The 72089-nt window shown below is 47.4% G+C and overlaps 1 protein-coding gene across 1 annotated transcript; it reads left to right on the top strand.

Moving 5' to 3' along the window:
- Positions 1-14204: 14204 nt before the first annotated feature.
- LOC147692670 (sushi domain-containing protein 6-like) lies at positions 14205-47647 on the top strand. Its single transcript, XM_086938847.1, has 5 exons — positions 14205-14289; positions 22399-22533; positions 22942-23151; positions 26895-27042; positions 46687-47647. Exons 2-5 carry the CDS (start codon positions 22419-22421, stop codon positions 47030-47032), a joined length of 819 nt encoding a protein of 272 aa, XP_086794973.1. The 5' UTR covers positions 14205-14289; positions 22399-22418; the 3' UTR covers positions 47033-47647.
- Positions 47648-72089: the final 24442 nt, after the last annotated feature.

Raw genomic sequence — 72089 nt, 5'->3', positions numbered from 1 at the left:
CCGCTAAAAAGGATTGGTTAGGGAACAGGACTGTGGTCTAACAGCAGAGGACAGACCGCACCTTGCAACGCGAAAGGTTAAATCCGAGCTGGACCTATAGCTCCACCGCCGGTGCTCAACAGCGCCAACGAAAGGACACGGACTAGAGCCTACCAGTGATGGCTCACTGCTAAAAAGACACTGTGACGAAGAGATCATATGTATTGGACTGAATTCCTCCCTCAACTACTTGGTCAAAATGTTCATTGGTCACATTTTTTTAGAAAGTCAGAAGCATTTTGCTATGTAGTACGTTGAACGTTGGGCTTGTAGTAACCCAACAAATGTAAATTTCTATGTATTGCATTCTGCCAATTTCATCAACCACACATGTTTATATGTACGCCCATCAATTAGGAAATGAACTTTCTTATGTAAAAAGCGGCGACTGTGGAAATTTACAAAATTGATGTACATAAGCGGCGTTCATTTGCCTTTTCCCATTCCCCTCCCTGTACGCACCACGAATATCGTGAGGCGTTGACCGCATCACTCCGCCAGTAAAGGCCCGTGCCCGCATGTACCTGACAGCCATTTTAGGCACCATGGCCTCTTTGCCCGCTCATTGAAATCCCCGGCTTCCCTCCTGCGCGCATTTTAACACCCCCCCCACTCTCAAATGACCCCCTCCCTCCGCGCACCCTGGCTGCCCCCTCCCTTACATGCACAAGTCCGCATGACCCTGTCCTTGGGAGTCACGGCCGCGCCTGACCAACACCTCCTTTCCTTTCATGAATAACCCCTCTGTTGGTAAACCCTCCCTCCGCGATTGACTGTCCACACAGGTCCGAGGCCATCGCCTAAGCCGGGAGATACTGTTTACTGCCCCTTATTGTATGGAGTCACTCCTCATCAAAGGACCCACTATTGATCCTGACCTCCCCACCCCCTGGAATACGATCAGGCGCACACATCCTAAGAATCGGCGGAACACTCAGCTGCGCGATAACCCCCCCCTCCTGATGTCAGCAGGGTGAGGGCCTCTATTGTGGATATATGTGGGGTGGGATTGACACGAGGATTACGGGGATGTCTTTTTCCTTGCTTCACAATGACTTGATTGTAATAAAGAAAGGTCATATGTCATAAACCAGGGTATAAGAGGCCAGGCCTCAGAGAGGTTGTCAGAGCACCTCCCGAAAGACACTGTGTTTCGTGTCCGAAATGACAGGCTCTCCTCATGAGTAATAAATCCTGTTCTTGTGATTCCTGCTTCCAGCGCCCGTCTCTTTATTTGGTAGCTATTCAGAATGGGAACTAAGAGGCGTCTTGCGCCAGCCGCCCGGGCATCGATAGTAATATGGGCTCACTTTCCACAGCTGGGTTACCGGATCAGTACCGGTTCTGAAAAACCCAGTACCTCATTGTACCCTTCTCCACTTCCGCCTTGCACCCTTTTCTACCTTGCACCATTCTCCCCTCTGCCTCGCACCCTTCTCCCCTCTGCCTTACACCCTTCTCCCCTCTGCCTTGTACCATTCTCCCCTCTGCCTTGCACCCTTCTCCCCTCTGCCTTGCACCCTTTTCTACCTTGCAACCTTCTCCCCTCTGCCTTGCACCCTTCTCCCCTCTGCCTTGCACCCTTCTCCCCTCTGCCTTGCACCCTTCTCCCCTCCCCCTTGCACCCTTCTAACCTTCCCCCTTGCACCCTTCTCCCCCTCCCACTTGCCTTCTTCTCCCCCTCCCCCTTGCACCCTTCTATCCCTTGCACCCTTCTCCCCCTCCCCCTTGTACCCTTCTCCACCTCCGCCTTGCACCCTTTTCTACCTTGCACCCTTCCCCCCTCTGCCTTGCACCCTTCTCCCCTCTGCCTTGCACCCTTCTCCCCTCTGCCTTGCACCCTTCTCAACTCTGCCTTGCACCCTTCTCCCCCTCCCCCTTGCACCCTTATCCTCTCTGCCTTGCACCCTTCTACCCTCCCCCTAGCACAATTCTCCCCCTCCCCTTGTACCCTTCTCCACCTCCGCCTTGCACCCTTCTTTACCTTGCACCCTTCTCCCCTCTGCCTTGCACCCTTCTCCCCTCTGCCTTGCACCCTTCTCCCCTCTGCCTTGCACCCTTCTCCCCTCTGCCTTGCACACTTCTCCCCTCTGCCTTGCACCCTTCTTGCCCTCTGCCATGCACCCTTCTCGTCCTCTGCTTTGCACCCTTCTCGCCCTCTGCCTTGCAGTCTTCTCGGCCACCCCCTTGCACCTTTTCCACCCAATGGAGGGGGCTGCCACCTGGAACAATGGCACCATTTCAAAAGCATGAGGGACTGGGGCCTACACCTGAGCCTACACCTGACGCACTGGCAATCCAGGGGGGGGGGGGAAGTGCCCCCCCCTTGACCACCTCTGCGGACGCCCATGGTAACAGGTTCAGGACAGGAATAGAATAGGATAAGTCACCTCTTCTGGATTCAACACCAGCGTCAAACCCCCCTCTGATACTAGTTTCCCTCCTTGACTATCTTCCTCATCTCGTCCCTAGTTCCCTGGCCTTCTCGGTCCTCTTCTGCACTCTCGTTCCTAAATTTTATTTGTAAACTTCCAAGTCTGCTTTAGGTAAATCGATCAGCAATCCGACAGCATCTCTATCTCTCAGGGTTCTGGCAGCGACCGCTTATTTCATTTAGCTAACTAATTCAATTATACCTCCTGGTGGCATGTTCCACCTCCAAATGTTTCAAACTTCTCGCGGGAATGGACAACTAGCTTCCCAGGGCGCTCTCTGCGCGTGTCCGGGGTGCTGCACCTCCCCAGCAGCAGCAAGCCACAGTCATCCGGCGACTACGGCTTGTTCTCTGGGAGCAATGCAGTTTCACCGGCCCGGAAAAGGCAGCGTGTACCGGCGGGACGGACGAGGGAGGTGTCCCGGGATATTGCAACCAGGCCCTGTCGGAAGCAGCTCTTTTAGTGCAAGACCGGCCGGCTCAAACTTGTAAAATGTGAGTATTCTGATTGGACAAGCCAAGGGAATGTTCGTCACACCATACTAAGTTTATTACTTTTTCTTAAGAGCATTGTCTGATGTTCCCACCCGTTTCATTTGTTTCTCCCAAGCCTTATTCCCACCTGTTTTCATATTAATTTCTATACGTTGTATTACATTTATACATTTGTTAGTTGAGTCCTTAGGATGTTCCGTCATCTTTTTGCCTATAAGATAAGACTGTCCTTGATCAGGCTCCAAGACTTGAGATCACGACGCGTTACCCATGTGGGTTTAAAACCTCGTCTCTCATTTTACTCCCAATTACAAACTAACAGAGAGGTCAAAAAGACAAGACGTTAGATTCAAATAAAATGGTTTCACGGTATACCACTTATGTCTACTCTAATCCCATTTAGTCAAAATAATTCTTTATGCGTTAGCACTTAGTATAAAACACAGTTTAGGTTTCAACAGAGCAAATACTTAGCATGTGAGTTCTGAAGCAGCCATTTTGCACGCTAATGCGCAGAACCAAAGCTTTCTCTCCAAGCGTTATGACATCATGTAGTTGGAGCATGCGCAATTCATTTCCTGCATTTTTTAGCTGCCATTTTAGCCTCATTCAGTTACTTGTTAGTAGACACATCGGCAAGCTAAGCTTCCCCTGCTTCTACATTGTATACAAATTTCGGGTAAATTAGTATGAAAAAACATTAATTAGTACTTTATTATGATTATACGAGAGGATTCATTCAGCAAGTTGCTTATGTGCAAATCCTTGCTCCATCACATGAATCCAGAAGTTTATGAAATAGCGCATAAATACAGTCAACCGCAGGCAGGTGCTACTTGCACCATACATAAATACAGAAGAGCAGGAAGAGAGTACAAGGTCAACAAGGTGTCCTTATAGCCCTCGGCTGCAAAAAGATAAAGTTCTGTCATGCAAAGTTGAATATCATTCATGAAGTCATGAAGGAGGAGGCAGGGTTATTCGAGGCCCTTACCCACTAGTAAAGAAATCCTTTCAGCGCTGACGTACGAGCTGCCTTCAGATGAGGTGAATGCTGCGGCCTGCCCCAGTCACGTGACCTGAAAAAGAGGCAACATGAGTCATGCAGAACATGACGAAGATGAGGCACTCGCAGGGTGCGTGGAGGACAGGAGGCAGATATGGCGCAGCTGCCTGCTCACCTGGATGAATGTGCTTTGAGAGCGAGGGACACAGCCAGGGTAGATGTAGTTGCAGCTGGCATGACGGGAGGGTGGGGGGGTCTCGGGGGGTTCAGGGGTGGGACGGGTTTAATTAAAAATGTAAACGTGCCTTCCCCACGGTAATCCTCAGCTCCTGGCCGGGTGCCGTGTTTTCCTACTGATATCCTGAACAGGAAGCAGCCACAGGCAGCCTCCCTCACCTCCCCTGGGCCAATCACAATGCGGCAATGGCTAACAGCCCTCATCAGCCAGGTTTGCTGACACCGGTCTCAGGATGCTTGTTTCCGGTTTAGAGAAGACCTGGCTTGTCAGTTCGGGCAGGACTGTTCCCATGAGGCACAGGGTCAAGACTGATTTGCATATAGCTGGGTCAGAACTGAGGTGGCAAAGTGAGCTAAAGAATGATGATGGATTCAACCCATATCTGTGACTGGGGGGAGTGTCTGAAAAGTTTCAGTGCTCCGTCCATCTTCTCCTTGTGTTTGCATAGTTTGCCCTAAATTGGCAGGGTATGCCCAGAGTCGGTCCCTTGCTCACTTTACCACTGGATTCAAGCAAGCCTGGCTGATGAGGGTTGTTACCTTGAATCCGGTCCCAAGATGCTTGTTTCCAGTTCAGGGAAGACCTGACTTGGCAGTTCGGGCTGGACTGTTCCCATGAGGTACAGGGTCAAGACTAATTTGCATATAGCTGGACCTGAACTGAGGTGGCAAAGTGAGCTAAAGAATGATGATGGATTCAACCCAGATCTGTGACTGGGGGTGAGTGTCTGAAAAGTTTCAGCGCTCTGTCCATCATCTCCTTGTGTTTGCGATGTTCGGTATCAAACATGTTGGAATCATACGCCAACACCATTATTGGTGTTGGAGGTATAATTTCATGCAATGGGGGGCTCCTCCGGGAAGCACTCAATACTCCTGATAACACCTTTCAGGCTCTGCTAGCAAGCTAGTGCTGCTGCCGACCACAGACATAATTCTGCCCTCCTGCTGCTCAGCTGAGCTCGAGCAGGGGAAGATAGAACCAGGAGTGGCCCGGGTAGATAAGAGTGGTGGGCTGGGTTGGGGGGAGGTAGGGGATTTGACAGATGACCATGAGGGAAAATTAAATAAATAATAAATCTTCTCTTGTCGTCTGTCGAAATCCCCCCCACCCGGAACTACCACTCTTACCTGCAAAGGCCGCTGCTGAGTAGAACAATAGGTTTCCTGTCACAGGGAGGTGTGACTACCTCCCAGATAGGATTTAGTGTATTGGGCTGGGATGTGGCACTTGCCAGCACCACCAGACTGCTTTGAATGGCACATTTGGTTGCCTCCTTGCATTGTCTAGTTAGTACCAGTTCTGGGAGCCCTTGGCTCCCGCTCTGGCGCAAAACTGGACAAAGGACATGGGCGTATCCTCCCCTCCCCTCTGTCCAGCCCCTCCTCTGGGAGGGACTCCTGAGTCGTCCTAACCCCTTACTTAGGGTTTAAAAGGGCTTACTTGTGGATGGGTCCTCCGATTTGTAGTGGGACAAGACTCAAGCCTGAAACCACATCACTCTTTCACCGTCTTGACACTTGAACTTCGCCAGGAAACGAGACTGCATTGCGGAAAACTCGCTGTTCTGCAAGTCTTCTTCCTTGTCTGTGTCTGTGCTTCTTCCAGAATCTTCAACAGACCTGTGGGCATCAAGAACACCCGAAGTAATCTCCCTTGGAGTGAAGGAGTCACTCCCCTGCATCTACCGTCACCGCAACGAAGCCGACCGGTTTGCTACTCCTGATGTCCCACGGACTTTGAAAGGCTCAGCAACACAGGTGGTGGTTCCACAACTCCCTTGAGGCCTGACATGTCCTCTCTGTAATTTTGAGGCCAGTGTCTATTGCTGGAACCAAATCCCAATTACCTGCTTCAATTTGCTGTTGCCAAGGCTTGTTGGTTCTGCACTCCAGAGATCTGTGGGCTACAAGAAGATCCAACCTCCAGCTTCTTTTCCTGCCAAGATCTTTGTCCTCAGCACACCCTTCATCTTTGGAGAGCTGCTCGAGGTTCTCTTGTGACTCATGTGCCTTTGTCCTGTGGGTCCTCTTGAGTGTCTTCTCTTGTTTCAGGGGGTCCCCTGATTGTTTGGGCCTGCTCTACTCTCTTGCACTTGGTGGTTCCCTTGGACCTTGCTGGCCCCAATGTTGCTCATTCATTGTTTACCATGTCTGTTGCTGCTGTCAAGACTTGCTAGTTCTCAGCTGGACACCAACACCCTAGCTCTAGGTTGCTGATGTGAGACAGCTTGTGCATGACTCTTTGTTTTCCACAGTGTTTCCTGGCCCTCACAGCTGCAGAAACAAGGTCACGCTGATCACTCCTGCATCTTCCGTCTGCGGTGGCCATTGATCTTCTATGCCTCCTGGTCACTTCTGAGTGGCATAGACTATGTATCCTATGTTTGCAGGCCCTTCTTTTTAATAATTTGCCCTTGGATTCCACTGGACTCTTGCACAGTCTTTGCCCGTGGCATCTTTACTGAAGTCCTCCATTGTGGTCTAAGATGATTTTCGACGTCACTTCACACCTATGCACCATATACTAAGCCAGCCTCCTATACGAAGGATGCAGAAATTACCGCAGCTGGGGCACCCAGGGCAGGGTTCACAACTATTGCCATTTGAGGTATTTTCCATCCCAACAAACACTGCGTATGCTTTCATTTTAGTACCCTTACTTATAATGTTCAAAGCAAAACTACAGGTCCCAAAATGCAAAATGCTGTTAGCGAATTCACCAGAACTAGTGGAACATTTTACCTGTTTCATTTTACACCTGGCTTATGTTGATTGTCTCTTAGTGCTGCTGTTGTAAAGTAAAAAGATGTGTAATGTCTGTCCCTTCTATTGTTTAGTGTTCGATTGCTTCTGCGCTGTTCTCCATTGACGTTATGGTGTTATTCAATGGCACCACCCCTGTGGAATGTCTAGCCGTCATTGCTGTGCTCTGAAAGGCAGGTATTAATGCAGCTCAGTTGAGCTGACAACAATCAGAGCTCTAAATTTCCCAGACAAAGTTTTCATCCAGTCCAGGATTTTTCTTTGTATTCTGGTACTTGCAGCCCTGATTTGATCATTTATATGAGGGCTTTTCACTAATTGTACAGAGCAAGACTATCAGCTCAGAAACATGTTCCTAAAATAGACCTACAGAGTCTACATCGTCTCACTCTTGTTTTTTTTTTGTCAAAGGTTATTTTATTGAGAAAAAAAACACAGAATCTTGCGACAGTCTCGCACAACATCCCTCGCAGGGGGATAAGCAAGGCAGGCGGGAGGCTCTGAAAGTCACGGGCAGTCCAATCATCGGGGCCATTAGGGCTCTTAGGTTAAGCAGTCACCATAGATGCAGCCCAGGCCCGATGTGACCAGGCAGTGGTACATAGATCCATAGAGTCACTTTAGCTGCTAAAAGCTGCAACCGGCAGAACTCCTTTTGGGCGAACAGCCAAGAGCCTCCCGCCACAGGCAAGGCAGGAATGTCCCAAATAAACTATAACAAGAAACTTCCCGCGGTCCAACAATTCTTCCCAGAGGCCCATGTATAGCGGTCTGGGGGAGGTCGCTGTGGATAAAAGGTGAGGGTATAAGAAAGAGATGGCTCCCCGCATGCCAGTGGCCCAGGAAATGAAGGCCTCAAAGGAGCTAAGCGCTCTAGTGGCTGCGTCGCGAACAGCGGGGGAGAGCGCCCAGTGCAGTAGCTGGGCATGATGGTACCGCTCCGTTGGCAGGTCCTCATAGTCCCGTCTACAGTTGTCAAATGTGAGCGGAGCCTCTCCATGAAACAAGTGGGTAAGGGCGAAGCAACCCCCTTTCCTCCACTCATCAAAGGGCCCCTCGAGTAAAGCAGGAGGGAAAGCCGGGTTAAAATGGATCGGCGTAAAAGGAGAGGGAAACGTCGTCCATCTCTCGTCCTCGGCGACCGAGTCCCACACCTTCAGGGTGGTGCCGGTGGGAGTGCTAATATGCGCATTCTTTGGTCTGTCTCCCTTGGGTTTCCAAGCTAAATCCCATATCGATCTTCCCGCCACACTCCTGTCCATATGCAGCCAGTGCTTTTCCGACAGAGGCTGAGACCATTCCACCATCACTCTGAGCTGCGCTGCCTTGTAATAGAGAAGTACATCTGGGAGGCCAACCCCTCCCTCCCCCCTCGGGCGTCTTAAAGTGGTAAAGGAAAAGCGAGCTCGACCACCTTGCCAGATAAAGTGGAGCATAAAGGTTTTAACGCTTCGAAAGAAGTCAGCGTCCACGACGATAGGAAGTGCCTGGAAGAGATAAAGCAACTTAGGGAGGAGTGTCATTTTGATTGCGTGTATCCTCCCCAACCACGAGATGTACAGAGGTAACCATCGCCTCAATTCGGAACGGATAGTCGCCAGCAGGGGGGGAAATTGGCAGCGTACAGCTTCCCCACTGTGGTAGTAAGGTGGACTCCCAGATACAAAAGGGAAGAAAGGGTCCACTGCAAGGGAGATAGCGGGCGAAGGCGGTCTACCTCAGCCAGGGGGAGCGTGAGGTTTAAAATAACGGACTTATCGTAGTTTACTTTAAAGCCCGCCACCGCCTCAAAACGCGCCAGTTCGGTCTGAACATGGGGGAGGGAATTTGCGGGGTCCGAAAGGGAAAGTAGGACGTCATCCGCGAATAAAGCGATTTTGTGCTGTTCGCCTGTGAAAGGTAAGCTCTGGATGCCTGGGTGTTCCCGTACCGCGATCTCCAGCGGTTCTATACTCAGGGCGAAGAGCAGGGGAGAGAGTGGGCACCCCTGCCTTGTGCCGCGGGAGTGGGGGAAGAAGGCAGATAGATGACCTTTAACCGAGACCCTGGAACAAGGACAGCTGTAATTCGCCCCAACCATGGATAGGAATCTAGGCGAGAAGCCAAAAGCCGTCAGGGTCTGGAACAGAAACCCCCAGTCCACCCGGTCAAAGGCTTTCTCTGCGTCCAACCCCACCAGGACCGCAGGAATACGAAAGCGGTTAGCTTTTTCAATGAGGTGTACTACCCAGCGAGTGTTGTCGTGAGTCTGGCGCCCCTTAATGAAATCGGATTGGTCGGGGTGGATGAGAGCAGGCATGAGGTCCTGTAGCCGGGAGGCCAATATAGTGGAATAAAGTTTGGCATCTATATTTAGCAGGGCTATAGGTTTATATGAGGCACATCGGGTGGGGTCTTACCCTGGCTTGGGGATGATTGAGATAACTGCCTCCGCCATGGAGCCCGTGGTCATACCAGACTCTGCCATGGCGTTAAAGAGGAGCACTAGATAATCACAAACCTCCGCAGCAAAGGTCTGGTAAAAGAGTGCCGTGTAGCCGTCCGCTCCGGGTGCCTTGTTGGGTTTCAAATTCTTAATTGCCGTCAGGACCTCCTCCCTAGTGATGGGAGCCTCAAGCAGCTCATTCCACTCGGGGGAGACGCGAGGGAGCGGGAGTGTATTAAGATAGTCACGTTGGGCCTCCGGGTCCAAAGTGTCCCCCGAGTATAGTGCCGCATAAAACTCCCCAAAGAGTTCCACCTTGTCCTCATCGCGATGCTTCAGGTCTCCCCCGGAGTCCTGAATGCCCCCGATGTATTCCTTCTCACGCTTGGCCCTCAACTGACGCGCAAGGTGCCTCCCAATCTTGTTACCTTGCGAGTAAGAGAGCCGGCGCAGTTTAAGGAGAGTGAATTCCGCTCTGTTGCTATAGTGGTTCCTGAGCTTACCCCGGACTGCTGTCAACGCGTGGAGCGTTTGCCTAGTGGGGTTTTGTTTATGAGTCTGTTCCAAACGGCCCAACTCAGCTTCCAGTCCTTCCCTTTCCTCTCGCCGCAGTCCATTAAGAGCCGCGTTGAAAGCCAAGCAGCTACCTCTGACTGACGCCTTGAAGGCATCCCAGGTGACAAAGATCGAGGTGTCCTCTACAGGGTTAAGGTCAAAAAAGTCTTGGATTGCCACCCGCAGTGCTTTACAGGATGGGTCATCTCTGACCAGTGAGGCTGGGAAATACCACTTGTGTGTCCCAGAGAAGTCAAGGGCCCAGTGTACACAAAGGGCCAGCAGGCTGTGATCGGAAACTGACAGGGGGAAGATCGTAGCACCACTTAGGGAACCCTGAAGGGACTGGCCCAGGAATCCATAATCTAGACGGGAATAAGTATGGTGGACATGGGAATAATAGGTGTAGTCCTTCACAAGGGGACGCAAGGCTCGCCGCCCATCGATCAGTCTCAGGTCGGCGAATCTCCTACGTGTCTCGGCCGAGAAGATTCTAGCGTCAGCCCTCTGAGGGCGAGAGCAGTCCAGATCGCGATCCCACACCAGGTTGAAATCCCCTAGCACGAAGAGTGCCCCCTCAACAAAGTCCTCCACCGTAGTCAGTAGATTCTGGAGGAACCCATTCTGTCCTGCATTGGGAGCGTATAGTACCAGAAAAGTGCACAGTTTGCCGCGGAGCATACCCTTGACCAGGATCCACCTACCCTCCTTATCGCTTCTAACCCTCAATGGTTGAAACCGTACTGCAGAACTGAACATAAGGCCCACCCCCCTGTGCTTAGTAAGGGCAGAGGACCTATATATAAGCAGATAATGTCTATGCTTAAGACGGGTTTCGTCCTTCCTCGATAAATGTGTCTCCTGAAGACCCACCACATCCAAGCTATGGTCTATAATGTATTTCCACACTTTCTGCCTTTTTTGAGGGGAGTTTAACCCCTTCACATTCCACGTACCCACAGTGATTGGCATCCTAGGTAGAATCCCCCATCCAGCTCAGCATCCCACCATCCCGAGAGCAGTAAGTACCACTTCATCCAACAACCCTGTTCCCCAAACCACTCCAGCCCTCTCTCAGGACCCGCCAGCCTGCCCCCCATTTCCCAGGAGTCATGCCCGCCTCCCCAACGCACCGCCACCCATTCAACCCCAGGACTCCAATCATCCAAACAAGTCTCAGAACAGCGTGCCCATCCTCCCGGGGAGTAGCGAACCCTCCCAGAGCAGAGTGCCGAAACCACAACGTATCGCCATACACAATCACGCCACCACCACCCACCCCCTTTCCCTCCTCCCCAAACCCGCCCCACCCCGCCTCCCCCCTTCCCTTCCCCAGGACCAGAGAGCCTCAACCGGAGTGCCTCCCCTGCCCTCAACTGCAAAGAAAAAAGACACAGAAGAAGAAGAAAAAGAAAATAAAGAGCCACCATAGAGGAGTTCACACGAACCCCTGAGGAACGGCGAGTGAGGGTCAAGTCAGTGTCCTGCACGTTCCCTGAATCGGGTTGTCTTCCCCAAAAGTACATAGTAACCACAGTACCTGAGCAGAGGGGGGCGGCCCCCCGCCGCCTATCAGCCTTCCCCTCTTGATCATGCCGCACCTGAACTTTCTGGTGATTGCGACTCCGTTGCGCTCGCCACAGAGGCCACAGCTCCGTTTCTCTCCTGTTGGCTGGCCGAGGGATCCGGCCTACTCTGCGTCAACGGACGCCCCACTCTATGCCAAGAGGAAAATCGCCGCCTTCGTTGTGTTGGAGATTGCCCATCACCCGGGGAGGGGGCCTCGTCGTCCATGCCCAGAAGTTCTTTGGTAGCCTGCAAAGAACAGACCTGAACCAGTCTATTCTGCCATCTGAAGATGAGGCGGAAGGGATGCCCCCAAGAGTACGCCACACCACGCTCTCGCAGAAATTATGTCACCGGTTTGAAGTTGCGTCTCTTTTGCAACGTCGATGTAGCCAGGTCCTGGAAAAGCTGGGGGCGGTGTTCTCTAAATTGCAAATCTGTGATACCTCTCGCCTTCCGAAGGATACGCTCCTTGAGTTGAAAGTCGTGGATGCAAACCAATATGTCCGGGGGCGGGCCCCCCGCGCCTCTCGGTAGCCCGACCCTATGCACCCTGTCCATTCTGACTTCACGAAGGTCTTCCTCCTCCAGGACCTGTAGAAAGAGTGCATCTACATATCCGCGCAGGTCACCTGCCTCTCCGCCCCATGGCACCGCTCGAATGCGAATGTTATTTCGTCGAGAGCGGTTCTCCAGGTCTTCTGCATGCGTCTGAAGATCCAGGTTCTGCTCCGTCAGCCTGATCATATCTTGTTGAAGCTGGTGCACATCCCCCACTAGGCCCAGGTCGTGTTCCTCCAACGTTGCGACTCTTTCGCCAATGCTATCCACATCTCTCCTAACCTCCCTAAGATCGGAGGCGAGCTGGGAACGAAGCTCCGAGATGTCCTCTTTGATGGCGGAGAAAAGCTCCAGCATGAAGGCTTTGGTGGCTGGTGCTTCATCGTCCCGCAGCCGGGGAGATGAGCTAGTGCTAGGGGATCCCGCCGCTTGTGTCCCCCTCGTAGGCCCCTCCTTGCCCGGCTTGTCCTTGCGGTTCCGTTGAGCCATCGGAACTCGCCCAACACCTTCCTCTCAGTTACTGCAACCGGGGGTGCGCCTTCCAATATGTTCCCCCCACGGCAGGCAACCCCTCCTCTGCTCCGCAGGCGGCTCCGCTACTGGTCCGGGCCCCCGGCGCCTGCCCTCCACCTCTTCGAAGCAATGTCCACACCACACTGTTCCCCACTGCCACTGGCCCGAGGACACTCCAAGGGGCCTCACCTGTCCGCGTCGGGCGTGGGCACAGCCCAAACCCCGCTCCAAGCAGGGATTGCAGGTCTCTCCAGCCGCAGAGCAGCTCCCTCGCTGCGCTCCAAGTTGTTCAGGGGTGCTCCGCTGCCCCCTAGGGCCCCTCCGACTGTCTGGGCCCAAACGTGAGAGCGGCGGTCAACAGGGGGCCAAGACGCGCCGCCAGCAGCCCACCACAGAGCACGACACAGTCCAGCGGTACCGGCAGACCACGGCCCGGCCCAGGGGAGTCACCAGCGTAGTCCGGCAGTTTCTGTTGCCGAAATCGGGGCAGCCACCTTCTTTCTTCGGCCACGGGCCGGCGCCGCCACACCCCAGGAGACCGATGCTCTCTGCCCTCACTCTTGTTTTTAATTATATGCTTGGGAGCTACGATCAACAGAAACCGGCATAGATTGTCTTACTGGCCTGATGGTTCAATTTCCTTCGACACAAGAGATTATTATGAAACAACTGACAGGGACAATTGGATGAGAGTGATCCCCTAGAGCAGGGTTTTCCAAAGTCGGCCCTGGAGAGATTGATCCATGCCAGATTTTTAGCATATCCCTATTTCGATAAATGTAGTTATCTTAAAAATCTGGCATGGGTCGGTCCTCCAGGACCACCTTCGGAAAGCCCTGCCCTAGAGGATAAGAGGCGTAACCCGACTGCATAAATAGTGTAAAGACAGTACCCCCTCTCACCCAAGGTCTCCCCCCCCCCCATTGTTAGATGGGAAACCCCTACCTAACAGCACAGCAAGCACTAAGAGAAAGCTGGTGACCATGGTGGGCATTCAAATGAATTAGAGATAACATCATTAGTTAATGCAAACCTTTAAGACGCTTGTTTATGCCGAGTTTATTGTGGACTGCGCGTTACTACAAATCCCAGAATGCAAAGAAAAATCCTGGACCCAATGAACTAGTCGCCCCTATTGTGCATCGCAGCATGGGGTGACTATTTCTGTAATTATGTCAACCCAGTTTTGCACTATTTTGTCCATTTTCAACGTTCCACACAATAGCCCCGGTCTAAATTTGGAAAATGTAATAAACCCCATGGACGATTTGGGGGAAATTTGTACTTTTACCCAAATATTATACTGGAGGAGTCTGGGTCGAAAAGTAGCTGTAGTCAACGCCACATCCCTGATGCCATGAGGACACATATGCTAAAAAAAAAACTTAAAGCAGCCCTAGTATCTGTCTATTAGGCAACATGTCCACTAATCCCTTTAATTTCGAAATTCAATCCGAAACAATTGAAGATTGTGAGCGGCCGCAAAGGGTTCGCGCATGCGCAGCCCATTTGCGATGAAGTCATCGCGTGGGTTTTCTCTTAGCAGTACACCCCTCCCACTGTGACTCGGAAATAGCCAATACGTTTTGGAGTTTCCGAGGAATGACGCTACGGTGGGCGGAGCTACTGTGCAGCTAAAAGTTCCTTTTCTTTCCTGAAAATAGATTCAATTCAGAAGCAGCGAGCGAAGAGGTAAGACAAAGGGCTGGTTACGTCATCGCGGGGGTTTTCTTGTGAGGTATGCTTTAGGCAGCCGTGACGTCAGAGCATTAAGCTAATGACGTCAGCTCCGTGGCAAGACTGTTGTCAAGGCAGGAGTGCGGGGAGCTAGATTCCTTAGGGCGAAATGGTCCATAGTCTGAACAACACGGCTTTTATATTCGCGATTTTCACTTTTTATTGGCTTATAATATTTATTTTATTTCCACGCTGAATATTGTGTAGTGACTGGTTTTAGGCTTTCAATACACCGCTGATGTGGTTGTGGAAGTTTTAAGTGTTTTTAACGGTGACCTATCGTCGTGCATGCACTCTGTCCGTTACTGGGAGACCGGGTGTTACCGGGAGAGCCCCCTTCACATATAAAATCTGTTGCCCGGACTTGTGGGTTCAACAAAGGCTTAATGCTTAACGTAGGTGACGGCGAGACAAAACGTGCCTTTATTTGTAGCACTTTGTTGAGGACGGTGTACTTGATCAATTGTATCAGTGTTGTAATAGTTCTTTTGTCTACTTAGGCACAAGATATGTGTTTTGGGGGTTACATCTCTTTTCACTACCCTAAACAGCTAACAGACATAGCCTCCCCCCCCCCCCCCCGTCTGCCCTTGAACGATGTTAATGTGCCTCGCATCACAATGACAGGAAGCCCCCCGCCCCGCCTCCATTAGGAGAACTGGTCCTAGAGGCGGTGCGAGGCATTTGAAAACAGGTGATCTAGGTTGGAGCGGCGATAAGACTTCAAACTCCTCTGTGCCCCCCCTCTATCTCTTCTGTTTCATGTCTAGTGCTACCCTTTGTCCTCGCTGCCCCTCCCTTCTCTTTGTTTTCGACGCCCCCTCCTCACGGGGTACTCTTGTCCTCCCTGATCCGGCTGGCAGGGGTCCTCCCACACTGTGTCACTTGCTGGTTTGTTTCAATGACCTCTACTAGCCTCTCCTTTAGTGCGAAATTCAGTGACCAGTTACACGTGTGTGTGTATTTTGTTTTTCAACCACCTTTTTAATTGTACGAAAAGTGTGTTTATGTTCGGAATCTTGTACAAGAGACTTGGCCTATGTAATTTAGAGTATGGCTGAAAACCATGTCAACTAAAATCCCGACCAGTCTATTTGGATGCATCGGTGTGACCTTTCCCGTATTGCTCATATCACACTACAACAAACATTTGCATAAAACAAGCCAGGCCGATTGGCTTTGCCAGTTTCTGTAAGTTGTATCAGGCAAATGAATAACCACCGTGATTTTGTTGTGAATACTTATCATTGAAAATGTTTATATTCTGAAAATGAGACCTTGTATTATACTCTGCTAATGTCCGTGAAAGGGGTGGCGGCATTTGGAGTGTTCCAGACTCACCCATTTGTACCACTTTTCTTCTTTAGTGTCTCGCCTTGTTAGACATACACTTTTTTTTTTTTTTTTTTTTTTTTTTTTTTTTTTTTTTCCGCACACCTTTCTGAAATCTCCTGTCTCACATTTTCCCTCCAATACGAGTGGCAGCCATCGCAGATGGAATGGGCATGTAGTTTGCACAGCTGTATTAAGCACTGTGGGAAACGTGCACTGCTTTCTGCCTCCACCCCCAGAGCTCTCCATCGTGGCCCGTAAACGCCCACCTACCACCTGAATTCACTCAGACACAAAGAGGCTATTCAGTTCAGTGCATGTACTGAAAGAGTCATATGTTTAGTGAACAGCAATACAGGAACGCAACATTTTGTAAAAAAAAAAAAAGCAAATACTTCTGGACACTGCAAGATGAAGTAAAATGTAAATGATAATTGCATTGCTTTAATGAAATTAAACAGGATGTGTAAAGCGCGGCTAATCACCCGTGGGGGACTCCAGGCGCTATATTAAAAACCTTAAGGGTTTTTCAGTCAATAGTTTGGAAATGGATCAGTGCTTTTCCTAGTAAAGTTAGAAGGGTGGGTGTAAATATAGAGCTCCAGGGAATCGTTGTCTGTTTTTTTAATTATTGCCAGGTCTGAAACCCCACAGGACCCACCCCGCTTAAAACATGCTGTTTGGAGGAAAACTCCGAAGTGATGGGTGTAATCTTTTCAAAAGTCTCAGCCATTCGAGGCTGTATTCCTGCTCAGTGTCTCTCACCCACCATGGCATGTCAGACAGAGACCCCCTATGTGCAAATCACGAGCAACTTCAAACATCTAGATAACTGGTCTGCAAACAAATTAAACATTCAGTGTATTGTTGGTGTTCTTGTCCTCAGTCGGTTTCATTACCCGTGCCGTTTTCCTCATTGGCTGGGCACGTAAATTTTATTATCCATACTGAGGAATTAGATCAGGCTGTGATTGGATAACCGGAATTTCCTCCTGGGCTCAGATGTATGTGCCCCCGCCCCTTTTAGTGCTCACTTAACTTCACTTTCCGGGAACACCTTCACCCCCCCCCCCCCCACCTCCCAATAGTCTTTGCCCTCGGTTATGGTGTTGTCACCCCGCCACCTCTAGTGGATTCAATCTTGCAGGATAGTCTTCTGATTCTATCGGTTCTCCCACCTGACTCCGCCCCTATAAACTGATGGTTCGTGTCTGTGTCCCCTGTCATGCTGCCCCCTGCTATGTTGCATTGTCTTGCATGTTACTCTTCCGGTGAAGCTAGTACAGGCTCTCTTTGTGGCTGTAAATCAGCTGGAAGTGTCATTTGGTGTCGAGCTAGGTGAGTTGCAGCGCGTGCGTTTCCCTCCTCCCATGCTCCGGTCAAGAGATGCTCGCCTCCCCTTGTCAGTCTGTAGCCTGCTATCTTCCACTCTGAAATCGAGGGGTATCCCATGATTTTGCACATTGAGACCGGATGGACGCGGTCTGGTGGGTCAGCAGGCATTGACTCACTCTAGCTCCTCAGGCCGCGGAGTTGCCCAGGCTGGCTCGCCGCCTCCATGGAGCAGTTGCTCCGTGGGCTTGTGGCAGGCTGTGCTGGGCCCCTGGCCCAGACGAGTAGGCGTGAGACCCAGGCAGAAGCCGGCAATGCCCGGGCGTGAGTCAGATTCCACAGAGGCGGATCACATCCTGTCTGTCTGCACCACAGCCGAGTGTAGTGCTCGCAGGCGGCTTCCTGCACCGGAGTTTGAACGAACTCTGGATTTAGAGCGACTTTTTCAGTGGCTTGTGACTTTGGCAAACTGAAGTTATCTGCTAGATATCTCACACCCTGGCCACCTTTAGAAATGGCCCTTGATGTGCTTTTGTTTGTGAGTGGTGTGAATTGTTTTTCTCCCCTGTAATAGGAGTCCATATGTTTTACTAACCCAATTTTCACAAGCTACCGGTCAGGTTATGTATTAGTGGCTACTGAAAATGTAGTCTTGTTTGAATATAAAAATTACTTGACATCTCAGACTGTCAAGGAGTGTTGCTTTTTTTGCATTCTAGCAGCATCGCGGCCCTCTTACCCCCTCCCAAAAATAGGTAGATTCTCCTTCTCATTTCAGTGGCTTTGATGATTGGAAATGTAACCCACGAGACTGCGAAATGCGGTGCTCTACTGTGGAACATCAGCGTGAACATGAAGTCCCCAACAATGGCTCAATATTTAAAATGCGCAAGAGGAAAATAAATCGCAGACTAAATTAAAAAGTGCAGCTGTAGGGTGGTTTGGATTGCGAGGTCTCTCACCTCTTGTTACACGGAACGCATGTATTCCTGCACCGCCCTCATACTTACATTGATAAGAGACTTGGGGAGCACATGGACCTTGGACTAGCATGCACACGTCATGCAGGTCCGTACGCAGTGTATACCCCGTAAGGACGGCCCATACATGCCAGTATTTCAAAGTTGGTCTTCTGGTGTCCTTGTCAGGTCGCAGCCTACCTGACAGCAGAACTGTCTGGTTTGCTAAACACATCTTGGGGACATTCCTAAAGTTGACCCAGGACTGCATTCCTCCAGTTCCTTACCACTGGCTTTGTGGGTTGTAACTCGTATTTTCTGGCTTTATTTGCTTTAGGCTGTCCAGCGCGAGTTCGTCCCTCCCATTTCTCAAACCTTGTTTACAGTGTTTTTTTACGAACTTGCTTTCTGTAAACAGACTTATAAATCTTGTTTTTATCTTGTCGCTTTCGATATGCATTCAAAGACTGAGGTTAAATCTCAGGCTTTGTCTTACAGAAAGCTTGGCTTTTATTTTTCTTTCTGACTTAAAAATGATGGAATTTATGTGCCAATCGTGCTGGCTACTAGGAGACTCCTTGAGGAAGGCTGTGCGATGTTATATTTTTGTTTCTGGCACGTGATAAAATGTAAATGAACTGTGCTGACTAACAATTAAATACATTGGGTGATGACATTTCATCACATTATCTTTTGTGCGCTGTATACTTTTATCAGTAAAACTGTATGTAAGTGCAAATGTAATGGCCATTTCTACTACACGCCAGTGCCCTCTATGCCACTTTCCTCTACACCACTCTAATCTATTCTGCACCATTGCCTTCTAATTGGACACAATCTAATCTACACCACTGCACTCTGCACCACTCTATGCCAAAGCACTCTATACTACTTTACTGAAAGCCAATGCACTCTACGCCAATCTACTTTGCTCCACTGCACTCTACTCCATTGTACTCTCTCACTGCACTCTTTGTCACCCTATTCTACTCTACATCACTGCACTCTACACCGCTTCACTCTACGCCTTTCTACTCGACTCCACACCACTCTATGCCAGTGCACCCATCCCTACTATCCACCACTGCACTCTTCGCTACTCCAGTCTAGGCGTTCCACCCTGCTCCACTTTCATCTACACCACTCCACTCTAGGCCACGTCACTCTGTAAATTGTAAATAAAAATACTTGCAAATTGATACTTGTATAGCGCACTACTCACCCGCAAGGGTCTCAAGGCGCTTGTACGAATACCGCTGTGGAACCCATCCTGGCTTTTCCCTGTGAGGCCTCCACTCCTGGGCACCCCCAGGGTGAAGGCCAGGCATCCTTAGCGTTGTGGGGGCCGTTGTGGAGATTAAGCAAGCTATTGCCCAGAGTTGAGAGTGGGACTCCATGATTGGAATAGGCACTGAGGTGAGAATTATCAGGTCCGTGGAATTTTGAGCCCAAGACCCGCCGAGACGGGGAATTGAACCCTGGTCCCGGGCTAGACCTCTGCATCAGGGTCTGCCGCTCTAACCATTGAGCCACACTTCTCCACTCTATGCCACTGCATTCTCCGCTGGACCATTCTGCTATAAACCGCTGCATTCACTCTGCTTTAATCAAAACCAGTGCACCCTTTGCATGATTGTACTGTACGGCACCATACTCTACAAAATTCTACTCTGCCACTGCACGCTATGTCAAGCTACATCATTATCCTCTTCGTCACTTCACTCTACAACTCTATTCTACACTGCACTCTACACCACTGCACTCTGAAACTGTAGTCTTCATGACTGCACTCTATGCTACTGCACTCTACGCTACACCACTCAACTTTGAAAATCTTTTGCACTGTACTCTGCACCACTCTATGCCACTTTTCTCTGCATCACTCCACTCTATGCCCCTGCACTCCACAATGCACCGCTCTGCTCTACTCTACACAACTTCACTTTATACCGCTTCACTCTGCCACTCTACTCTGCAACACTGCTCCCTCCACCACTGAAATTTACACCACTTTACTCTACGTCGCTCCACTTTACGCCAGTCCACGCTAAGCCACTCTAATCTACATTTTATTTTTAAGACACTTTTCTCTATACCACTGCACTTTACACGACTTCACTCTACTCTGAAACAATTTTCTATGACACACCCTGCAGTCTACGCTGCTCTATTCCACTCTACGCCACTCCATTCTACACCAGTGCTCTCTACATCACTTTACTCACAACCAATACTCTATGCCACCGCACTCTATGCTAATCTACTGTGCACTACTGCACTGTGTGCCACTATGCTCTACTCCAAACTATTGCACTCACTTTACTCTGCTCTACTCTTTCTTCCAACCTACTTTCTGCCACCCTACTGTACACTGCACCACTCTGCCATCTACAGCACCATTCTCTGCACTATGCTACGAAATTCTACAGCACTCTACTCTGCACCACGCTACGTCATTCTATTGAACTCTACTCTGCACCACGCTACGCCATTCTACTGCACTCAAAACCATTGCACTCTACGGCACTACACACTATGAATCTCTACTCTGCACATCTCTACGGTATGCCAGAGCACTCTACCCTACTGTACTATACAATACTCAACACTACTCCAGTCTAGGCCTCTCCACTCTGCAACACTGCACTCTGTACCACTTCACTCTTCCCTGTCCCATTCTACTCTGAAACAATATACCTAAGCCACTGCACTCTATTCCAATGCACTTTATGCCGCTCTGCACTCTGCCAATACTCTATACACCTGCATCTACTCTGAAACAATCTACTCTATGCCACTGCACTCATGCGGCCCTACTCCACTCTGTGCCACTGTAATCAATGCTGTGCCATTCTACTCTATGCCACTGCGCTCTACACCACTACGCCACTGCATTCTACCCTGCACAACTATCCACTCCACTCTAAAACAATCTATGCCACTGCACTCTATATTGCACCACTGTACTCTACACCATTTCACTCTACACCATTTCACTCTACACCATTTCACTCTACATCATTTCACTCTACATCATTTCCCTCCAAACACTGCATCTACGCCAGCTGCTTTGCACCACTGCATTTTATGCTGCTATACTCTACATCATTCTATTCTGTCACTGCAGGCTACATCAGACTACACCATTGTTCTGTCACTGCACTCTGTTCTACTCTGCAACACTGTACTTTGTCACTGCTCTCGGCACCACTTTATGCCCCTGCATTCTACGCTACTCCACTGCACTCTACGCCACTCTATACCTCTGCACTACTCTACGCCATTGCACTCTACACCACTATACTCAAAGCCAATTCACTTTACTCCGTTACTCTGCACCACTGTACTTTACGCAACTTAACTCTAGGCCGCTTTGTTTCACTGTACGATGCTCCACTCTATTAAACTCTGCTCCACTGCCCTCTACTTCACCCTATGCCACTCAGCTCTACCATATGTCATTCTACAACACAACTGCACAGCGCTACGCAGCTCCCTCTATTCCACTTTTCTCCACTCTATTCTGTGACCCACTATTCCACTCGTTCAAACACCCTTTACGCCACTCCACTTTGCTCTGCTCCACTCCGCCCTATGACACTCTACTTAACTCTGACACTGGATTCCACTTTACGGCCATCCACTCTGCCACACTCTCTTGCCTCCACTCCACTCCATGATACTCCACTCCACTGTATGCCACTCCAATTTGAGACTCCACGCCACACTCTCCTTTACCCCAGTAACCTTTAGCCATGGTAAATAGCATCCACGCTGGTGTCCAACATTGCTAAAGCATATCGGCAAAGCCAATAGCTCTTGCAAAGGCGAGACCTATTGGCTTTGTCAATGCTTGTTTTTAGAGTCGGTGTATGTCAAGCAGGGCCGTTGTTTGTTTGACTAAAGTGCAGTTGATGGTTCCAGTCTATTATTATTATTATTATTATTATTATTATTATTATTATTATTATTATTATTATTATTATTATCTGTGTTGCCTGCCTGGGCAGCAGACGCTATCCTGGTAAAGGTATATCGAGGGAAGGGGCTGTCTGTTATCATCCCTCAACCGTGGGCTGTCTTGCAAAGTTGATGATGGAAGATAACCTTTTTTTTGGCAGGGAGTGACTTTTTGTTGACCCCTGCTGGTTTAGATTGGCACTGCACTGTTCAGCCCACCGCCTCCGATCAATGCAGCCTGTATCTCCGCCCCCACGATCTTTATCCAGTCCAGTCTCCTGACTGCCAGCTGTAACTGGTGACCTGGTGTCTGTATGGTCCCTGCACAACCCTAGCCAATGCTTATCTCCAACTCGCCACGGAATTGTCACTGCTTGTGCCTGTGCGCTCTTTGCACACACCCCAGACCTAGTGAAACCATGCAAACAGCGAGGCAACATGTCGTGACAACAAGTTTCATTGTCAATGTTTTGTTTTCTAGATCCATCAAGCACCAATACAATGTTGGGAGACGGAAGAGAGCGCCATGGACCATACCTGTGGCCTCGCTCCGTGCCTGCAGCCTTGTTGTTGGTGACACTTTGTGACTGCGCCTCTGTCATCCCCAAGAGCAGTGGTAAGTCCCCATCACAGGGATATCCTATTATAGCCCCCCCCCCCCCACACTGTCTGTGCCTGACAAGGCAGGCCCTTTTTTGCTACAGCCTAGGTGAATTCGCTTCACTGTGTAATGTACCCCAAATGTGATGGGAGAGGGGTTTACATCTAATAAAATGCCCTACATTTATTGAGGTCGTGTCATGAGTCATACCCCTGGAATCTCCTCCCTACAGCCCCATGGGCTCATTTCTAATCCTCAAATCTAACAAACTGTCCTACGTTTATTGAGGTCCTAAAATGCTCCTCCCTGCAGGCCCAAGGACTCATTGCCAATGCTCTGATCTGCACACATTGCCGCTTGTTCCTCGGCGGACGCCGCGCTGTCCCATGATGCTAGCCTCTCATTCCTCTGTTTCCCTTCTAGTGTGTCCCAGGCCTCCAGTCCTTAAGCATGGCGGCTTCAAGTGCTCCTACAAGTGTTCGCCGCTCTGTGACGGCATGCACTTTCTGTCCGGCTGCGAGGTGAACTATTACTGCGATACCGGCTTCACCTTCAGTGGCCCAGTGACGAGTGCTCGGTGCCGGCAGGGGAAATGGAGCCCCACGGGGGATATTATGTGCCATCCATCGCCAGGTGAGTGCCATGCCTCTTTCACCGTGCATATTTTTTTTTCTCACTTGCCCCTTTTCTGGTCGCCATATTCTTCCTGCTGCATGTGCCATTTTCCTGTTCACTAGCTTTGATCTACTATTTTTTTCCCACACGTTCATATCCCCCACCCCCATCCTATAATGTCTATTCTTCCTAGTTTGTGGCTCCCCCTTAGCCCCTTGCTCGCCTCTGTATGTGCCTGTGGAGTTCTCTCTCTCCTGCCTTTGCACCACCCCTTGTTTTTGCCACTTCTTGTTTTTTTTCCCCCCACTTGTCTTTTCTCACTGACGTCCCCGGGCACCTTATTCTTTCTCATGTATGCATCCAGTCTTCCTTTTCCCCATCAATCGGTCTTCTATTTAGGTCTGGCTTGTTTGCAAAATACAGTGGGTCAGCCTGTTCAACCATTGCTTTCAGACCATGTCAGTCACTACACTGACCATGGCGTATATACATCTCACCAAATGCTATTGGGTGTTTGATCTTTTATTCTGCCACCCAGGGAGTAGTTACATTGCAGGGGATGAGGCAATATGTTGCATATTAAAAAGTGCACTCCACTCACCTTTTTTGTTTTAGGCAATGCATTATCAGTCGCATGCATTGTGTACAAAATGACAATCTTTATTTTCTTTATCCGCATACAAGACTCACTGGTTCAGTTTACTGTAAAACTAATTAATTGGTAGGGAAACCAAATGGTTATTCCAATGCTTGTTTCTTTCTCATATGCACAGACAGCCTGTCCCTATCTTCAATCTTCTATGGTGTCCACATCACCCTACTTTTCATAATGCTCCACGCCCACCATTTGGGGTCTGCATATTTTTTGCTCGTTTGTGCCCCTATATAAATTTTCAATTGTACCCAGATCGCTCTAATTAAAAAAAAAAGAAATATATATATATATATATATATATATATATATATATATATATATATTTCTTTTTTATCCCCCACTCCAATTTGTGTTCTCTAGCTCAGACTTTTTGTGCTTGTGCTTCTGCCTATCTCTCACTTGCTCATGCCCCTTTTGCATACGCTTCGATGTTGGACTGTACCCACAAGATCCTAACTTACTCTGCCCAGTGACTGCTACATCGAAGCCTATTACTGGTGTATTATCGGTGCACTTTCAAGAGACTAGAAGGTGGATTAAATTAACTGCATTTATACAAAACTCTGTATAGCTTAACTTTTAATTGAGCACGTCACTGTTGCATTAAAAAAACTTTCTATTAATTGATTTGGGGGAATACATTCTTTAAACTAGAACTGTCTCTGTGGAATTTTGTTAGGACAAAGAACGGTTTAAAACAAAATTTGAGGGTTACTAAGAAACTGGTGAAAAACTGCTAGGAAGTCAAATTTTAGAAGGTTACTGTTTAATTTTTATCGGAATTGTTGTTTGTGGGAGTGAAGTTAAGGTTGTATTAGGAGACACTGAAAACTACCCTACCAGCTATTATTTTAAATCCAGCACTAATCTGATGGCCAGTTACTTACTTTCAATCTTTATTATTCCGACTAACTCATCACAATCATTACCTCGTGAGCGAAGGCTCTTTCAACCATAGTGATCGCCAAGCTAGGCCAAAAACAGTTTTCATCCTACCAATATGGGACCTACTTTTTCCAGTCTTTTGGTATAAACAGTAAACACACTAACTTCACATCCTGTATGTCCAAGCTAAATATCTGAAGCTGATACTCCCTCTGGATGGGAGGGAGGGAAGTCTTTTACTCACAAAGACAATGACTGGTAAATAACCAGCTATTACCTCCACGTCTGACTTCCCCGTCAGTCATTACTTTGTGAGCTGATGCTGAATCATGTAATCGGTTTCAAATTAAATACTTTAAGACAAGATTGATGCTTCAAAACATTAATCCATTCAAAATGAGCAATCACGATTAACTTAATTGGTGTAGTTCCACTTAACTCAATAATTGGCACGCCAAAAGCATAAGACTTATTTCCCTCCACCAAAAACCTATAAGGATTCATAAGCGTGTGGCGAGATGCCCAAATTGCTGCATTACAGATTTCTGCCATTGAAACACCAACTCTGCCATAGTTGGAATAACCTGGGAAGATTCCACTAAATCCTGTTTAGGCTTGCTCTCCCTAGTCCACATTATGGAGCGTTGCTGCGTGTTTAGCAGGATCCATAAATGCAACATGCAATGGATGAGAATCCAGCATCCATTTCCTGTAGTAAGGTTGCTCAGCAACCTGTAGTCCACCAGGCCATAGAATAGGCAGTACAAGAGTTGCTTCCTACCACTTCCTGTAACCGCTTGTTGCCCCGCAAATATTAGCCAATCCTAGCACGGGAACACAGGACCCCCCCCCCCCACTCTTGCTGCACACTTATTTTTTTCACAAGCAAGATTGTCTAAACAACCATGTCCAGTTGTAGAAGACTTTGTAAATGGGTTACACCCCCGATCTACCGAATGTTTGGTTTTTCTTGTCCGAGCATTGTGTGCTTACTACAAAAAGAGACCACTCCACGGTTTGAAAACGTCTCCTCTAGTGGGGCAAAAGTGGTCTTCATTCTTCTGGAAAAGTAACGGCCTGATTTAATACTCCTGCAATGCTTCTGTGAGTCGTGGCCTGCTTAAAAGACCCCAACTCTAGATGGATTCTCGTTTGTCTTCTTTATGTGCTCCGTCAGTCACACTCATCTGGAACTAAGGTCCCTGAAGTTAAGCTTTCTAGAAAATGAAGCACCAGTGGCATTTGGCTCAACAGCACTTCTGTGCAATATTGCTTTACATTGCTGACAGTGAAACAAATGCCAAGCCTTCCACCCTTCTCACTCTCCTTATCTCATATCCATCATCTCCTTCATCCATCCCTCCTCATATATCCTTCTCCATCATCTCTACCTCCATCACCTCCATATCACTCATGCTTTGCAATCCAAGCGCTCCAAAGGAGGTAGAATGATGCCCCAGGGAGCGGAGAGAGAGAGAGAGAGACTTTCCTTAGGGCGAAGTGGAGCCCCTTTTTTTGTATATTTTTAAGTACTAGTAACAGGTGCTGTCAACCAAGACCTTTAAAAAAAAAAAAAAGTTACCTAGTTAGACATGGCATCTTAAACATAAGTGTTCCGCTGTAGGCGGAAAAAGTCCTTCCTATGAAAATATTGATTTAGGTTGCCTGACTTGAACAAAGATTGACGTTTTGGTTGACATGTATACTTGGTGTCACCACTATTCCAGATGTACTCACTCTGTGAGCTGTTTGATATTTACTCCTTCGTAGGGCTGTTGAGCTCCATTATTGAAAAATTGAATCTGATAGGACTCGTACATATATTATTGTTTCCCACAGTCTTTCTTGTGACTTTTAAAAGGGTATTACAAGATGGCTTTCTGCTGCTAACACCTGTATTTAAGATTAATCTAATTTTTGGCCTCTTATCTTCTGCCCCAGGGATTAAAGTATAGCTCAGTCCTTAGCTGTCTCTCTTCAAAAGAATGGGACTTGGGAAGTGTGTGAGGTTAGACACTTTGTGGTTGTTACAACGTTTTTCTTAAGTGGGCTTTCATTCTCTGGGAACTCTGTTTAAAATTCACTTTTGTCTTGTTGTTGTGGTGACCTTAAAGAAAGAACCCAGGTGTCATATTGCTGACTTACGAAAATGTGTATCAAACCAGTGCTTTGACTGAAAGTCCAAATTTTGGAAACTTCTAACTGGGTATTTCTGTTTTAGGGTACAAGGACTCCATTCCCCCAAACCAGATTCCTGGGCCTTCGATCTCGCTTGTAGCTGCCGTGGCGGCCACCGTGGCTGGTTTGCTTCTGATGGCCTTGGTCTGTATTCTGGTGAAGCCCAAGAGTCATTCTTGTCAGTGCGGCAGGTAAGAGCTGGATTACATTCAGACATGCAGTTTGTGAAATCACACTTTTCCACAATGTAGTGTAAATGGTATTTCTACAGTGTTAAGGTTGGCAAATGGTGTCCTGGTACTAAGTGATTGGACAGAATACAGAGTGGGTGGTGGATTAATTAGAATATATATATATATATATATATATATATATATTTTTAGTACTTTATGGAAGGGGAAGGTGCTGGTCAGTCATGCATATCAGTTAAGGAAGGGAGTTCTATATCTTTGCCACCCGCATGAGCCCTGTTGATCCTGGGGATGGCACGAAGCCATACCTCCTAGGATTGCAGGACGCTGGATGGATGGTAGTGTCTGAATGCATGCTGCAGGTAAACTGGGCACAAGAAAGGAAGGCCTTCATCGTCGGACAAATGGATTTATAAGCAATTCTCTTTGTAATGGTAGTCAGTGTAAATTGGAAAGCGTTGCCGATTTTAACAAGTTTGAGGATGAAGTTCCAAAGCCAAGCCTGCAGCAAAGATGTGAATCACTTGTAGTTGAAGTATAGAGGTTGTGGACCCAAGAAACAGTAGTCCAGATGATTTAAGACTGGACAAGGATGCTAGTCTGGTGCTGGAAGAAAAGGAAGGATTCTTCAGAGTAGTTTCAGTAGAAAAAAACAGGTCGTTGATTGTTTACTAACCTGACTGGAAAGGGAAAGCTTGTGATCCCGAATAAAACCCAGACTACGTTCTGATTTTGCAGGAGCTGAAGAGTTGCCCAGATCAGACAACCAAAGACTGGAAAGAGGTGGATTAGGGACATGGGATAATCAGACATGTTCTCTTGTCAGTTTTCAGGTTAAGCTGGTTGTGACCCATCCCGTTGACCACTGCAGACATGCATTTAAAAAAAATGTTCTATGTTATGGATGTGTAGAGAGTAATCTGTGTATCCTCAGTGTAGTTTGTGGCCTTTAGGCCAAAGGAGCAAATAAGTGAAGCCAAGGGATGGACATAAACATTAATTAAAAAAAAGAGTAGGCCTAAGTGCTGATCCTTGTGCAATTCCAATGGTAATTGCCTTAACTGCAAACCTGAAAGTGGCAAGATAACTTTGGTTCTATTTGTGAGATCGTCCATGATCCAAGCTAGCTCGGAGCAATATATACATCAATTTCTGTAAGATGTGTCTGAAGCAAGCCGTGAGAAATGGTATTGCAATTGCCAGATAAATCTAGTAAGTCAAAAACCATTTTATTCGATTTAGTTAAAAATCATAAAAGCATTCTACAAGCAATTTAAAAAGGGACAATCCAAATTCATGAGAAGTTACGTACATCGATAACAATTTATATATACACAGTTTAAAAACCGCTAAAAGAAGAATAAATATTTAGCTAAAAATTACAGGTACAAAAAATACATTTCATCCTTCACTGCAAAACCCCTATATTACATTTTAAGTCGTCTCCTCCTGATCCTAACAGCAGCAACAAGATAATTGGCCACGCTAAACATAACCAAAGCTGAATCCAACAATTGGAGATACAGGAGGGCTGGTTTTGCCTGATGGAAGGCTTTGTCCTTCAATAAAGGTACCAGGTATTTCTGTCTGGGCACAATATAGAAATGACAGAACAGCATAAGGTGTGTTGGACAGGCCACGTGAAGGGCCGCTCCCCCTCTGCCCGACCAGGCCCGAGCCCGGTCCCTCAAGTGTCACACACCACCACTTCACGTTTTCCGTCCCCTCCGGGACCCTTGCCTCTGAACATATCGACCTCGTGGGCCCGATCCATTACTGGCCCGCGCGCCCAGCCCGGGCGCCATCTTGGACACTCCGCCACGAGGCCGCGTGGCCCCCGATCGACCCCCAACCCTGGGCCTGGCCAGGCCTCAGACATCCCGGCACCACCATCCACCCAGGAGGTGAGCGGACTACTTGGCAGGTCAATGGGAGAAAGAGGTGTCGATGGTTCTCCCTCGCCAGGTGCCGCTCGCCACAACCTCCCCGGGCGCTGGCTCCACCCCCCTGCTGGGTGTCTGGACCCCTTCATCCCGGACCCCCCAACCTCCAAGTGCGAGGGTCCGGACATCAAAGGGCACCAGCCCTATAACTGGGGCAGCTCCAGAGCAGGAAGGCAGTTGTATCTTGGAGTCGAGAGACGCAGTGAAGAACTCATCCTTGACGGACTACTGGCGCTGCCGTAGCCCTGCCTTGCGAAACATCGTCCTGCCTGCTGGCGCTGCCGCAACCTTCGTAACCTTCATCGTCGTCGGGACCTGCTGGCGTGGCCGCGGACCGTTTGTAACCACCATCTTCATCGGGACCTGCTGGCTCCGCCGCGGACCGTCGCTTCCTTCATCCATCTCGGGACCTGCCTGGCTCCGCCGCGGCCCGATCATCTAGAACGCCGAGCTCGAGGATTGAGAGCTATTTTCATCTATTGGTAACAAGACTGTCCCGCTACCCTTTTCCCAATCCAGAGACCAGAATCGAGGGGACCCCTGAGTCCAGACCTCCTTGTATAATTTTACCGTACCTAAAGAATTGCTGATAAAGTATCGTTGAACCTTATCCTGGTGTGGTGTCCGTCTGTGGGGGGGGAAGTTACTTGTCTGTACGATCGCTGGAGACGGCTCTCCCCGGAGACCTCTCCCCTTGTCCTCGGCCGACCCTCCCGGTCCGTCTAACATTGGTGGCAGCGGCGCGATCCGAATCACCGCATAATCGTACAGAGAGTAGCTCACCCCACGACGAAATCACAATGACAACCAAAGAAAGCGGATCCACCGAGAAATTTCAAATGGAGAAATTGGACGAGTACAGCCATCGTGAACTAAAACAATTCTGCATCGAACTAGGTATCGCTACCACCGGTCTAAGTACCAAAGACGATTTCAAGCATGCCCTAGAGTCCTGGGCAGAAACCGGGGCCGTAGGAACCACCGACCAAAACATCGCAGCAATAGGAAAAAACACCACGGCCCCCGAGGAGCAAAGAACGGGTCTCTCGCAAGACGAGATCCAGGAACGAGAAAGAACACGACTACATGAACTAGAAATGGCCCGGCTCAAAATGGATGTTGAACTTAAACTGGCCGAACAAAAAATAAGCTTAGAGCACCTGCGTCTCCGCGAAGAAAGAGAGGAAAAACAGAGACAAAGGGAGCTCGAGGAAAAGAGGCTGGCGTATGAACACGAGCGCAAACTAGCTGAGATAGACTTACGCAAGCAGAACAGAGAATTAGGGGTGCCCGAGCAACCCCGCGACCCAGGGGCAACAGAGAAAAAGGTACACATCCCCAAGGATGTCGTTCGAGAATACTTCCGAGAGGACGACATCCAGCAATGGTTCAAGGCCTACGAAATCGCTATGACCGCCCACCGGATCGATCGAAGCGATTGGGGAGCCGGTCTATGGGGGAGATTCCTCAATGAGGGCCGCGATGCCCTGCTACAGCTCCCGGACCATCAGATGACCTCCTATGACCACATGAAAGCTGCCCTCCTCACCCGCTATGGGCTCACCCCCGAGATGTACCGTCAGAGGTTCCGAGACTGCACCCGCATCCCGGGTACAACTTGGGTGGACTACGTGAACTACTTTAGCCGAGCCTTCGAGGGCTGGATCAAAGGAAGCAATGTCACAACGTACGAACAACTCTTCAACCTCATGGTGTGGGAGCATCTATCAAACAATTGCTTCATTGAGCTCAGGCAGCACCTCCTCGACAGCAAATTGACTGATCCACGGCAGCTCGCAGCCGAGGCTGACCGGTGGGAAATCACCAGAGTGGGCCGAAATGGGTCCTATGAACAGAACCGGAACAACAACGGTCAGCACCGTCCCCGAGGAGGAGGGGGGGGCCAAGGGCGAGGAAGAGACAACGCTCCGGTCTCCCCCGCTACCAGCACCACCCCCCCGGCCAACCGGGGCAGCACCCCGGCGCGACCGGGATACAGAGCCAATGTCACGTGTCACCGATGCCAACGAGTCGGCCACTATGCAAACGACCCAAATTGCCCGCAGTACCAGAGCCCAAGACCCCGCCAAGTGGCCGCTGCTGCCCTAGGGGAAGAACAGATCTCCGAGGAGCAGGAAGAATACGAACAAGAGCATCAAGAATGGGAGCCAGCCGCCATGACTTTAGCATGCTTAGGGGGGAAAGACATGGTCCCGCGGGTCCCCCTACCCGCTAACACCCGGAAGTACAGCCAATGGGTGAGCATCAATGGACGCCAGGCCGAAGCCCTCCGTGACACCGGGGCCAGTGTAACAGCCGTCCGCTGTCACCTGGTGACCCCAGAACAGTTCATACCAAACATTCTCTGCCCTGTCCGTTCAGCCGATAACTCGGAAAGTCTGTGTCGGATGGCCTGCGTCCCTTTCGAATGGGGAGGGGTCTCCGGCATGTTGAAAGTAACGGTCCGAGATGATGCTCCCGTAGACTGTCTCCTGGGGAATGACCTTGAAAGCTCTCCCTGGGCAGCCGTAGAACGAAGAGAACACCTGGGGATGTTGGGCGTCCCGGACTGGGCGTGCGTCACCACCCGGTCCATGGCCGCCTGTGCCAATCCCCGACAAGAGGAACCCGAATGGCCGGTGCCTCCTCCCCCGGTCGCCCCAGTCGAAGACACCGACCGTGCCGTCCCCCCAGAACCAGCTCAACCTCCGGACCTCGCTGGCCTCGACCAGTGGCATCAAGAGGGGGGACCCACACAGGAACAGTTTCGCCAAGAGCAAAAGACCTGTCCCTCCCTCGAGGGACTCCGCCAACAAGCCCTCGCCCAGAGCGCAGGAGATACCTCCGGAACACATTGGATCTACTGGGACAATGATCTGCTATACAGTGAACAAAGGATCGCGGAGTTGGGGGCCAGCCGAGTGCTAGTGGTGCCCCTCCGTTTTAGAGACTTCTTGCTAAACCTGGCCCACGATGTCCCCCTGGCCGGACACCTGGGTCAGGATAAAACCTACAGCCGCCTAGTAACCCACTTCTTCTGGCCCAAAATGAGGAATGATGTACTCCAGCATTGCCGATCTTGCCCCACGTGCCAAGCCAGTGGAAAGAGCGGCCGCAAACTAAAGGCCCCCCTGCAACCATTTCCCGTGGTCACCACCCCGTTCGAGAGGGTCGGGATAGACATTGTGGGGCCCCTGGACCCCCGTACAAAACAAGGACATCGGTTCATCCTGGTACTAGTGGACCACGCCACCCGCTACCCCGAGGCTGTTCCCCTGCGAACTGTGACAGCCCCGGTGGTCGGCCGGGCCCTGATGGGGATCTTCTCCCGTGTGGGCTTCCCCAGAGAAGTCGTCAGCGACAGGGGCACAAACTTTATTTCCAAATATATGAAGTCCCTCTGGCAACAGTGTGGGGTCACCTACCGATTCACGACCCCCCTATCACCCTCAAGGAAACGGACTCGTTGAGCGGTTCAACCGTACGCTCAAAGGGATGATTGGGGGGTTGGAAGAGCCCCTCCGTCGCCAGTGGGATGTGCTGCTGCCGTGCCTCCTCTTCGCATATCGAGAGGTCTCCCAGAAGTCCCTCGGCTTCAGCCCGTTTGAGTTATTGTATGGACACCCCGTACGGGGGCCTCTCAGTCTAGTCAAGGAAGGCTGGGAAATGCCCCCTCTAAAGAACCCCCCAGATGTCTTCAAATACCTCCTAACCCTCCGCAACCAGACCCGACGGTTCAGAGAGCTGGCAAAAGCAAACTTGGAGGCCAGTCAAGAGGACATGAAAAAGTGGTATGACCAAAATGCCTCCTCCATCGAATTTGAACCCGGACAACAGGTATGGGTGATGTCCCCCACCGAGCCCTGCAAGACAAGTGGACGGGGCCCTTCAAAGTAGTCGAGCGTAAGGGTCCTGTCACCTATCTCATCGACATGGAATCTTCACGGAACCCCCTCCGAGTCCTCCACGCTAATAGGCTGAAACCCCACTTTGTGCGTTCAGAACTCAGCCTCCTGATGGCCACAGACAATGGAGCCGAAGAAGACTCCGAACCCCTTCCTGACCTCCTACGGACTCGGGAGAAAGATGGCTCCGTGGATGGGGTCCGGCTCTCGGGAGCCCTCACCCTGGACCAACGCCAGGAATGTCGAGACCTTCTGTTGCAGTTCGCCGACCTGTTTTCCCTCACCCCAGGTGTCACTTCCTGGTGTGTGCACGACGTGGACACGGGGGACAGCCCCCCTATCCGCCACCGGGCCTACCGCGTACCAGATCGGGTACGGGCTTGCATCCAGGAGGAAGTAACCAAAATGCTCACCCTCGGGGTCATTGAGCCCTCAGACAGCCCCTGGGCCAGCCCAGTAGTACTGGTCCCCAAAGCAGCCGCTCCCGGCACCACACCGGAACTCCGGTTCTGCGTCGACTACCGGGGCTTGAATGCGGTCACCAGAACAGACGCACATCCCATCCCCCGGGCGGATGAACTAATCGACCGCATGGGAGCTGCCCGCTACCTCAGCATTTTCGACTTGACGGCGGGCTACTGGCAGATCGGCCTCACACCCCGGGCCCAAGAACGATCTGCATTTTCCACTCCTGATGGCCATTACCATTTCAAGGTCATGCCCTTCGGCATGAAGAATGCCCCCGCAACATTTCAGCGGCTAGTCAACCAGGTCTTGGCCGGGCTCGAAGGATTCAGCGCCGCCTACCTAGACGACATCGCTGTGTACAGCCACCACTGGTCCGACCACCTCCACCACCTCCGAGCGGTGCTACAGGCCCTTCAGCAAGCTGGCCTCACGATCAAGGCCAGCAAATGCCAAATTGGTCAGGGGTCCGTAACCTACCTCGGACACCAGGTGGGAAGCGGCCTGGTGGCCCCTCTGCAGCTCAAGATTGCCGCCATCCAGTCCTGGCAGCCCCCCATCACCCAGACCGAGGTCCGCGCCTTTTTGGGACTCACGGGCTATTACAGACGGTTCGTGAAAGACTATGGTACCATAGTGGGGCCCCTCACAGAGCTCACGTCCAAAAATCAACCCAAGAAGGTCAACTGGACCCCAGATTGTCAAACAGCCTTCGAACAACTGAAGGCCGCCATGTGCTCCGCCCCTGTGCTCCAGGCCCCCGACTACAGCCGGGAATTCGTCGTCCAGACGGATGCCTCCGACCACGGCATTGGGGCGGTCCTGTCTCAATTGAACACCGAAGGCCTTGATCAGCCAGTGGCCTTCATCTGCAGGCGACTCCTACCTCGAGAACAACGCTGGAGCACCATCGAGAGGGAGGCCTTCGCCGTGGTATGGGCCCTCAAAAAGCTCCGGCCCTACCTCTTTGGCACCCACTTCCGGGTGCAGACCGACCATCGACCCCTGCAGTGGCTGATGCAGATGCGGGGGGAAAACCCAAAACTACTACGTTGGTCCATCTCCTTACAAGGGATGGACTTCACTGTTGAACACCGGCCTGGGCCAGATCACGCCAACGCAGATGGCCTGTCCCGGTTTTTCCGCCTCGACGAGGAGAGTCCCCAAGAGGATGGGTGACTCTCCCCGCCTTCAGCTGGGGGGGACGCATGTTGGACAGGCCACGTGAAGGGCCGCTCCCCCTCTGCCCGACCAGGCCCGAGCCCGGTCCCTCAAGTGTCACACACCACCACTTCACGTTTTCCGTCCCCTCCGGGACCCTTGCCTCTGAACATATCGACCTCGTGGGCCCGATCCATTACTGGCCCGCGCGCCCAGCCCGGGCGCCATCTTGGACACTCTGCCACGAGGCCGCGTGGCCCCCGATCGACCCCAACCCTGGGCCTGGCCAGGCCTCAGACATCCCGGCACCACCATCCACCCAGGAGGTGAGCGGACTACTTGGCAGGTCAATGGGAGAAAGAGGTGTCGATGGTTCTCCCTCGCCAGGTGCCGCTCGCCACAACCTCCCCGGGCGCTGGCTCCACCCCCCTGCTGGGTGTCTGGACCCCTTCATCCCGGACCCCCCAACCTCCAAGTGCGAGGGTCCGGACATCAAAGGGCACCAGCCCTATAACTGGGGCAGCTCCAGAGCAGGAAGGCAGTTGTATCTTGGAGTCGAGAGACGCAGTGAAGAACTCATCCTTGACGGACTACTGGCGCTGCCGTAGCCCTGCCTTGCGAAACATCGTCCTGCCTGCTGGCGCTGCCGCAACCTTCGTAACCTTCATCGTCGTCGGGACCTGCTGGCGTGGCCGCGGACCGTTTGTAACCACCATCTTCATCGGGACCTGCTGGCTCCGCCGCGGACCGTCGCTTCCTTCATCCATCTCGGGACCTGCCTGGCTCCGCCGCGGCCCGATCATCTAGAACGCCGAGCTCGAGGATTGAGAGCTATTTTCATCTATTGGTAACAAGACTGTCCCGCTACCCTTTTCCCAATCCAGAGACCAGAATCGAGGGGACCCCTGAGTCCAGACCTCCTTGTATAATTTTACCGTACCTAAAGAATTGCTGATAAAGTATCGTTGAACCTTATCCTGGTGTGGTGTCCGTCTGTGGGGGGGGAAGTTACTTGTCTGTACGATCGCTGGAGACGGCTCTCCCCGGAGACCTCTCCCCTTGTCCTCGGCCGACCCTCCCGGTCCGTCTAACAAGGTGCATATTATCTTGCGGTGAAAATTTGTCGCAGTTACACACAGGTGCATCCTCCTGCTTATACCAACCTTGACTATCACAAAGGACCGTATAAATCTGGTTAAACCGAAATTTAACCAGAAGCCACCTATGAAAAGGGATGTTAACAATGGCAAGGTACGGTTGTATAGCAAGGCAGGTAATGGTCAAAAAATGGGCTCTAACCGTGGGTTTTGTAAGTTGGCGTTCCTCCCTCTCCACGATTTTCAATTTAGAAAAGTTGAGCTTGACCCAATCTAAATCAGATTTCTTTAGACCTTGAGGGGCAGAAAAAAATCTCAGGACGACCAAGGTCCAAAGAACACTTATGGATGTATGATAGCCAAGCAATATTTTTAGATTTATCCAATTTTAGACAGTCCCCCGGTATTTTATGATTTAAACCTAGGTTGTTATTGGTCCAGGTCCTAATCCATTACAAAATAGGTGCCATTAGAAGGATATCCGTGATATACCCTAAACCAAGTTCCTGGTGAACTGAAAACGTGGCTGTTGATTGGGGGAGCCCTAGTATAGATCGAAGGAACTTATTTTCTTCCCTTTGAATAGATTCACAATTCACATAGCCCCACAGGCCTGAGCCATACCTGGCTATTGCCACAGATTTTGCCCTATACAAGCTTAATAAAGCACCAGTCGGCTTCCCACCCAGTCTCCTAGAAAAACTTAAAATTGCATTAACCGAGCTCCTAACTGCTTTAGTTTTGGCTGTAATTTGAGGAGCCCAGCTACCCTTGGTATCATAGATTACACCAAGGTAAGTAAATATTTTGACGTTAGTGATCACATCACCATTACAATAGAACTGTATGGTATTATTTTTAACAGCCCCAAATGCCATAACGTGAGATTTGGAATTGTTTACCACGAAGTCAAGTGAAGACAAAGTCACTAAAAGCATTTAAGAGTCTTTGCAAACCTAAATGAGTCCGAGCTATCAAAGCTGCGTCATCCGTGTACAGGAGAACGGGGATGCGAGTATCCCCTGCACGCGGAGTGTCCAAGGTAGCAGTTAAAAGAGTCTTCTCTAATGAATTTATATAAAGAGTGAACAGAATGGGAGCAAGAATGCAGCCCTGCCGCACGCCCCTACTCGATTTGAACCAAGCTGTACGATTTCCTTCTTGGACCATTCTAATTGATGCTTTTAAATCCTTGTGGAGTTCTGCCAAAAAGTGCACAAGGGGAGGATAGAGTCCAGATTTTAACAACATGGTCCACAGCCGGGCTCTATTGACCAAATCAAAGGCCGTGGACAGGTCCATAAATGCAACAAAAATTGACCCCTTTGTTGCCGTTGTGTATTTTGAAATAATCAAATGAAGATTTAAGCATTGGTCCTCTGTTCCTCTGCCTGAACGAAACCCATACTGGGCATCTGTTAAAATATCATTATCTAGAGACCAACTGTTAATTCTTGCTAGCAAAACTTTGCCCAGGACCTTCATGGAGGAATCCAATAAAGATATTGGTCGAAAGCACTTGGGGTCGTTTCTTTGGCCCTTTTTGAAGATGGGGACTATAATTGAGCATGCCCAAGTTTTTGGCAAACCCCCCTCAAGCACACAGTTAAAAACATTGGCTAAGACCTCTGCCCACATCTCAGGGTTTAGTTTGTAGAGATCCAAGGGGACCCCGTCTGGGCCGGGAGCTTTATTAACAGCAGAGCCTAATATCTCAACCTCTACTTCGGATTTACTAAATTTTAACTTAAGTGGAGAAGTTGGGGAACAGGGCATTGCGAATGCCTCAACTATTTCATTTGAGCCATATATATTAGAAAAATGTTTAATCCACTCTGCTTCAGGGATGTTTATTTCAAGATCCATGTTATTTGATTGAGCAAATAAGGGGTTATTAATTATGGACCAGAATTTGGAACTTTGTTTAAGGGTGGTGGAATCCATTAGAGAGTCCCAGGCTTCCTCTTTGATGGCCTTTTTTCGCGACTTGACCGCCATAGCATATTCTTTTCTCAACTGTGCCACCAATGACCTATCTCTAGGGGATTGTTTAAGGGCTTTCAGCAAAGCCGAGTGTGCCTTGGAGCAAGTGCGATCGAACCACCCAAAAGCTGGAACAGGACCCCTCCTTGGTGTAGCTGTAAGCTCTTTTTCTACTTTGGCACAAATAGCCTCAAAGGCACTAACTACCTCCTCCCCGCCCCCCCCCCCCCTCTCTAAGTCCCTACATTTCTCAAATTCTACTACCATATTTTGCTCAATTAGTCCAAGAAAGTCCTCAGGGCAAACTTTACACCATTTAAGGCTCCTTCCCTGGTCTCTACTCCTTACATCCCTTGCAGAGGTGACCCTCAAAGCCCCTTTGCTCAAGCCAGAGAAAGCGTCCAAAACTAGCAGCACCGGGTTATGGTCGCTGAACCCGCTTACAATTGCAATATAGAACAATACATGGCGTAAGAGCCCCGGGGACATAAAAAAGTAATCAATGATCGATTCACTTCCCCTTGCATTATACGTGACCACACGCTTTGTTAAGTCTGAAAACCCTGGTTCAAATAAATCATTAGATGATAACAAATTTTCCATTGCCACAACTTTGGGGCTATGCTCAAAATGTGGCAAAGATGTATGATCTGGACTGGTATCATCTACAATCTGGCAGTATAACCCACACAAATGAACATTAAAATCTCCCATCATAATTAGTTGAACAAAAGTGGTTTGTTTTGACATGTAATTGGTTAAAAAAGAAGATAAGCCTTCTAAGACAAAATTAGCCCCCCCCCCCCTGCATGGAGTTATAGCAGTTTATTAACCCAATCTTGTTCTTATCTGCCAAAAGAATTTCCACCAGCTGAAAAAAGTATGAGGAACTGGGGATTTCTTTGACAGTGCCTTCTACTTTAACTGAAACTAGAAGTAGCAGACCCCCTCTATCCCTTCCCGACGTGGAACTCTGCGCATTAACAAAGAATGAAGTATAGCCATCTACCCAGAAACCATTTTCTTTTGACCAAGTTTCCTGTAAGGCAACTATATCGTGTTCCTTCAGCTTTTGTAGCCAAATCGGATCCTCCTTTTTAGCCCGTAGGCCCGCGATGTTCCATGATAATAACCTGATGTTCCCCCTGCCCTGTTCTAAAGGGTCATTTATGGCAGTACTAACAGTAGTACCTGGTGTAACAATCACTGCATTATCCAAGCATGGGACAATCAGGCTTTCATGCTCAGGCTCTAGTCAGTCAATATCTATTAGATCAGCTAGACCCGTGAACCTATTTGACAATGGTAAGTCATTAGAAGGGATGTTCCTTACAGAATTGGCTAAGCCACCGCCCCTAGGTGGCTTTGTCACCCATTCATTAACAGACAAAGGCGAAATAAGTTTGTCTTCAGCCCAAGCATTTTCGGTATGATGTGACCTGTTGTTCTCACCATCACCTGGCCTATAGACTAGAGGATAAAAAAAGCCAAGGGGCATCGCTCGAACACCTTTGCCTACAGGGTCCAAAGGGGAACCATCCCAAAAGAGACGGCTGGCGACATTTCTAGATATAAAATTAACAATTACACAATCTCCAGCTACCTCTTTCTTGCTTGTGCCCACCCAGTTAACCCTTCTACCTGTTACAATATTGTCTGCGATGTTACTTTCTCCCGTGCAGTTCGCATTACACCATTTTTTAACATGCTTAAGAAGAGTATCATGATGTTCTACCTCCCCATCTGCAAGTTTTAACCAGAATTGCTACAAAAGGTGTTGCATCCGGAGGTAGATTCACTGGGGGTACCCTTCCCGCCCCACCCCCCTGCGGGCCTCTAGGCCTTACTGTGGGATTTACACTGGGAGCAGCCTCCATTGTGGGAATATATATCCCCTTATCTACTTTCCCTTTCTTTTGAACAGGGTTATCAATGGCTACTTTAGAAGTGACGGTGGGTCTATTTGTGGAAGGACCACCAACCTTAGGGGCAGAAACCTGCACAACTGTAGGACATGGCGCCATAGGTGTAAAAGAAAAAGGGGCCCGGGTATTAAGGACATCATTGATGCGCTCACATTTTGCCACAAGGCCCTTGACACAATCCCTCAGTCTCAGTGATGTCAGAAGCAATCTGGATTAGTGCGGCTTCAAGTCTTTCTGTAAAGTTTTTCTAATAAAGACAAGATGCCCTCCTCAGTGACGTAAATTGGACGTTAAGCCCCAGGCTGGTTAATTGCTGTACTTCCTAAATCCCCCGAGGTCCCAGGGAATGATGGTATCACTGTTTCTGGCAGAACCGGGAATGGAAGAACTGTAGGAGATTGTGGCAAGATGGGTCTACAAGACTCAATGATGACCCTAGGTTCCAGCGGGATACAGTTGATAGTAGAAGTATTAGATGTGTTAGCGGCCACTGGGCTAGTTGCAAGACCCAGCTCACGCTCTGACTCTGCAATCTGTGTTGATAGTTCACCCACTTTCGTTGTTAAGTACGTAATGATACTAGTGGTATACTTAGGCACCTTAGCTTTTGCTTCGCCTGCCGCCGATGTCACAAGTTTGCGCTTACCCATGATGAAAGGGATATGGCCCGTCCCGTCCCTGGTCGTCCTTGGACGGCCTTAGACGGCCCGCCCTCTGCCCGGGCTCTGCCCGGCGCCGCCCGCGACGCGGAGGAAGCTGTCTCCTTTTGTGCGCCTCCTGCCGCTGTGAGCAGGAAGTGGGCGGTGATTTGATCCGGGCAAGCTGGGAGTTGTGGTCCGCTCCGCTCCGCGGCCGTGTGATGGTGCTGCACAGCGGCGGGGGCGACCACAACGTCAGGGACCCAGCGGCGCTGTGGGTGCTAGCAGGTGAGAGCAGCGTGCTGCGACCCCTCCTGGAGCCGGTAATAGATCCTTATGCCCCCTAAAATTTAGTAAGGAACAGAGCAGAAGATTTCCCCTGGTCTGCCAACATTCGTAGATCATGGAGTACCGTGACTAAAGTGGATTCTGTGCTGGGGGGCTGGAGCCAGATTAGGCGATGTCCAGCAGGGAATTGGATCCAAGAATGTGAAATAACTGTTGATGCTTTCATTTTTACCATTAGCTTGATTGAAAACCGAATAGAAATGAGGCAAAAAACTGCTGAGCACAATGGGGTCAGCAGAAGTGTTTAAAAAAAATTGTGTTAAGAATCACAAGGGTTTGTTGAGAGAAGTGCTTGGTCCAGAAGTGGGGTACCAAGCTGCATAAAGAAGGGCCGGCGGGGATAGAGTGTGGAACCAGAGATGATAGAAGGCCAAAGTTTGCATAGAGCAGAGGAGTTATAGGTCTAAATCTGAAAAGAGGATTACTAGGCAAAACTGAGTTTTTGGAAGGTACTGATTTAGAAGAGTCACTGGGATCACACGCTTGTCTTGCAAGAGCTATATCTTAAAGCTCCCTGGATTATGTAATATTTGATGTAATATTTGATGTAATGATTTGTAATCTTCCTATAATGTCTCCCATACTCTTTCCCAGTAACCTGCTTGTTACAATCCACAGCTAAGTTCCTAGGTCCAGTTTTATGTTAACTACTTTAAAGCAAGCACGTTTGAGGTGCCCCACAGAGTATTTCCCTCCTTGTTTTAATGTCAGAGGAAAGGTGGATAGAAATGTGCAATGGCAGTTTAGAAAAAGTGTATTGGATCAGTACCTTGACATGTAGGTAAGTAAAAACCTCAGCAACCCTCGCAATAAGACTCTCATATACTTTTCACTTTGTACATCTTTTAAACCCTATATTTCTCTGTTAGTTACTGAAGACAATGACCTTTCTTCCAGGAAGACGAGAAGGAACTTCATTAAAACCAGCATTGCATGGCACAAACATGTTAATCCAAAATGTCAGTAGTTTACCCATAAAGGGAAAGATATCCACTTGATCTACCACACTAGTAGAGGGCCCATGAGATCTTCATGATCACATTCTTGAGACCGAAAACCCAGCTCATCAGAACCTTTTATTGATCATTGAACCTCATCCAGGGCACAAACTCTAACGGTAAATGAGTTTGCAAGTCACTTGCTTTTGGTTTCGGAGTCAGGCCTTGTGCATACGTGGCCCTTGTGCATCCTACTAATTTGAAAAGCCAGGTTATCGGCTGAAGTTGTAGGCCTTCCCTCCTTTCATTAATTTAGGAAAGATGAGTGCTAAAATAATTACATGAAGTGACAATGCTGTACATGAACCAGCTTGGGGCACTAGATTCAAATAAGCGTCGACGCTTGATAGTCGAAATGTGGAATTGGTGCAGGTAAGTAAGATGCTGCATTGCTGCGCTCCTAGCAAAAGAGATGCTCGATAGTCCAACCAGTGGCATGCTCTGCATGATTCTTATCCATTCGATTACCACCCAATTCAGATATTAAATTCCTTAAAATTAGTCACAGGATGATCTATTTGCACCTTCAGTCAAAGCCAGGTGCTTTCAGAGCGGTCCGTTGATAGAGCTTGGAAGTGCTGCTCCAGGTGATGTCCAGAGGGAACTGGCCCTCTTCTTCCAGTGCTCCATCTTCCCAGGTTACTTTGCAAGTCCCATTGAAAGCAATTTGTGACTTGGGAGCATCTGGTTCTTACAGAGCGACAGGAAGAGTCAAGAGCACATTTATCCACTTCCGCTCTTCGAAAGGGAAAAGCAAGAGCGGTTGCTTGGCATGGAGTCTTTCATGTGTTTCTTTGACCTGAAGTTGAGTGTTTCTAAACTACTGAATTACTGGCCATAAAGATCTCCAGCAAAAAGAAACACAAAGGCAAGGGTCTTTGGATTTGACATCGGAATAGGAGCAAACATCTGAATTTGCATTTGCTGGTCTCTTGATCTGACATTCGATCACTCTGGCTTTCAAGTTAACACCTGGACTGCCATTTCCTGGCGCATCCAATGTATAGAAATGCTCCTCGTATCCTTTTGGAATGTCGTTAATGAATACTTGTTCGCAAATATCCCACAGGCAGGAAATTCGATTGTTCTAGGAATGTGTATACCTTACTTATTAGTGACTAAATTATCATATCCCATTGCTGTGTGGTGGTAATTATCAGGACTTCAGGGCAAGTGGGTTGCAAAACTACCTCCAGAAGCTCTTGCTTAAGTCTTCTACAAGGATTGAGGGATTTCACTTCTTACCATTCATACTTTTCTGATTTACACCCATCAGAACATTTTCCTTAGTTTTATCTCACTGCTGCTTTTTCTGTGTACGATAGGACTCTGCCACCTTAAGTTGGGCCTTTAAATGTTAATTTCTTTGGTTTTGATCACTGTTTAGTTTGTTGTTTGCTCTTCTAATGCTAGCATGAAAGCATCACTTGCGTGGCTGATGTCTCACCATCTTGAGCCATTCTCTGTTAATGGAACTCCTTCGCTAGTCGAAACACATATTACAAACCCTGCATTAGTCGCATTGTAGAGTAGCTTCCCAATTACCTTTTAATTTAGAGCAGCAGGGACGGCTACAAAGCATGCTCTCAGTAAACCTGTTGAGCGATCTGTTCCAAAACTGATGGTGTTTTTGGTCCATTTACACTCTTCAGTGCTCTCTGGTTGTCCAGTCTGTTCCATTTGCATTTGGGATAGTGGGAAAGACCCGAGATGGGCTTGTTTAAGCAGTGGCCCCAGGAAAGGATTAAGCAAGCTGGCATGACAAGTGGTGGACTTTGAGCTCAGTTTTTTATGGAGAAACTTTGGAGTAATGCAGCCTAAATCCTTGTGCGAAGCGAGTGTGGATATATTGGGTGGTTATTTTATTTACCTTCTTAGCCAGACAGGTTATTTTTCCAAACAAAAAAGAGCCTACTTGGTTGTTCAGCACAGTGTTGCTTTAGGGTGGAATGAGTTATCTACAGTCCCTGTTAAAAAAAAAACGTTGTGAGAAGCTATGGTTGTCTGACGATCAGTTGCTAGTCATTCTAAACGTTTTTAATTTCTCTAAAACCTATTCAGTTGAGTGGACAGTGGTTTGAAGGTTTTGTTTCACAAACAGTATCACAGTTGTGGTTGGCTGAAATACTCCCCACCAGTGCGTTACTAGGTGACCTAACACATGGCATCTCTATATATAATTTAGCACTTCACAGAAGTCGCAATTGATTCACTTTTAGTCAGATATAATTGCTAATGAAGGGTTCACATAGATGTCCAATATCAGTACTACAGCCATATATATGCTTTGCTGTATTAAAATAAATCTATTTCTTCTGAGGGTAACTGCACCAGCCTTTGTGTTAATAAGATTTTGCAGGGACAGCAGAGTTGGACAATGGTACTGCAGCTTTGCGCTTTCATTTAGAGCCTTCCATGTCCACATACGTATTGGAAAGTCTTATTTTAGATTGTGGTGATTCAGTCGTAATACTGCTTTTAATAGTCTGGAAAAAAAATAGATTGAACTTATCGACCCCATAAAGGTCCCCAATTTATTGATTTCCCCCCTCCATTGTGAACTAATGATACTTTACCTGGTGCCTTTTTCTGGTACCCCTGCCCACCGCACTTGCTGGGCAACGCTTATGGCAGTCTCAAATGGGCACTGCACTTTTGCAAATTTCCAAAACTGCCTGATGAATTCGTGTTTTGTCACACTTTTTTACAAAATGTGTTTGGGTTGCACTCTTCCTCTCCCCATGGTCCAAGCAAAAGGGAAGAACTACCACTTACTCCTTACCCCCCCCCCCCCCCCCCCCCATTCAGTGTTTGAAGGGAGACCTACCGGTTCATCAGCCGCTGCCTGTGCAGGTACGAGCAGTGGGGAGGGATTTCAACAGACGATGACGAGGGAAAATTAAATACAAGATTTCACTAGTCATCGTCCGTCATTCCTCCCTCCACAAGTTGTGGCTGCTGTTCATGGGCTGTGACACGATTCGTGTATATAAAACCTTCCATCCAATCAGATTCAGACTTAACATCCGTATTATGGTTTGTGAACTTATTATTATTATTATTATTATTATTAGTCTAATTTGTATTGCGCATAGCTGCCTCAGCGACGCGGCGTCCCAGCGCCACCAAAGACCATACACGTGAGCCAAGGGAGGAAAATTAAAAATTAGACGGGGAACAGCCAGGTCTTTATGGCTTTACGGAAAGCCTGGTCGTTCTGGATCGCTGTGATGGAAACAGGGAGCAAATTCCAGAGATTTGCAGCAAGACTGCAAAAAGAACGGCCACCAGCTCTAGGTTTCAGAACTCGAGGAATGCTGACCAGCGCTTGGTTGGAAGATCTAAGGAAACGCCGCAGCACATAAAACTCTAACCAGTTGGCCAACCCTAAAGGTGCCTTTCGGGTCGGAATCCTGTGCGATACACAGACTTGAACTGAATACGCTTTTCAACAGGCAACCAATGAAGATTAGGAAGCACATGGGCAACCGAGCAAGATTTCGGAAGTGCCACCAGAATGTGAGCCGCTGCATTCTGTACTCTCTGCAGACGCCTAATACTGGACTTATTGGCGCCCAGATTAAGGGAATTGCCATAGTCCAGTCTAGATAGAATTGTCGCCTTGACAATGGTTTGACGCACTTTGGGAGGTAAGAAACCCAACAATAGTTTCAAACCTCGCAAAAGCCCGAAACAGACCTCTGCCACTGCTTTCGATTGGATGTCGAAAGTCAGGCCACTGTCGAATCGCACGCCCAGGTTCTTCACAGCCTCCTTGGGCAAGGGGGCGGGTTTAAGACGATCCGGCCAACACTGCTCGGACCACAACCCCTGGTCCTTCCCGAGAAATGATCCACAAACCCTGTCTGCATGACATCCCTACGTTTTGCCTCTTCGTTTCCCTCAAAAAATGTGTAAGGGATATGCACCATACAAAACATGCAAAGGAGCTGGAATAAAAGGCTATTTTCTGAGCCTGGTTTAATATAAACCAGTTGAGCAATTTGCGTTTACATGTTACAAAACGTTTATTGGAGGTCTAATAAGAAATGCAGCTTTTAGTTAGGACCCCCCTTAGAACTTTTGACCTCATGACAAATTTGCATGAAACTTAATATAATTAACCTGGGGTTTGGATTTTTTCATATATAGTCTTCAGATACGTAATGCAAAGACAAACGTATCAATGCTTCCCTCCCCTCCTCTCCGCCTCAGTCAGAAGGGTCTTTTTTTCTCTATGCCTGGTGTCTTGCTAGACGTCTAGTAGAGTAGATTGACGTTCTGTAGAGCATCCCTTCTGTGATTCCCTGGGGCTCTTCATCTGCTCATTGCTGCCTCCACACCCTGAAAATGCCCAACTCATCTTAATTTTGCATCCTTTTAATATTCATAACAATTCAGCTTCCTAGACCTAAACTTCTACCAACCTAGGAATGTTAACTTGGTTTACTAGTAGAAAATGGTAGCCTGGGAATACAAGTGAGTTACTCAGTTTGGAAAAATAGCTGGAGGTTGCACAGGATATGTACATTAGTGTTATAGTCGGATACCTGCTCTGGACTCTGCCTGGCCTTGTGCATCTGAAGGAAACTTTCTAGCATTCTGGGAAATGCTGACCAACGCCCTCTACCAGTTCTTAATTTTGTTAGCTACTTTGTTTTAGGACATTTTGCTGATGTCTAGCGTGAGACCCATTACTGGAAAATGTATACTACTGAGTTTAATAATATTTGAAATCAGGCGCAAGAAATCTAAACAGATGAGCGATAAGGAGGAAGGTTTCATTGGTGGGCAACCGTTTTCTTAGAGGAAATGTACTGAAGTTGGTTGGTAAGGTGGTGAGCATGTGATGGCATGCCTCAAAGAAACCCTGAAGGGAGCTGGTTGATGGAAGTTGAGAGGAAAGAACTGTTATAGAGGACCCTAGCTCTTAAGCAGATGAAGGTTGTTCCTGGAGTACGGGTGGGGTGTTTGTCTTTCTCTATCTTGGGTTAGTGGGAGGCCTGCCTCGATGGATCAACAGGCTGCCTCTGCTGGATGGTGTAGGGTGGAGGAGGGAATTAGAGTGCTGATAATGTACCATTTTGGTTTAAGGTGCCACTGGGTGTTTTGTAGATTTGTTTTGTAAACTGAGATCTAATATTTGACCTGACCATTTTGTTATGCCCCTTCTCCTTACAGAGACTATAACCGTATGGAAGAGGCAGAGTTGCACACTGAACACTGGTGTCCGGTCCCTCTGCCCTCGTATGAAGAGGCAGTGTACGGGTCTCAGGGGCGCCCTTTGTCTCCGACCTCCTTCCATGCACCACTGCCACTCATCATGGCCGAAGAGGATCTCGTGGAACAAGACATTTTTACAGGCCACATGCCAACTGGAGCCAGCCAACACACAGGAGGCTGCACTCCACCCCCGTCATATGAGGAGGTGCAGGCTGCAGTGCGGGGAACGTCTTCAGGCGGTGATTCAGGGACTTTCCTAAACTCTCCCTTGCCTTTCCTCCTTGGGGTACCAGCAGACAAATAGAGGGGTACAAGGCTTAACTTCTGGACACTACCTTGAATTCTCCTCTTTTGGTAATTGCCTCTTTGCCAATAGATGATGCCTACCATTGATCATGGAGATTGTTGGTGGGCCTTCTTGGTGCCAACTAAAGGTCCTGGGAACGAGTTGAATCCATTATTGTATGGGCCTGAAGTGGGGATACCAGGTCGTGGGGCAGTGCTGTCTTCCTCAGTGGGGAGATCTTTTGCCAGAGTACAGTACTGCCAGGCTTTCAGGTGGAGACACTGTCCAAGAGTGGACCGCACATAGGTGAACCCAGTTTGAAAGTAGGACGTTCAACACAGAGATGCTGTTTACAAGCAGGGTTACTGGGCTTGGGGCTTGGTAAAAAAAAATACATTAAAAAAAGACTGGTGTTGGAGGGGTGGGGGGACCTTTATATTTTAGGGTGCTCTTGTTTCTGCAAGTGACCAGTTTGGAGGTTGGGGAAAATGTGCAGGACACACTTCCCACTCACTTCTGGAATATGTGTAAGAAAAACTGATTTGTACCATATATATATATATTTTTAATTTATTGAAATGATATATTTTTGTAAAAAAGTTTTTGTAATAAAAGTTGTTTTAAAAAAAAAAATATTCTGTGCTCTAAACTTTATGGTGATGCCTTGTCACAAATAAACTTCATGGTGGGAGTGCTGAAGGAGATGCTGATAAGTGGAAATAAACCCCCTTCCTAGTGTGTGACTGGAGGTACTTTCGAGGAGAGGGTGGAAGAGCAATAGACTTTGTTCCTTCCAGTGTATGCTGGAGGCAGCCAGCTCTATCCACTCTTCTCAGGTTTTCATTGAAGTTTGTGCTACCAAGAAGGCTTTGCTGGATCTGTACTCACGTTTTTATATATTTTTTTCATATTAGTTCATTAAACCTTTTCTTCCATTGCACATCTTTGGCGCCCTAGTGGGCGCTCTAGCACCACTTTGTGTTGGATGCCCATGGTTTGCTGCTTGTGTTCGTTTTACCGAAAGATGTTGCATAGAGCCCATTTTATGGCTGTTATATCTCCGCTTGAGTATGTAACATCAACCTTACTTGTTCTAATCTACAGTGACTACCCCCAGGAGCTAGTTTGAAATTCAAGTTGGGTTGCCTTACAAAGAAGGGTTTTCTCAACACCCAATATAGCTTTCTGCCAATTCCATAGCGGCACGTGGGCTACATACATTGAGTCCAAAAAGGATACTATACCAGACATTTTCTGCAGCATCCATGTCACCTGTTCTTCCTATTGTCATGATGCATGCACCCTCGCTGAGGTTTCCCAGTAAGTGTTTTTTTTTTTTTTTAAACCTTTTTATTTCGAAGAATATGGAGTTGTCTTTTGAGTGTTCAGGAGTCCTATTGGGCATATTTGCCAGAATTTGAGATTTACTTAGTTATGTTTTTCCAGCATACGAGCTGGTGACATTTTCTGAATATTAATTTTGAACCGAGGGCTTACTTGAAACTTTTATATATAATTTTTATCTTTGTAGAAATAAGCAGTTTGATGTACAGAAAACAGCCATTTCTTTTGCAATGTTTGTTCTTCGCTCAATACCAGTGATAAAAATGTGCATTGAGACTAATTATTGAAGCAAGGGGAGTAGTTAACAATTCAAAAGTAATTCATGAATCCTAAAGCTTAGACAGTCCAATTTAAAAGAAGTGAAGTGATCGAAGGTGTGTTTGGGATTTTTGTCTAAGGCAGCCAGCCACGCCTTATTGTACTGGTCTGCAGATGTAGATAGACTGACCAATTTCGATGTTGGAACATGTGTAAGATCGAAAGAGTCTCCATCTTAGACCGGCTTAGAATGTTCGTGGCTGCAGAACCATAGATTGGCTGGCTACTTTCGTTCTCGGGCCAGCACTTTTTGACAATGAAGACAGTTGATGGTAATAGATGGTCCTTGATCACCCGGGCCAAGTGTCCTGGGCTGGAAGATCGAGCACTCTTTCTCCTCTGTGACATATCGATTACTTGCATCCAACACTCGTTCACGCAAACTTATGAAAGGGCTTCCTTGTCGTGGTCCGTTATGTCAGGCTTGATAGCAGCACAGATACCTAGTCTATGTAGATCCTTTTCCTGACATTTAATACCAGTCCCTTTTCCCTAGGCAGAGAAGAGCTAAGAGCAGTACACCATACAAAGACAAACCTTGAATAAAAGGGGCAGTATAATCTTATTTGGCATGACTGTTCTTCATAAAAGTGTACATATACAGAATATACAAACACCAGGAATGTATGCAGCCAATGGATAATAATTATCAACCTATAATATAACCTGTGAAGCCTCTTATCACTCTCCAAATGACAGCCCCAGCCACTGTCTGTTGCCCTGCACCATTCTTCAACAAGCGATTTTCTCTTTTTCTCCTACAAATCCCAATTTCCTGTAGCCCGATACAATTCTAAAGGCAACCTATTCTGCAAAATGTTTGCCACATGAAGCCTACCAATTCGTTACCTTAACACTCAAAATCTAGTGATGTGATCTTCCATTGGATCAGGAATTCCTTTCAGGTTGTTCTGCAAATGAAGAAGCCTGAGGTTGTAAGTGACGAAACATGTGCTGGCTCTCAAAAATATAAGTGGCAGGGCCCAAGGTATTTTTAAGGAAGGTGCTACTCACTACCCTTGCTCTCATGATCTGCTTCCACCATTGGTGGCTGCTCACTACCGACGGGGGTGCTTGCCAGTGTCTTCAGTGATTCCCCAGTGGCAGACAATGCGAAGGTAGTCTGCAGTGTCTCCAGCACCTAGAGTGGTGGGGTCTAATATCTGCGGTGAACTGCAGGGAGCGTGAAGTCAGCAAGTTTGGGTGGGGCGGGTGGGAGTATGGAGGTGTCTCCCCCTGAGAAATATTTAGGAAAATGGGGTCAATTAGTGCATTTTTTAATTTAAACACTATTTGGCGGTTGATCCTAATGTGTTTGTGCATGCCCCATGATTCCCATGCTTTCGAATACTATTTCTAACAGCCAATGAACAGAAGTGTCATGGATACGCTGTGTTGGGGTTAAAAGGGGACTTGCACATTAACACATCAGATCACAACTAAGAGATGTCACTTTGCACCATGGCATGTGTGAGGAACTTGTCCAGATGATTTTCCTTCACATTCCGAGCATGCAATCTGCGTTTACAATGGTGTAAGTATGAAAATGCTAAGAATAATGCAAGATTGCAGAAGAAACTCATGCCTGGCATGGACCACCTTAAAAGATTTGTATACATTTCCAACTCCCAGCACTTTACATATATAGTACCTCTAGTCCTTAAGCAGTGGGTGTCGGGCCAACAGGTAAGACTGCTGTACAGTGGCAGACATCCGGTCACAAGGGTAGACGATTGCTCCCCTTAGCCTAAACTACTATGTCTACCACTATGCCTTTGTCAAGCATATCTATGATGTCTAAGTCATTTTGAGTTCCTCACTCTTTCCTGGCTTTTATTTTTGCTTTGAAATTGCGCTTTGTGCAGATTATGAACACATGTCAGAAAGATTTAAATGTTAAATGTTGTATACTTGTAAAGCGCACAGCTGCCCCAGCAAAGGGGCGTCCCGGCGCTGTATACCGCTGGGGAACCCGTCCTGGCTTTCCCTGTGGGATGGTCCCTACTGGGAATCCCCAAGGTGGAGCCAGGCATTCCCGGCATTGATGGGGCCGTTGTGGAGATTAGGCAAGCTAATGCCCAGAGTTGCCGAGTGGGACCCCAGGTTAGAGTAGGCACCGAGGCGAGAATTGTCGAGTCCGCTGACCCTGGTCCACGACCCTGTCCGCGTCCGGAATTGAACCCTGGTCCCGGGCCGACTTCTGCTCCCGGGTCTGCCGCCTCTAACCAGTGAGCCACACCACTCCACTAACAACTATTTCACTAGCTTGTGCCAGATTGACAATAGCTCGGGTCTGGATATTGCCGAGCCCACCGTTGGCTCTGGAGTGGTGGGCTCTAATTAGAGAAATATACGATATGGAATCTTCACTAGCTAAAATGAGAGGGATTCAATCATGACGGAAACGGGAAAAAATCTGGGGTATATTTATTCAACATCTTTGACATCTATTTGGTGCTAAAAATTAATATGAGGTATTTAATTTTTCTCTTTCTGAGTTTTAGAAAATTATATATTTTTTCCTTGCTGAGTCTGATGCTATGTATTTGTTCTTTATTTCTCATGTTGACAATAAAAATAATTAAAAAAAAAATATTAAATTGCCCTTTGTTTGTAGTTCTGTATTTATAACTGGAAAAATGAAACTGCAAGAAGCAGAATTAAGAGTAGGGCTAAATAAGCTACTTACACCAGACAAATTGATAACTATGTGATTGGCCTGCAGGAGCTGCCCACACACTGGGTCAGTTTGGTGATGTCTGACTAAAAGGATGTATGGATTTAAGGTTTCAAAACCACCAATAAGCATATAGTGAAATTACTGAAATATCACCCGACCGTGGCTGAATGAGGACACCACACGAAATCACTCCAAATGAAACTGACCCAGATCAGTGGAAATGACAGTGTGACTTTTGCACCACATGACCTCATGAGAAATAATTGACATAATGTAGAGTTACTTTGCAGTAATTACTTAACACCCGGCTTGATCATAATACCATTGATAGCAATTCATGCAGCTGCAGTGAAGCATGCACTTCAAGGTGCTATCTACCTCCTTAGTCAGTAGGGGCAGCAAGCAAACCTTCCACATGATTGTTGGGTATTTTCTCCAGCGCCTAGACCCACGCCGAGCCGACCACCCCTAGCTTTTTCCATGCCCTTATCCCACTATGGCTCAGGACTTCTCACTACAAGTCCTTTACTGTAATCCCCGGGCCCACCCATGCTCTTGGGTATACTGTGCATGTCTTGCCTACTGGGTACGCCTCATTAGCAGTATGCTTTTTTTTTTGTTGGAGGGTTGAGGGTGGTTGTTGTTTTCCCACACTGACTCTGCTGCCTCCTGTCCAAGTACCTGGGCCATAATATTTAACTGACTCGAAACAATAATGTGAGGCGGTGGGAAGCAGAGGTGAGATGAGGCTGGATTATGGAGCCATGTCCGCATCAGACCCATCAGTAAGAAAATCTGTAGTAGTCCACAGGAAGCCAGAGTTTGCAGGGACATGCATGCATGGACGGTATTGATGCGTCCACACAAGCCTTGGCAGTCGCTTCCAGTACGGTGCCAACGTCGTGCAACACAGAATTCAATAATTTCACAGACCGCATGAGAGTTTCTGCCAGCAGTTGCAGGAAAACTAGGTGTCTCTTTTAATCTTGATAATTGGGGTCCACACCAGTGGTACTACTATAAATTGTTCGGTCCCAAACACAAAATAAGCTCCAAATGTTATTTCAAAATGTTTAAAACCACAATAGAGATATGTGGGTCATTAATGATAGGGTATCTTTATGGTACCATCGGGATTTGATGAGATTACTTGTTGAAATGTCATTTAAGTTTCTGTGATTCCCAACTGTGTATTTCTGGCATAAATTCCCATTGGTGTAGTAGAGTCCCTACTAAGCCAACAGTAAGATCTTTTGGCTTGATGACAAAAAAATGGACAGCTTTTAATGATAAGTTCTTAATTGGTTGTATAGGACCTTCACTCTTGTATACAAGCAACATCTCGGGTTGTAAAAGTATTAAAGTGGGTCCTTCTTTCCAATAAAACCGGTTAACAACTATGGCTTTTGTGTGATATTACAGCTTCGTTTAACACGGAGTTAACAACGAAGCGGACAAATAGCACTTAAAAGTTGGATGATGGTTATTTTCAGCATACAGAGATGCTGTCGTAATTAAAATGTGCTTTGATTATATTTTAACTATTAAGATTTACTCGAGCAGCTAAGATTTAATTGTAAAGAGAAACCAAAGGGGGTGATGGACTGAGCGTTGACAATACAAACACTCACCCCCAGTCAACTGATCTGGGTTTAATCCATCACCGTTCTTTAGCTCACTCTGCCACCCCAGTTCAGACATGGCCATATGCAAATTAGTCTGAGCCTGTGCCTCATGGGAACAGTCCAGCCCGAACTGCCAAGCCATGTCTTCCCTGGACCGGAATCAAGCTTCCCAGGACCGGTTTCTGGCATTCCAGTCGTCTTCAGCCGGGCTTGCTTGAATCCAGTGGCAAAGTGAACAAGGGACTGGCTGATGAGGATTATGAATCCGAACCGGTCCCAGGATGCTTGTTTCCGGTCCAGGGAAGACATGGCTTTGCAGTTCGGGCTGGACTGTTCCCATGAGGCACAGGGTCAGACTGATTTGCATATGGCCATGTCTGAACTGGGGTGGCTGAGTGGGCTAAAGAATGGTGATGGATTAAACCCAGATCAGTTGACTGGGGGTGAGTGTTTGGCTCAAACGCTCCGTCCATCATCCCCTTTTGTAAAGATTTAATTGCAGCCTGCCTAAGAAAAATGTGGATTTAAAAAAAATAATCTTTTTAGAATGGAATACTCTACATGCAAAAGTTCACAAACGTAGTTGCTACCCAATCCCAAATCTGTGTTAAAATTGCATACCATGTGACCCCAAGAAGGGCTGTTTTATAATGTGAGATGTTCAGGTTTAAGTGAAATCGCTCGAAAGCGGGAGCTTTTCATGCCATAATGAAATCAATAAAGAAGGAATTGCCGCATTGGACCCATCTGACCAAATGAAAGACAGATGAGAAATTAATTTTCAAAACTCCATTTCGTTAGGCAGCAGTAAGTGTCGATGTTGGAGAGAGAGTGAAATGACATGATAAAAGATTGCCAACGAGACAAGCCTTAGTGCAAAGTCCTGAACAAAGCCCCCAAATAAGGGAGAGGACGTGGTTGGATGCCATGTGGTTGTTTTGGAGTACATTTTGCGTTAAGAGATTTAGGGGCCAAATGTATTATGAAATCGTTTTGCGATTTCCTAATTGCGAATCCTTGAGATTCATAATTAGAAAATTGCAAAACGGTATGTATGAAAGTGTGTTGAACACTTTCTGCGATTACCAGTTGGTCGCAAATGACCTACCTCATGAATAATAATTCGGTAGGCCACACATTTGTGACCCCACTAGGGATCGCAAAAATCCCTAGTGGGTTTCACCTGCACAGCGCTTGGGCTGTGCTTGAGAAATCCATAGTTTTTTTACATAAATCACACAAATCCCGCCTCCTCTCTTCCCTAGCTTCTCATGGGTTCCAGTGCGTGCCATCTACCTTACCTCCATTTCTTTTGGCTGTAGCAAATTTTCCTGCATTTACCAATGCTTGTTTCTGTGTGCTTCTCTTATCAGGTTCCTGCTCCCAAAATACTGTTAACCTCTGCTTTGGCAGAACTATATTTTCATGAAGATTTACCTTTTTACTACTGCAGCATATTTATATACCAATTTATCAACCGGACAGATTAAGTGATTTGCATACTCTCACAGGTTGTTATGCGGCGCCGCAGAGACTCGAGCTGGGATCCCCAGCTCTCATGTCGGCAGCTCTAGTCATTGCGTCACATCCCCTCCACTCCCATGTTATCTGTCGGGGAGCTCTTTCCTTCTCCTGAACGATGATTGATGAAAACAGCTATTTATTACATAGGTGAAACCGAGGCATTAACAATACTTGTTTTTTAAGAGCGGGCAGTGTTCCGTGGGACAACTGCCTGCTCTTGAAGAAAAAAAAAAGTTTGGCATGCATTCCCAAAGGGGAAGGCATCCTCTGGGGACATCTTCCGGTACGTGAATGGGTTACCACCAACTTGAAGTTTGTGGTAAAATGCGAATGTTTTGCAACCGCATTCACGGTCCCAAAACATTCATACATACAGTTATGATTTGGTATTTGGAAGGGATGCTTTAAACGCATCCCTTCCAAATACTGAATCGCAAACCCATTTTGCAATTGGGTAACAGGTTACCGAATCGGTAAATAGGGTTTGATACATGGGAAAAACCTTTTTTGCATTAACAAATGGGCCGATTCAAAGAATCAGCCTGTTTACGGACGCAAAATTGCTTGATACATTGGGCCCTAACTTTTTAGGATGCAGATGGCCAGAAGCAGTGCCTTTTGGCACTGAGTGCTTATGAGCTGTAAAATATTCTGTTGGCGGTGTCTGTTTGCAAGGCTTTTGTGGGCCACCGAGCAGTGCTCAAAGTGAGCCATGGTAAAGTGCTTTGTTGACTTGACTCTCTATGGAGCAGTAAAGGAGTGACTATCTTATATAGTTACCTTATCAAGTGTTTTTTTTTTCTTATGGCCTATTTTGATGGTGTTATACAACACATTGAAAATCTTGTTGGCCTCTTTTTAAGGTTATTCGTTGTCCAGTAAGACTCTAACAATTTCTCAATTACAGAATTCCGTTTCATAGGTATTGGTCTGTATCGAGGAAGACAACCATTCTTGTAGATATTTCTTGCATACGCTTCTTAGACCGCTCCCCATCTTTTTAATCCCACTTAAAGCAGCGAGTTATTAGAAGACAGGTGCTCTAAAAATAGATTTTATTGTGGTACATATACAAAAGCTAAGAGTATTAAGTTTTATTCTTTGGCCAATTTGGTATGCCTCTAGAGAAGGAAACGAAAGATATCTCATGACCAGTGCAATCAAACTACTTACCTAGGCTAAATATGCAATCTATGGAGGGATTCAGCCAGACAAATGCCTTGCATTTATTTTTAGCCAAGTGGGACCATCAGTGGGCAATCGTATAGTGCATATTCAGCGACGAGTGTAAAAAAGATTTTATTATACTTGGTCATAAAATGCAACCGATAAACAAAGATGATAGGTTAGAGTAAAGAGAATCCTAATAAGTGGAAACACGTGACCATTTTCCATAATTATTTGAACCGAAAAACAAATTAAAATCTGCTGAAACTAAAGTGAATAATGATGTCGCTCCTTCTTAAACCAATGCCAAAAATGAGGGAGAATTGCATCAGTGCATTCTCGCATTCACTGTGTTTGTGTGCATGTTTTTATCTGAAACCTCATACAGTGATTAGAAAGCAGGCTAATTGAAATATGTGGAGTCTCGGTTCTCCTGCGCATATTTATTATCATTTACAATGTGAGTCCTGATGCAGCGTAAAGCTTACCAAATTCTTCTTACCATTCACAATAAATCAATATCACTAGGACCATTTCCTAACCCATCCAAACTGTATAATAATTGTTATTCCCTACCCTCCAATATCATGATTTAGGTCCTCCGATGGATCCGTTTTGTTGAGCTGATGAGTACTAGAATACTCGGAAGATGCAAACCATTATCCTATGAGGACCTGTAATAAATAATTGTTAACGTGACCATAATCTTCTCAAATCTGAAACAAAACCTTTCTTAGCGACACATATAGATTCCTTGAAATAATAGACAAAAGAATGAGACAGAATCTATAAAGATAATTCAGGAAAAACATTCATCTAATGCCTGAGGTTGCATAGACCGATCAGGGGCACATTTCAAGAACAGATTTAATGACCATTTGTTAATGCAAGTAATCAAGTAGTTTAGCACAGACCATTTCAGCAGCACGATTCAGCCTATAGAACGCATAGGAAAAAAATACAGATTCAGTTAATCACACAAACCAAAGCCAGGCAGTTCGCTTCAGGTCTGTCTTCAGATGACTCCGTTCAAGCTACAGCACCGCATGCCATAGCAGGAATCAAGTAACTTCTCAGCCGAAAAGTTATTTCCCACACACTTTTACCAGCCGGCAAAGTACAGGGTTTGGAGTTCCAGTCTGAAATAAAGTTCAGTTCATTTTTCACGGGCCAGTGCATAAGGGACATAGAATCAAGAGCCAATCTGACAGCATGCCAAGCAGGAAAGATGAATGACAGCCAGCCCCTGTCTGCTCCCAGATAGAGCAATTATACTCCTAATGTTCCAGGTTTACACCCCTTAATGTATCAATTCCATCAGTCGATGGGGTTTTCATTTGTCATTCACGGTTGGCTGTCATGGGGTGATCAGTAAATCATACAATTCCGGATGAAGTAAATAATCCTTTTTGCAAGTCTCATTATTCATTATGTTCAATTTAGGTAGCATTTCGTCACTTCCATGGAAGTTAAAGTTACTTGTATTTGTCCATAGCCGGTCCGTTCCCAGCTGCCTCTCCCTGGGTTTGCAACAATATTTGTTACAATTCTATCATATACTGTTCTAGTGAAAATTGAGTCTACTGTTAGGCAGATCAGAAGTGAAACTCTACAGAAAGTTCTCATAGGGCTTAGGTGACTGCCTCACATGATTTTACATTAGCATAAGGAACAAGCACTTGCAATGCAATAGGTCTCGCATTAGGAAAGTTTGAGCTATTGGTCTTGTAAATGACAAATTTTGTATTTTTGTGTTGGTTTTGAAAATAGCGAAATTAATAGCTTTGTCATTTACAATGCCAATAGGTATAACTTTCGCAAATGTGACACCTATAGCATTTGTAATGCAAATGTGTTTTATTTACGTGACTTAGATGTATTGATATTACAAATAACTGGCTTTTATTTATTTTTTAATAATTAATACTTAAAAGTTATTGTAATTTATATTGGCAATAGCTTAAAGTCTTGTAAATAACTTTTGTGAAGATTATGTTCAGTATATTTTATTGTGACGAAATCCAAGAATAGATGTGAAATATTAACATCTTTTTGTGACATTTATAATAAAGCTTGAAATATTGAGAGAACATGTTTGAACCAGTTGTTGTTGAATGGTTGCACAGATTGATGCTGTGGTGGCGCTGAGTGATGCTGTGAGGGTGCTGAGTGATGTTGTGGTGATGTGATATATAGAGTGAGGGCGATAAATAGATAGAGTGAGGGCGATAGATAGATAGAGAAAGGGCGATAGAGTGGGGGCGATGGATAGAGTGGGGGCGATAGATAGAGTGGGGGCGATAGATAGAGTGGGGGCGATAGATAGAGTGAGGGCGATAGATAGATAGAGTGAGGGCGATAGATAGAGTGAGGGCGATAGATATAATTATGTGGCACTGAGTGGTATTGTGTGGAGTGTGTTGCATTCAGTAGAATGTAATTATGGGGCATGTAATTATGTGGCACTGAGTGGTATTTGGAGTGTATATTGCATTGAGTGCAGTGTAATTATGTGGCGTGTAATTATGTGGCACTGAGTGGTATTTGGAGTGTATGTTGCATTGAGTGCAGTGTAATTATGTGGCGTGTAATTATGTGGCACTGAGTGGTATTGTTTAGAGTGTATGTTGCATTGAGTGCAGTGTAATCATGTAACATAATTATGTGGCACTGAGTGGTATTTGGAGTGTATGTTGCATTGAGTGCAGTGTAATTATGTGTCGTGTAATTATATGGCACTGAGTGGTATTATAAGGAGTGTATGCTGTATTCAGTAAAGTAATTGTGTGGCGTGTAATTATGTGGCACTGAGTGGTATTTGGAGTGTATGCTGCATTGAGTGCAGTGCAATTATGTGGCATGTAATTATGTGGCACAGTGGTATTTGGAGTGTATGTTGCATTGAGTGCAGTGTAATTATGTGGCGTGTAATTATATGGCACTGAGTGGTATTCGGAGTGTATGTTGCGTTGAGCGCAGTAATTATGTAGCATATAATTATGTGGCACGAAGTAGTATTATGAGGAGTGTATGTGGTATTCAGTAAAGTAATTGTGTGGTGTGTAATTATGTGGCATTGAGTGGTATTGTGTGGAGTGTGTGCTGCATTCAGTAGAGTGTAATTATGTGGTGTGTAATGAAGTGGCATTGAGTGGTATTTGGAGTGTATGTTGCGTTGAGCACAGTGTAAATATGTAGCATATAATTACTTGGCACTGAGTGGTATTGTGTGAGCGTATGTTGTATTCAGTAGAGTGTAATTGTGTGGCATATAATTATGTGACACTGAGTGTGTGACAGTGCAGTGTTTGAGGGTGCAGTATGTGAAAGGTTGCAGTGTGTGAGAGGGTGCAGTGTGTGAGAGGGTGCAGTGTGTGAGAGGGTGCAGTGTGTGAGAGGGTGCAGAGTGTGTGTGGGTGCAGAGTGTGTGAGGGTGAAACAATATTATTTGCCTCTTGCTTGTTTCAATGTTTTGCGATGTAGAATGTACATCCTCTGGCGACGTTTGACGTTCGGTATCCAGTCCTTCACAAGCACAGCTGTGCGTACCCACACGTATATAGCATACCCACACTCGCTACCCTGGATGTGTAAGGGACAGTATCAGCAGCTCCAGGCATTGTAAAGATTTGCTGGCCTCAAAACCCAAGAGTAACGAATACACCTTAAACTCAACACTGCATGCATGCCTCCAAACACCGCCTCGCATCTCACCCTTCCCTGATGAAAGGAGGGAGAAACGTCGCAAGCACCGGAGAACGGCGACGAGCAAACCCCGAAGAAGAACCCCCCCACCCCCCCCGAATGACAGACACCCCCTCAAGAATGACAGATGGTCCACCATACCAGCACATGTCTGCCCCGAATGGGGAGGGGCGGGCAGATATGAGCGACTCTGGGAGACACCTTTCGAGAAACAACGGCGAGCCAAGTGAATAAGATTCGCATTAAATAGCATTCCTCGCTAGGAGTTTTGGCCTGCCGCCACTAGAGGCGGTTAGACATGTGTAAACAACGCCACGCCGAGGCCAGGCGCACGCTCGCTGCCACACTGTGCGTGATTCAGCACAACAAAAGCGTTTACCCCACCTTTATAGGAGTACATTAACAGCCAGCATTTTATAGCGAGCGCACAATGAAACCAATCGTCTGTCAAGGCAGTAAATAACAGGTGTCGTTATCACCGAACTCTACGCTCCTCGCTTTGCTACCATCTCATAGCCACCGGAGCCATTCGTTCAAGCCCCCCCCCCCCCCCCCCCCCCCAATGGAACTGTGGGCTTTAAGGGATATTAAAGCCATGCATACATCGGGTGGGGGGGGCGCAACAGAAGAACACTAGTATTCGGGGGTGCAGGGAAGGTGAGAGGATGGGGTTCTGCCCAGGCACTCCGGTACTGACCATGACCGTTTAAACATTCCAGCCCCGCGGGTTTGGTGCAGTGGCGGCTAGTAATATACTTAAAGTTAATTTACCTGGGCTGTACAGAAGAGGGCCGGGACACTTACTGCCTTATTGATTACTCCGTGGTTCCTGTTAGGCGAGAGTCGGAACTGGGGCACAACACTGCGTGGCGTGCACAATCCCGGGCGGAAGTCAGGCAGGCCGGGGGCGGGACATCAAGACACACCGGAAGCCCAGGCAGGAGCCTACCCAGCACTGGGACGTGTGGACAGGAGGAGAAGGGCGGCTGGCGCTAGCGGGGCTCCCGTGAGGTGAGAGAGCCCCGCACCGAAGGAAGAAACCGCCGCCGCCTGCAACGAGCCCTCGCCTGGAGAGCTGGAGACGAGTACCGGTGAGTGGGGGCCTTTGCTGAGCTGCGAAGGGCGGAGGTGTGTGTTCGCGTGCGGCGGGGGGGCTCTGTATGTGTGTGAGCGTGTGTGTATGTGTCTTGGAGTCTGTGTGTATGCGTGTGTGTGTTTAAAAGAGACCGATGACTGTGGGGGGGGGAGGGTGTGTGAGCGAGCGAGTGTCTGTCTATCTGTGTGTGTATATGCGCGCGCATGTGTGCCAACTTCAAGAAATCGGAGCCGGGGATGTGCACGGTGCAGCGCGGGGCTGGACATGCGCGTTTGCGCACCCAAATCCGCACGAAAAGCTCGTAACACCCTCTTGTCCCTAATTCTCCCGAGACGGGCAGCTATACGTCTCCAGCTGGAAGCATCCTTCGGATGCTATTCCAGCGAGACCTAAAAAGAAAGCTCTGATGCCTACATGGAAAAATAGAGGAATATTGTGATAATATTAATGAAGATCATACATTTACAATTGCATTTAATTTTCATCATTAATTCAGTTATGATTATCTTCATGAAATACATGTCAATATTAAGCACTACTAATAAAAAAAATAATTCTGGTCATTAACGTGTTAACATGCAAGCATAATTTTCAACGTGACAATTTTCAGTGCATGTATTATTTTCATATGCGTTACAAAAAGCCCATATTCATTCTAAGTCAGTTCTCTTTGCAAAACTCATTTATCTACATTTCTTTAGTACCCTTATGCATGTGTATTCATTTTATTGCACATTATGATTATAGTTATTCACAAAAGTGCTCTTTATTATTTTTATTTTCATCTCTTTCAACACGTAAATGTATTAGCATGACATTTTTGTTTTTCTCACTTGTTTACATTTTTGGATCATCAATGTTTAAAGCACTGCATGCTTTTACTATGCAGCATGTGAACTCATGTTTTTGACTAATAGGTTAACCTGTCTCATCCTGTAAAAAGCATTGTAAATGATTTTTCCAGGTAGGAATTGGTAAAATAAAAACCAAGTAACATCTACAATAAATCATACCAATGTTAATCTGATTTTTTTTGTTTGTAATCATGCCCCAGGTGGCCATCATTAACGGAAATTCCCTTTGAGTTTACCTCAAGGTATTTGTATATAAAATCAAAAACACAAACGGTGATGGGAGAAATGCTTGCAATTTGTTTAACCACTGGCAAACCCATCGATCTTTTGCATACTTTGCCACTTCAGTTTGGACCCAGCCATATGCAAATCATTCTTGACTATGCTGCAACAGGAATAGTTGAGCCTTAACTGCCATGACTACCAAGCAACACAAGACCAGTTTTACACTGTGCGCTTGATGGACCGCACTTAGTGGCAAGGGTTTGCCCAGATGTTGGCCCATTGCTTACTGTGCCACTTGAACCAAGCTAACCCATTCTATGAATTGATCTTTGAAATTATATATACTGTTCATTCAGAAATTTTCTGTTAAAAAGTATAGGTGGAATGGTTTTTCAGAAATGGTTTTCCATGAAATAGTTTTTCCATTAAATCACATAATGGGAACTATAGAAGTTGTTTTGCATCTGTAGTGTTTTAGACCCTGTAAAAGAAGCCTCGTTACTGTGTGTGGTATTTCGTTTGCTGTGTTATTAAAGTACTTCTGTTTTTACAAAGACAAGCACTGGGCTGAACATCTACTTATTGTGTCTGTTGGTTGACTGTTGCGTTCTGAGCTCACCCCCCCCCCCCTCACTACCTTCCAGAGAAAAAGCCCTTGACTGCTTACCCTGAAAAACAAGTGCAGACAGGGTTATACTTGGCCCAGTTTCCAGAGACATAGTAGGACTGACCCTAGGACATCACTCTCAAATGGCCCCATCCGCTCCTGTTGAGGTCCAGGAGCCCTTGCCTGCCCGGTGACCCATAGAACAATGTCTGACATTGGTCAAACCAATAACCTCCATAGCACCATCTTCTGATGTCAGCGTAATAAATAAGCAGCTTTCAAACCATTGTTAGCAACATAAATGATATTCACTAATAAATAGTAAGTTGTCATGTAGCTGTTTCCACTGCTCCTCAATTAGCGAGCAAGAGTGAAGCAGGAATCCTTTATCACTAGCCTGGGTGTGAGAGTGCCTGTTATTGACAGCTACCTCTACATTGTTATGCTGTGTGAGCTACCCCACCACCCACAAATCCTTTTAAATGTTCTGATCAGCTGTGCCTGAAGCCTTACCCAACATGGCCTCACTTTCTCAGCCTACCTATCCCTTTATATTAGCTCTAGAAATAGCAAATACTTGGTGCCCAACGCGCCACACTCTCTAACCATTGCTCTCCTCCCACACCAACATTTGAAGAAATACCTGGTCTCAGGTGCTCTCAGCGACCAATTTCCCTCACACACACAAAAATGGAAAAATAAATTCCCTATTGTCATGCCACCCACCACTGTTTCACTCTCCCATAGTGCTTCACTCCCCACCCTCCTTCATATTGCTTCGGTGTTCCATCCACTCTGTGTCAATCTGCGCCCATACCCGCTTCAAAAGAAAGAAAATGCAATTGACAATTTTATTTTCTGTTTAGTTACCAGTCCAACTCAGATCTGTACCTAAAAAGACAAGAAAAAGCACCTGATTCATTTTGTAGTCCAATGTGCCGACAAGATGACAGGGGTGGCCTCCTCTAAGGCTTTTGTTCATTTTTAACTTTGGCTGTGCTACACAACATTGCAGATTCTGTGCAGCATGGCTAAAACCCATTGGCAAAGCCAATATGTCACCAAGGCTAGATAGGGTGACCAACCGTCTGTAATTTTCACGGACAGTCCGTAAATTAGCCCTTAAATCCGTTGTCCATGATAGAAGTCTTAACGGGTGGCATTTGTCCGTAATTTCAGCCTCTCTAACGAACCAAAGTTTATTTACACAATTTAAGATTCCCCAGCTACAGTGCAAGGGAGTCTCCTGCACTCATTCCGGAGGGAGGGGCAGACCGCTGAAAAGAAATAAGCCCAGGGTGTCTGCTTCCCCAAAGAAATGCAAATGTATGAAAGGCTGCATGGGAGGCGTTAATTGCAGCAATTCATGGAGCTTTCTGATGACAGGATATTGTGTTTTTGCAAGGTACAGTTAGTAGACAGAGTTCATGAACTCGAAAATGTATTGAAAGACCAATAGACTAGGACAGTGCATGCTGTGAAAGAGGAGTTTAAGCGACAGAGAGAAGCATACAGCAAAATAGAGAAATAACAAGCATTTGCAATGCAATAGGTCTCGCATTTACTCGTGTTTAAGTTATTGGCATTATAAATGACAATGTGTATAATTTATGTTTCAAAAACCAAAACATAAATAAAAGGCATTGTCGTTTACAATGCCAATAGCTCAAACTCGCATAAATGCGAGACCTGTTGCATTGCACATTCTTTTTTGTCCTGTGTGTGATCCACACGCTGATACCTTGTCAGTTTTGTGTTAACTCCACGTGACTCTTAATAATCCAGCCCCGAAAACCACAAGAGAGAGGGACGTAGAAGCAGAAAGAGAGAAGTGATACTAGGTGGCTAGGGAGAAGGTGGTTTGTGAGAGATAACAGTGGGGGAGGGACAAAAGGAAGGAGGAGTGGTGTGTGAGAGAGGTGAGAGAGAGACATCGAGAGAAAGAGGGGGTGAGAGAAAGAGGAAGTGACTGTAATGGGAGAGAAGTGTAAAAAGAAGGCAGTGTAGAGAGCGTGACATGGACACAATGAGAGGAAGAGTTAAAGGGAGAGAAAAAGATAGGGAGATAGGAGAGGAGACATGTTTAAAGAGGCGTCTCCGTGTTGCATGCAACAGTAACACTAGATTGAGCCCTCCGTCCATTCTCTCACCCTGGAACCTCTGCCGCACTCAGTCCCCCACCCCATGATGTACCCTACTAGCATTGATATCTGCGCTGTCTGTGAACCCGGGCCGTGCATCTCCCCTTCAATCCCAAATCCATGTCCATAGGCCTACCACAATCTAGGAGCTGAGTGGGTGCACGTTTTTAAAATAAGTCATGGAGACAATATCCTTTGCGAATATGACCTTCACCTTCATTTTTTGTGGGGCAATCTAGCCTTATCAGCAAGTGGCCTTTGCAAGTATTATCCCATGAATATTTAATTGCTCAAGGAGGAGTGGCGTAGCTGGTCCACTTGTGAGCACACCACTCTTCAGAAGACATCACCCTGTCTGCAGAGTGTACAAAAGGGTGACGCCACTATCACCATTACCATGTATCAATAGCAGGAAGTGCAAGAAAAATTCACGTGACTGTGTTTTCCTATGAAGTATTCGGATTCAATTCAATCACCCATTAAAACCTCTCTGGTTCATATAACACAATCACCTATCTCTCCTGGCAAAGGGGACCCAGCTTACCAACATCACCAGTCTCTTGTAGGCAGGGGGTTTGAAGCCCCAGCAGCTGCGTTAAGGCCACCCTCATGCACTCATCCCAGTCAGAGGTGACTGCATCCACGGTGGAGCGGCTGCACAAGATGGGAAGATGGAGGGGGACACTGAGTAGAGGGCGGCTGCTTGGCTGTGGGAATCAGTAATCGGAACATGGTACAGCAACAGAGTGCTCTGCGTGGAGCTAGAGTCAGTGCCACTCAGCTCCAGCCATTCAGCTAGCAAGTATACACAAGGTATATTCCGATACTATACTTTGTTAGCATAAAAAGTCTTTATTTCATTACAAATGCTGATGAAACTGTTTAAACTTTTGCCCGATGAGGCAACCGAGTGGTGGGCGGAAAGAGAAAGGAAAGAAGAAAACCAAGATATACCATACACGGAATTAACTGCAGTTCACAGTAAATACCATCATACTACTAATATGAGGTACGTTCCCACAATCTTGTATGGCTAGCCATCGGGATCTTCATGGGTTTCGCTGGGGTTGTGATTAGCGTCCCTTTGCCAGCGATCCATTGTACCCAGGAGCCGGTGAATACCGTTTTAGGGGGTCCTTGCTCCGAGCCACGTGCGCCCCCATCCTGTGTCTCATACCCTCTTGTTGTTGTGGATTCGGCATGGAGGGGGGCTGTGAGGCAGCGTCGGCTGACCCAGTCAGAGCGGGATCATAGTGTGCACGTATTAAAAGCCGGAAAAAACCAAGGTGCTAGGACGCTATTCTTAAAGCGTCCTGCAATGCAAAAAGAAATATATATATCTTTTGTTAATTTAACCAACATTTAAAAAAAAAAACTGGGGTATCATTGCGAGCCACACATTTTAAAAAGAAGATGCACAGGTACCATTACACAAAGCAAAACTGGAGTAGAGCAGCCTGGGCAAGAGAAAAGGAACTGCAATAGGCCTAGTTGAGCAGCAAAAGGGTGAAAATGAAGATCACATTACTCTCACTTGCGCAACCTCCTCTGATGTGTGTGTAAAACGTACCTTTTCCCCAGAATTTATATCCTGAATTTTGTCCTTCTGTCCTGAATTTTTGTCCTGAATTTTGACCCTTTGTCCTGAATTTTTAGCCGTCCTGAATTTGCCCTCATGCCAGTTGGTCACTCTGAGGCTAGACCTATTGACTTAGCCAATGCTTGTATTCACGTCCATGGCACATTCTGGGTCGTGACATGCAGTGCCTGCCTCTTTCCCCTTCCACTCTTTATAAACATTTCTTTTTCTAAAAGCAGAAAAATAACCTTCTTCACGAACACTAAATTTCTAAACTGTTTCAATATGTGCTTTTGTGTTTGATTTTGAGATTTAGGTAGAACATTTTTCACTTGTAGTTGATATTTTGCATATAACTCTTGTCCAGTGTGTTGACACCAGTCAGTCTGTTTGGTAAACGTAAACTGAGATAATGTAGTTCCTAGCTGGTCACCCTATGCTCCAAGGCAGCCTGTAAGAGAAATTTGATAAATGCTCTACCCTTCCCCTCAAAGCACTATCTTGTGAGGATAACTGATCCCCTTTGATCACGCCATTTTTTCGTGGACAGGTCTCTCTCATAAACACATTCTTCGATGAGTGAGACATATGTTTTCCTAACCAGGAAACATACTTGAGATTACAATGATGCATGGTGAGGCATGCCCTGTTAATAACTGCTTATCCGCACCACTCATTGGATATATTAATTAATTACGTTTTATTGTGTGTGGTGACTAACAGCACGGGCATGCTTCGATGTAAGCATTCACAGGCCACATTTCTTTTTGGAAAGCACATATAGGTTCATTTTACAAAAAAAGTCTAATCCAAAAGGCTAGTAACAATGATTAGTGGGTTCAGGCCGCCATCCAGACTTCTGCAAGCCACAGACCTACGAGCCTTAAGATCGGTTTCACCCTGTGACAGTGCTGAATTTGAGTGGGTGGGGTCTACCAACAATATTTTTTGGGGACTGTAGGTGGCTGGCTTAGTGCACACTTATTTAAGTGAAGCACCTTGCACTTATCCAGTCAAGCATTATGGTGATTTTAGTGGTCTCAGATAACCATAGAACGCTCTCTAAGTGGTAGCTGTGGAGAGCAGCCATCAGACTTATCCAGAAAGAGTGTTAATCAGCTTGTTTTACCAGATCTAATCATATCATTTAAGTTAAACGAAAAAGAACCACACAGTGTATATATAAAAATAGGTCTATTTATTACACAACACTCACTAACATATGGGTGTATCTCCTACCTAGAGATATAAACACAAATACACAACAATACTTCAATTGCAAATAGGTAAGTAAGCACAATACACAGTAGTCTCCAAGGGGAGACCAAACCATATACTAAAAAAGTGGAATGCGAACTACGACTAAAGTTGGGACTTGGACCAGGAGACTTGGAGGAGCTGGGTCACAAGGAACCCCCCCCAAGGTAAGTACCCAGTAACCCCACGGAGACTGCATGCAGAGTGGAAACACAGCTTCGTACTCAATAGAAGTCAATAGGAAAGTCACGTCGAAGTTTTGAAGAAGGACATTTCCCAGTGGAGCCTGAAGAAACCCCATGGAAGACTGAAGGCTGGAGAGTCACCCCACCCATGGATACCCCAGGAACCAGGATACCTACACCTGGGAAGATGGGTGCATAGGTGCGAAGTGACGTTGGAAACCGCACTATGCCACAATGGAGGACTTCAGTAAAGATGTCAATGGCGAAGACTGTGCAAGAGTCTGGTTAATATAAGGGTGTATTCTTGTAGAAAAGAACCTGCAAGCAGAGAGGACAGAGTCTATGCCACTCGGAGGTGACCAGGAGGCACTGAAGAGCAATGCCCACCAATGTCAGAAGGTGCAGGAGTGACGACGGTGACCTTGTCTCTACACCTGTGAGGACAAGGTGATGCTGAGAAAGACCAGGAGCCGTGCACGAGCTGTCCCATGTTAGAAGTCGAGAACCAGGGGGTCGATGTCTGGTTGGAGCACCAACAAGCCTTGGAAGCTGCAACAGGTGTGGGAAGCAAAAAAGGAACAATGTTGGGACCAGCAGGATACAAGGAAGGGACTTACCACAAAAAGGAGAGGTAAAGCAGGCCCTGAACAAGCAGGGGAGCGCACTGAAGCAGGAGAAGACACTCAAGAGGACCCACAGGCCAAAGGCACAGCAGTCGCAAGAGGACCTCGAGCAGCTCATCAAAAATGAAGGCCCACAGTGCAGAGGATGTTGGGAGGATGCTAATCTTGGCAGGAAGAGATGCTGGAGCTTCTTGTAACCAGAAGATCTCTGGAGTGCAGAGCCAACAAGCCTTGGCAACGGCAAGTCAATGCAGTGCACAGACGTTCCGTCCCAGTGGTCCCGACGAGGGATACTGGCCTCAAAATTACAGAGGACAGATCAGGCCTCAAGGGAATTGCAGAACCACCACCTGTGTTGCTGTACCTTCTAAAGTCTGTGGGACGTCAGGAGCAGCAGACCGGTCACCTTTGTTGCGGTGCCTGCAGATGCAGGGGAGTGACTCGTTCACTCAAAGGGAGATTAGTTTGGATGTCCTTGATGCCCACGGATGCTCTAAAGATCCTAGATGAAGCACAGACCCAGATGACAACGAAGATTTGCAGAACAGCAACACAAGGAGCAGCAGGAGTCCTCTGTGATGAAGTCGGTTCCAGGTGAAGCCCAGCGAAGTCCAAGTATCCTGACAGTCGAAGAGTGACGTGGTTTTCAGGCTTGAGTCTTGTCCCACAACGAATCTGAGGACCCACCCAAAGGTAAGCCCTCAAATACCCTAGGAAAGGGGTTGAGACAACTCAGGTATCCATCCCAGAGAAGGGCTGGACAGAGGGGAGGACACTCCACAGCCCTCTGTCAAGTTTCACGCCAGAACTGGCCAAAACCGGAGTTTGCAAGGTGGGCACCAAATGTGCTCTTCAAGGCAGGCTGGTGGCGCTGGCAAGCGCCCCAACCCTGCACAATACACTAAGTCCTGTCTGGGAGTTGGTCACACCTCCCTGTGACAGGAAACCTATTGTTCTACCTTCCCCTGGTTGAGCTCAGCACAGCAGCAGCAGGGCAGAATCATGTCTGGAGTCGGCAGCAGCACCAGCTTGCTGGCAGACCCTGGGAAGCTGTTACCAGGAGTACTAGGGGCTACCCGGTGGAGCCCCCCCCCAGTGCATGGAATCATACCTCCAACATTGGGGTATGATTCCAACATGTTTGATACCAAACATGCCCAGGTTTGGCACAGCCACTATATAGTTTGCCATTGCGTAATGACGGATGGCCACTATATGTATCAAAATTGCTGACCGCAGTTACAAAACCTGGAAAATCGACTCCTGGGTAGGTAGGGGTGTCCTGCTCATGCAGGGGCACCCACACACTTATAATGCAGCACCTTGCCTTCAGGATTGAAAGGCCTGCCTTAGAGTGGCTTATAGGTTTTAAGTGTAGTGACCTCAGATATAAGAAAGCGTACATCTGCCATCAGTAGGGCTAGCACCAGCTTACACAGGCTGCAATGCCAGGCCTGTAGTCACAGTTTAAGTGGTCTCTCATGGGTGGCACAATATGTGCTGCAGCCCATGGGAGACTCCTGGTGTACCTATGCCCTGGGTACCTCAGTACCATATACTAGGAACTTACAGGGATAACCAAGTAGCCAATTGGGAACACTCAAAAGTACTTAATAAGTCACATTTAGGGAGGAAGCACAGTGATTTGGGTCCTGATTAGCAGGATCCCAGCCAGACTAGTAAAAGAAATATATTGACACCAGCAAAAATAATGGGTTGTCATGATAGCAGATCCTACTTTCCTACAGTGACCAGGGATTATTTTTATAAAAAGGGGGGTGGTGATGAACAGAGTGTCTGAGTTAAACAGACCACTCTTACCCAGTCCAAAGATCAGGGCTTGATCCATCACCGTTATTTATCTCACTGCCCCATCCCAGCTCAGAACCTGGCTATATGCAAATCAGTCTGTCCCTGGCCCAGTGCATCATGGGAACAGGGCAGACTAAACTACCAAGCCAATTCTTCACCAGAAAGGAGACAAGCTACCGGGGACCGGTTTCTGGCATTTCAGCCTTCTTCGGCCCGGCTTGCTTGATTCCTGATGGAGCAGTGAGAAAGGGACTCATGTCTGAGTATACCCTGCCACACCTATAGTGGCCAAAAACGATTTACAAAAAGGGGGGTGGTGATGAACAGAGTGTCTGAGTTAAACAGACCACTCTTACCCAGTCCAAAGATCAGGGCTTGATCCATCACCGTTATTTATCTCACTGCCCCATCCCAGCTCAGAACCTGGCTATATGCAAATCAGTCTGTCCCTGGCCCAGTGCATCATGGGAACAGGGCAGACTAAACTACCAAGCCAATTCTTCACCAGAAAGGAGACAAGCTACCGGGGACCGGTTTCTGGCATTTCAGCCTTCTTCGGCCCGGCTTGCTTGATTCCTGATGGAGCAGTGAGAAAGGGACTCATGTCTGAGTATACCCTGCCACACCTATAGTGGCCAAAAACGATTTACAAAAAGGGGGGTGGTGATGAACAGAGTGTCTGAGTTAAACAGACCACTCTTACCCAGTCCAAAGATCAGGGCTTGATCCATCACCGTTATTTATCTCACTGCCCCATCCCAGCTCAGAACCTGGCTATATGCAAATCATTCTGTCCCTGGCCCAGTGCATCATGGGAACAGGGCAGACTAAACTACCAAGCCAATTCTTCACCAGAAAGGAGACAAGCTACCGGGGACCGGTTTCTGGCATTTCAGCCTTCTTCGGCCCGGCTTGCTTGATTCCTGATGGAGCAGTGAGAAAGGGACTCATGTCTGAGTATACCCTGCCACACCTATAGTGGCCAAAAACGATTTACAAAAAGGGGGGTGGTGATGAACAGAGTGTCTGAGTTAAACAGACCACTCTTACCCAGTCCAAAGATCAGGGCTTGATCCATCACCGTTATTTATCTCACTGCCCCATCCCAGCTCAGAACCTGGCTATATGCAAATCAGTCTGTCCCTGGCCCAGTGCATCATGGGAACAGGGCAGACTAAACTACCAAGCCAATTCTTCACCAGAAAGGAGACAAGCTACCGGGGACCGGTTTCTGGCATTTCAGCCTTCTTCGGCCCGGCTTGCTTGATTCCTGATGGAGCAGTGAGAAAGGGACTCATGTCTGAGTATACCCTGCCACACCTATAGTGGCCAAAAACGATTTACAAAAAGGGGGGTGGTGATGAACAGAGTGTCTGAGTTAAACAGACCACTCTTACCCAGTCCAAAGATCAGGGCTTGATCCATCACCGTTATTTATCTCACTGCCCCATCCCAGCTCAGAACCTGGCTATATGCAAATCAGTCTGTCCCTGGCCCAGTGCATCATGGGAACAGGGCAGACTAAACTACCAAGCCAATTCTTCACCAGAAAGGAGACAAGCTACCGGGGACCGGTTTCTGGCATTTCAGCCTTCTTCGGCCCGGCTTGCTTGATTCCTGATGGAGCAGTGAGAAAGGGACTCATGTCTGAGTATACCCTGCCACACCTATAGTGGCCAAAAACGATTTACAAAAAGGGTGGTGGTGATGAACAGAGTGTCTGAGTTAAACAGACCACTCTTACCCAGTCCAAAGATCAGGGCTTGATCCATCACCGTTATTTATCTCACTGCCCCATCCCAGCTCAGAACCTGGCTATATGCAAATCAGTCTGTCCCTGGCCCAGTGCATCATGGGAACAGGGCAGACTAAACTACCAAGCCAATTCTTCACCAGAAAGGAGACAAGCTACCGGGGACCGGTTTCTGGCATTTCAGCCTTCTTCGGCCCGGCTTGCTTGATTCCTGATGGAGCAGTGAGAAAGGGACTCATGTCTGAGTATACCCTGCCACACCTATAGTGGCCAAAAACGATTTACAAAAAGGGGGGTGGTGATGAACAGAATGTCTGAGTTAAACAGACCACTCTTACCCAGTCCAAAGATCAGGGCTTGATCCATCACCGTTATTTATCTCACTGCCCCATCCCAGCTCAGAACCTGGCTATATGCAAATCAGTCTGTCCCTGGCCCAGTGCATCATGGGAACAGGGCAGACTAAACTACCAAGCCAATTCTTCACCAGAAAGGAGACAAGCTACCGGGGACCGGTTTCTGGCATTTCAGCCTTCTTCGGCCCGGCTTGCTTGATTCCTGATGGAGCAGTGAGAAAGGG

The sequence above is a fragment of the Lissotriton vulgaris genome, chromosome 9, assembly GCF_964263255.1.
Source record: "Lissotriton vulgaris chromosome 9, aLisVul1.2, whole genome shotgun sequence".
Taxonomy (NCBI): domain Eukaryota; kingdom Metazoa; phylum Chordata; class Amphibia; order Caudata; family Salamandridae; genus Lissotriton; species Lissotriton vulgaris.
This window is presented reverse-complemented; position numbering and strand designations above follow the sequence as displayed.

Bases quoted from the DNA above. Each gene is read 5' to 3' on its own strand.
- LOC147692670 (XM_086938847.1), top strand. From the start codon at position 22,419: ATGTTGGGAGACGGAAGAGAGCGCCATGGACCATACCTGTGGCCTCGC. The intron at 22,534-22,941 runs GTAAGTCCCCAT...TTTCCCTTCTAG, and splicing joins TGTCATCCCCAAGAGCAGTG to TGTGTCCCAGGCCTCCAGTC. The intron at 23,152-26,894 runs GTGAGTGCCATG...TTTCTGTTTTAG, and splicing joins TATGTGCCATCCATCGCCAG to GGTACAAGGACTCCATTCCC.